The sequence below is a fragment of the Buteo buteo genome, chromosome 13 (genome assembly GCF_964188355.1).
Source record: "Buteo buteo chromosome 13, bButBut1.hap1.1, whole genome shotgun sequence".
NCBI classification, from domain to species: domain Eukaryota; kingdom Metazoa; phylum Chordata; class Aves; order Accipitriformes; family Accipitridae; genus Buteo; species Buteo buteo.
Window position 1 is genome coordinate 12,970,768 of NC_134183.1, and position 53,220 is coordinate 13,023,987.

The 53,220-nt window shown below is 42.4% G+C and overlaps 1 protein-coding gene across 1 annotated transcript; it reads right to left on the reverse strand.

Moving 5' to 3' along the window:
* Positions 1-594: 594 nt before the first annotated feature.
* On the reverse strand, positions 595-34,751 carry LOC142038896 (myosin-4-like). The gene is made up of 39 exons (XM_075044824.1): positions 34,548-34,751; positions 34,317-34,460; positions 34,067-34,223; positions 33,451-33,478; positions 33,249-33,360; positions 30,315-30,407; positions 30,155-30,218; positions 29,967-30,065; positions 29,767-29,870; positions 29,364-29,502; positions 28,832-28,950; positions 28,582-28,731; positions 28,333-28,503; positions 26,102-26,411; positions 24,590-24,663; positions 23,950-24,037; positions 21,686-21,803; positions 20,101-20,224; positions 19,109-19,245; positions 17,541-17,796; positions 15,417-15,659; positions 13,635-13,811; positions 12,852-12,997; positions 12,675-12,765; positions 11,497-11,886; positions 11,278-11,404; positions 10,742-10,860; positions 9,838-10,034; positions 9,140-9,323; positions 8,065-8,230; positions 7,153-7,277; positions 5,386-5,694; positions 5,096-5,299; positions 4,886-5,011; positions 3,552-3,722; positions 1,880-1,984; positions 1,705-1,800; positions 1,129-1,263; positions 595-753 (listed from the first exon to the last, which is right to left on the reverse strand). Exons 1-39 carry the CDS (start codon positions 34,749-34,751, stop codon positions 739-741), a joined length of 5,817 nt encoding a protein of 1,938 aa, XP_074900925.1. The 3' UTR covers positions 595-738.
* Positions 34,752-53,220: the final 18,469 nt, after the last annotated feature.

Genomic DNA, 53,220 nt, shown 5'->3' on the forward strand with positions numbered 1-53,220 from the left:
CGGCCTGCGGGGATTAGCAGATGCAGCCCCCTCCCCACATGGAGCAGAGCCCCTCCGCACACACTGCATGGAGCAGATCCGCCCCCCCCCGGCATGGAGCAGATGCCCTCCTTTTCCCTCCCTTCCACAAACACAACACATCCCACAGGGCGCACACACGGACGAAGGCAGTGTAGGGTGCCCATCCCCACCCATTCCTCCCACTCGTGGCAGATCCCCCTCCACACCCGCTGTCTGGAGGAGACACTCTCCCTGTCCCCACAGCGTTATGCCATGGACTGCAAAGGCAGAAGAACAGAGCAGTTCAAGTCACAGGTATTGTTACAGCCTTACATAGAGACCTTCTCTGTATTTTTTCCTACTTAGCTGTTAGCTTCTCTCAAGCATGAAAGTTGAAACCATGGAGGATGACCGAGGAGTGTGTTCCCATTACTCTGGCAACACTTTTTCCTGCATAGGACATATCCTGGACTTTGGGAACCGCTGCTGTACCTGCTACATCCATTCACAAAGGCTTACTGTCAGTCTCATGATGAATTGATAGTCCTTACAGTCACCAGAGCATCGCCCAGGTTTATTTTTATTTCCCACAGCTTCTACTTAGAGTTGGCTAAATATGACCAGGTCAAAGATTAGTTACATGCACACCTTGTTACATGAAGCAAGTAATGAATATCTCTGTTGGATGCAGAGAAGTCTATATTGTAAGGGAGCCTGCCACAGGTCTGGTCAGGGACCTCATTCCTCTGATTTCTAAATATAAAAAAAGGAAGATAATGTAGAGGTTATCAGAGCAACTGAATTATTTGTGGGGTTGCTTCAGGTCTGTGGCTATTACAAATATTCTGCCATATTACTGGCAAAGAACCCGTGCCTCCCAATTCTGCTGAAAGACATGGATTCTTAGACTAGATCATGTCTGGTCTGTCTTTTGGTAGGCATCAAAAGGACTTTCAAAACCCCCTGCTTTTGAATAAGTGCCAATTTCTGGCCTTCTTTTATGAGGACACTCCAGTGCAAGAGTGGGAGGAATACAGCTGTGGCTGCCAGGTCTTTGGGCAGAGATCTCTATGCAGAGATCCATTCCTCTGCATAGGAATGGTCCTTCTCTGCAGCCCTCTAACTCACCTGTCCTCCAGTATCACGACTTTTGGCTCGTAACTTGTTAACCTGACATTCAGCAATATCAGCTCGTTCTTCAGCCTCTTCCAGCTCGTGCTGGGTCTTGCGGCATCGTGAGAGATTAGTGTTTGCCTGTTCTTCCTGAAAGTCATGCAAGTGCCATTAGTGACATGGACACAAACTGACATTGCCTTCTTACCATTAACCGAACAACCTATGGCTGCGCCACAGTAACATCACCTACTACTTAGCCTCACAGCTACATCCCTGCATTGCCAACACTCTATCTAGTACTGTCAACAACATGAGCACTCAGCTGGTGACAGAACAATAAGTCCTGCTCAGTTCCAGCAGGGAAAATTGGCTAGTGTGGCTCCAGAAGTGCAACAACTCCTGGATAATTACAGCTGTGCCTGCTGTGTTGTGAGCTGTAAGTCTTTATGAGGTAAGGAATATTCAAAGGCAGTGGCCATAGCTGCCCTATCAAATGGAGTATTCACTTATTTTAATGAACTTGGGAGCCCAGACCTTTTGGAATTCTCCACCCAGGGCCCACAAAAATTTAAAGAGTTGTGCACTCACAGCTTCCTCAGCCTGTTTCTTGTATGCTTTCACTTTTAACTGCAGCTTGTCCACCAGGTCCTGGAGCCGGAGAATATTTTTCTTATCCTCTTCAGACTGTGGGAAGTGAAAATCAAGTCAGCCTTGGAAGATGGACTGAGGTGATGCACGTAAGAGGGCAGAAGATTTGAAATACCTGGTAAGTGAGCTCCTTCAGCCTTCGTTCATACTTGCGAGCACCTTTCAGTGACTCTATTCCTCGTTTCTGCTCAGCATCAAGCTCATTTTCTAACTCATTAATCTGAAACACAGTATCATGGTGAAGACAGCAAGCTGCCAAAAATGGCTGCTGATCCTGCTCTAGGATACTGGGAACCAGGGTTCTGCAGACTAAGGCTGCAGAGAAAGTGGCAGTGCAGGGCATCTTCCTGCAGCTGCTTCTTGGGGCTAGACTAGCTAAAAACTACTCACTGTGCTATATTAGTAGTGACATAGCATGTGAATCCGTAGTTATTTATGGACAGAACTTAGCTGTGCATACCTGGGGCATTTATAATCAAAATCAGGCTTAAAGCTGTCAGAGAAGAGGAAATTGAAACAGGGAAGGGAGGGTTCTGTCAATGATCACCAGGTAAATGGGGAAAATCTTGTTCATTTGTATCTTCAAATCCAGCTCATCCTCATGAATAGTCCCAGTGTATATAAGTCAAACCTGGATACCAATGTGTTTATTTCTGTGTCGATATTTCCTTTCAAAGCCAAGAACACCTAATTCCCAGTCAGTTGTGCTGTATTTTGGAACAGGAACAGTTGAAGAGCGCAATAAGTGGGTCAGGCAAATGGTCCATCTAGCTCAATGCTTTGCTTCTGGGAGTGGCAGTGACATATACCATTTAGGGACAGCATGGAAACCTGGCTGCTATATTATCCCCTCACACTTGTCCAGCTTCCACAGTCATTAGATTAGAGGTGTAAGGTGGCATATCTATGCCTGTTCCTTTAAGTATGTTTACAAACCTGATGATTTCTGATCCCTCTTTGAACTTTCTACCAGCTGCCTCTACAGCCTCCCACAGCAGCAAGTTCCAGAATTTCACTGCCCACTCCATAAAGTACTTCCTTTTAATTCTTTTAAACTGATCTCCAGGTGAAGATGTCCTGATCTGTATCATGTGTCCTTACTTCTCATATTATGCATTTTGATGAATAACCATTCAGAATACATCTTGGGCACTGCTGTCATGATTCTGTAAACTCTGATTACATCCCCCTCAGCCATCTCCTCTCCAAACAGAAGAGTCCTAGCCTTGTTTGTCTCACCTCATAAGGTTCCACCCACTCAGTTGCCATTCCCTGGATGCTTCTCTAACTGTCAGGTCCTTCCTGAGTTGCAGAGACCAGAACTGCACATGGTACATTTAATATAGTGGCAAGTGATGCTATCTGTCTTGTGCTCAGTGCCTTTCCTAATGAAGCCCAAAATTTTTTCTCTCTTCTGTTTTTGTTTCTACTGCACATTGAACAGTTTCTGAGGCCTGTCATGGATGAGACTGAGATCTCCTGGCTGAGCTGTAATTGCCAGTTCCAAATTCAATCCCAAGTAAGCATGTTTTAAATTATTTTTCCCTAGATAAGTTAGCATGTATGTCTACCCTGAGGTTCATCTGCCACCATTTTTGCCCACTCAGTGTTATGAGGTCATTCTCAAATTCCTCACCCACAGTGCAATATTTGACTACTCAGTGTAACTCTCATCACACCTGCTGGAGATACCTGGGGTTGTCCCTGTTGTAACCTTCCCAAGAGGTTCCAGCAACCAAGGCCCCTCTCAGGAACATGACCTTAGCCTACCCTAGTCTTCACCATACCCTCGCCTCTAATTTCTGGAGTTGCTTCTTTCCACCCTTCAGTGCCAGCTGCTCGGCTTCATCCAGACGGTGCTGCAGGTCCTTCACCGTCTGTTCCAGATTCCTCTTCATCCTCTCCAGGTGGGCGCTGGTGTCCTGCTCCTTCTTCAGCTCTTCTGCCATCATGGCTGCCTGGTTGTAGTGCATAGTTATGTTATGAACATGCCTCCCCATCCCTGGCCGTTCTGTGTTCTCCCTAGGAGCAATGCCCAGCTTCACATCGGTGTATGGCTCTCCACATGCTCAGTCAGTGCCCATGGCTGTGCTAAGGGTCTGTCATATAAAGAGGATCACTGTTTCTCAGTATCTGTATTTCTAAAACTACTCTGCCTTGGGGAACGGGCAGGGTTGATGACAAGAAAAAAATAATTAAATCATGCAAATGACTCAGTACCAAAGTTTCATTTTTTAGGAGTCAGTGGAAATTAGGGGCATCTTGAAGTATTACCAGCTAGCACTCTGCATCTCTGGGTTCCCAAATGATTTTGAATATCTGTCCATTTGTTGCCTAAATTTGCCGAGGAGTCAGACACCTAAGCGGTTTTTGCTGATGAGATGACCCTGAGTATCTGAAACTAGAATGAAAAGCTTGTGCCTGCAGAGATCTTCAGGACCCAGGATGGATAGCTGTCACCAACGTGACAGGGCAGAGAGGGCGGAGGGGAACCTGCATCACTGCTGCTGTTGGGCAACCAGAACCAGACACAGCACTTCAGGCCCAGGTGCACCATGACTTGATGCAATAGTGTAACCACTTTCTGTTTCATTTTCATATACCTTTCCTAGATAGTCCTAAGATTTGTTTCTTCTGGTGCTGTGGAACTGTAGCCTTGTTTAAATGAAACATTTCTATTCTCTCTTTTTATTTCTTACATGTCTAGCATTTGTAAAGAAGCACATAAAATTTTAGTCTTAATTTCTGTTTTTCTGTGCTGTGTCTAAACAGGACTTGGTTCAGACTACTCTTTTCCTATTACAATGTTGCCAACAGTTGTTTTATCTTGTCTATTATGTTTATCCTGGAAGCCAAAGTGAATGTGGGTATCAGGAAGGGGAGACAGAATGCCTCTTCAATACAGACTGCTACCAGAACATGAGTAGAGGACCTAGACTGAAGGGGTCTCCCATGGCAAGCAATAGGGCAGAGGCTGTGTGAGGCCCATGTGGAAGGGATTGTGTGTCACTGATATTTTCTGTTGAAGAACTGGTTCTCCTCCACCTGATTGCTGCCTTTCTAAAGTGTAAAAGTAACTGCAGTAGTATAAAATGGAAAAGAGGCAAGTAAGAAGACTCACATCTGTGATAGCTTTCTTTGCTTTCTCCTCTGCATTTCTGGCTTCCTGAATGCTGTCTTCGACCTCATTCTGTAAGTGAGTAATGTCCACTTCCAGTCTCTTCTTCATGTTGAGGAGGCTTGTGTTCTGTTGGGACAGTCCGAAGACAGGTCATTCCCACCCCATATCATGCCACTCCCACATGCCTATTGTAAAAGAGATATCAAATACCTGAGAATGAAGAAGCTGCACTCGCTCACTGGCATCCATCAGCTCCTGCTCAGAAACTTTCCGGGCTCGCTCTGTCTGCTCCATAGCAGCTCGCATCTCCTCCATTTCTGTTGTCATCAGATTGTTCCTACGCTCTACCATAGCAAGCTGCTCCTTCAGGTCATCACTCTCTCTCAAAGCATCATCCAAATGGAGCTGGGAATCCTTTGAAGGTGAAAGCACCATAAGACTCAGAGGCAAGCAGAGTGAGTGGCAAAGACCTGTAGGACAGTAGCACTTGTGGTTCCTACCTTGAGTTGCCCTTGCACGGCTTTGAGGTGCTTCTGTGTCTCTGCTACCTGACAGTTGGCATGGCTCAACTGTATTTCCATGTCATTCAGATCTCCCTCCATCTTCTTTTTCAGCCTCAGAGCATCATTTCTGCTTCTGATCTCAGCATCCAGTGTGGTCTGCATAGACTCTAATATCCTCTGGTGATTCCTCTTAAGCTGGTGAATTTCCTCATCTTTCTCTGCACTCCTTCTATCAACATCTGACTTCACCTGGTTCAGCTCCAGCTGAACACGTAAGATTTTTCCCTCTTCATGCTCTAAAGAGCCCTGGCAGGGTTGAAATAATATCATTTGTCTCTGTAGTGGCCATTACTGGGAAATGCCCCTGCAGAATTTTGACATTTTGCAGCCAGTAATGCAGATATATTTGCCTTACTGTGGACCTTTAGAAAAGGCCTAGCACTGAAAAAGCTGACTGCTATTCCCATACATAAGGCATTATACCTCAGCTGGCTATTAATCAGTAATTTAGGAATAAGACTCCTTAGGAAAATGCCTCCAATACCACAAGGTCTGGGCACTGAGGGCTATGTTGACACTGCAGAGATAACAAATGATAAACCAATGATAAACAAATGACACTGCAGAGATAACAAAAAACATGTGAAAACATAAGATAAAACAGCCAATCCTCATGCTCAGAAGCAGCTTGCCTTCTCTTGCATCTCCATGCTGAATTCTGCTTAGGGGCTCTGCACTTAGTCCCACCCCAGTGACTGTGTGGGCATGTTCCCCTCCCATACAGCCTTTTTCCTCTGATACTCATATCATCTAGCTTCAGATGTCTAGGAGTTAAAAGCCTGAGTCTTTACAACCAGTGGACAGAAATAAACACATCCAGAGAATGGAACAGTTGATGTAGCCCTAGCATCCCTTTTAAGAACAGACCCTCCAGAGATGCCTATTTTTCCTTTTTGATTCTAGAGTGAACCTATGGTGACTAATTCAGGATTAGACTGGTGATATTTAGATGCATAAATTAGAGCAGATGGATTTGCATGGCCACTATAAGTCTTGCTTCTACTGACTGCCCATCTAGTGAGATCTAAAGATTAGAGATGTGTCAGTTGTTTTTCACTTCTTTTTCTGCCTAAGGGGAGTTACAGAGAAAACAAGGTGAGGCTCTTCTTGGTGGTGGACAGCAGAAAGACAAAAGGCAACATTCAAAAGTTGATACAAGGGAAATCCTGACTGCATATAAGGATAAAAATGTTTTCCCATGAGAATGATGCCACACGGGAAAAGGTTGTCTAGCAATACTATGAAATCTCCATCCTTGGAAATTATAAAGACCAATTAGACAAGGCTTTGAGCAACATAATGTAACTTTAAAGTCAGCCCTGCTTTGAGCAGGAGGTTGGACTAAAGACCTCCAGAGATCCTTTCCAACCTAAGTTAATTCTGTGTCTCCGTGTTTGAGCTATTCCCTAGGTAGACCATGAAATGCTCTCAAAGACATTTTGTGGAGAATCAGATATGGTCATACAGAAGTAATAAAAACTTTTCCAAGAGACAGTCAGGGCAGACAGGGAACAAAAGGCAGAACCCAGACAAGAGGGAACTGAAGGAGCTGCAATCTGGCATGGATTAGGAAAAATGTAAGATTTAAAGTTATGAAGAGCTGAGGGATAGCCAAAGATAGTAAGAAAGACTGAGAATATAATCTCCAAATTTTCTCCATTCATGATCTCTGTAAAAACAAACCCCCTTATTGAGGATACTTGCCTCTGCTTCTTCTAATGCTGCTTGAAGGTCACACTTTTCTTGCTCAATTTGCTTCTTTGCTTTCTCCAGTCCATGTTTAGCTTTTCCGGATTCAGCAATCTGTTCAGTCAGATCAGAAATTTCCTCTGCAACACAGAAAACACATACTCAACTCAGATAATGTTGTCAATGGCACCTGCAATTGCTGTTTGGCAATAGGAATGACGGAAGAGATAATGGTCTAATGTGATGCAGCAGTGAGGAGAAATAATAGGTCTTGTCTCATGTGCAGTCTTTATTTCTGATTACCTGATATTTCCAGTTCAGTGTGCAATCTGAAAATGAGAGGGACCAACTGGTGTGAGTTCAGAGAATAGTGTCAAATTCCTCTGGATAGTGAAATTACAGCTCCAGAGACAGTCCTGTTTGATTGCTCTCTTTATCCTCAGATAATCCCCAGGGATCATTCAGCTCACAAAAAGGAACTGAGTTGTGTTTCCTTTATACAGTTAGTTTGCTTATTAAATGCCAATCCCTTATGCCACAGCTGCATGGTTCTCTACAAGGACATAGACAACAGCCGTTCAGATTTTCTCTAATGGCAGTGACTGAAGTAATCTGAAAAAATGAGTATCTGGTTTCATCATAATTTCTGTCCATTCAATTAATTTGGTCCCTGTCCATGAATGGAATTGTAATGGTGTGAAGGAGGCAGAATACCATGAGGAAATAAGATAATGTAATGAGCTGTAGACATGTGCTTACAGGTGACTTTGAGATCAGCTGAACAGGAAAGAAAGTCACCTAACCTGAGCTTTGTAGGAAAATCATAAAGAACAAAACTCTGGGAAGAGGCAGAGCTCTGGTAGCCCAGAAACATGGAAGCATTTTAGGACTTATGGTGGATCCCAGCTGATAGAGATCTGAACTTACGCTGGAGGTTCTTGTTCTCCCGTCTGATAGTCTCAGCCTGGTCAAGCATTTCTTCATAGGCATTCTTCATGCGGAAGATCTCAGTGCTAAGAGAGCGAGACTCCTTCTGGGCAGCTTCCAGCTCAGCCTGACTCTCCTGGTACTTCTGCTTCCATTCAGACAGGACCTGGAGTGACAGGAGCATAAGAATGACCCATTCTGCAACACTCCTGTCTTTGCATGTTTACGGACAAGAACCCAAGAGGCATGGCCTGTCTTATAATCTTTTGCTTTGGACTGTTCTCTGCCTGTGACAATCGATTCACTGTGATACATACTCTGGCTGTTTTTGTGGAAGCTACTTAAATTATCCTCTTCAGTCAGCACTAGTGCATTCCCCAAGCTCTCAGGCAGGAGTTTGGCTTGACACCAGCCTGGACACAATGTGGTTAGTCTGAATGAGGCTGTGTGACCCTTTTTATTATTGTGGGAGCCAGTGGTCTTGCCCTCAGCCCACCAAGAAAGATCATGTTCTACTGATTGTCTCCTGAGTTTGACACCACAGCCCTGCAGGCCATCTTTTTTAGCACATTCACCAAATCCAGTCACAAAAGGCTGGGACAAGGCACAGGGCTGTGCAACATCACTTGGTCAAACAGTGTTGATTCTTTTAAATGTTATTAAAGGCAGTGAAGGCTGGAACTGTGTAAAGGAGTCTGAGGCTCTGCCTAACCTGAATCAAGGCTGGCAGACTAGCATCAGGTGAAAGTCAGGGCTTGTTAGCTTGAATGTGAATACTTGCTCAGTCTGCTTGATCAAAGACTAGATATGGGTTCTCCCAATCTCCCTTGCAAAGACTTCATGCTTTTTAAAACTATCGGAAAGCTACTTTACTGTTTGCTGTGGTCATTTTGGGTTACTCACACTGATACATTATCATTACTATATGTCCCATTATATGCTCCTTACCATAGCTTTGCTTTGGATAAAATGTAATTTATCTTACTGTGAGTGCAGAACTTTCATAATTTCAGAATTTGGCCTGGCCTATAAAATGTCTAATGATGTTCAGATCTGGCAGGCTCTGTGAATGAACCTTGTCAAAATTCTTCTGCTTTTTATCAAATGCTGCACAGGCTGCGTTCGACCTCTCCATGTCACTCATGAGGTCATCCACTTCCCCCTGCAGCCTCTGCTTTGTCTTCTCCAGTGAAGCACACTTTGAGTTGACAGCCTCAATCTGCTCCTCTGACTCCTGCAGGCGCTGAGCAAGCTTCTTTCTGCAGGATGAGACAATCAGCACTGAGAGAAAGAAAATTCTGACATTCTCAGAAGATGGACAAGAAGGGAGTTTAGCATGGGAGAGATGGGCAGAGAGGGCAACATGGAAAGCTATGATGGTGTGAACAGAGGGCATCGATAGGAGCTTGGGATGACACAGCACGCTGGAGTCATGCATAGGCTGGGAGAATACTTACCCAAAGGGTAGACTACACCAATGTGGAGAGGAACCAGGAACACATTTTCAATATTGGCAGTGTAAAGAATGTGATTTTTCAACTGTTATGATTAACTCTATAGATGATGCACTGGAATTCTCCTTTCTGTAGACACTCCCAAGCCTCTACTTGTCCACCTTTAAGCCTCTACTCACTCCCCTTTTTACTCCTAACACATTACAAAGCACACTGCTCTGCATATTCCCACTACAAGCATATTCTGGTTTCCTCCAGTTCCTTTTCACATTTATACTTAAATATCCTTCTACTTGCTCCATACCATCCCTCCACGTACTTGGCCTCCTCCAGCTCCTCCGTGCGCTGAATAGCGTCCGTCTCGTATTTGGTTCTCCATTGGGCCACTTCAGTGTTGGCCTTGGACAGGGCACGCTGCAGCTCACTCTTGGCTTCCTGCTCCTCCTCATATTGTTCCCGGAGCAAGTCACAGTCGTGGCGAGCAGACTGCAAGGCGTGGGCCAGGGCGTTCTTGGCCTTGGTAGTTAAAATTATACAAATTGTCAAAACATTAACAATTTGTGACTGGATTTTTTTCTGTATTTTTACAAAAACTTCACATCTCACTGCCTATGTGTAACAGTTTCTAGAGTAACAGAAGGGGCAAAGCAAATAACATTAGGGGCTCTGTGTTTCAGACTTGATGTTGTTAAACAAGACCAGGCGCTCGTCCATCTTGTCTGGGATGCTGCCTCTCAAACATATCTGCACCAAGTGGTTCAGACAAAGACACAAGAAATCCAGCAACAGACAAGGTGGGAATTATCTCTCAAGAAGTTTCCCCGTAAGCTTTTCAGGTAGAGTTTATGTTTATCTGAAGGTGGAAAAAACTTTAAACTGTTTTGTCATATCTAACCCTAGGTACGCCTGCACTCTTCTCTTTCCTTTTTTTGGCTGCTACTGTTTCTTTGCCTCAGGGGTTTCCTGTAACAGAAAGGTATGCACACAGAGCTATTTTCATTCACATCTCTCATGTTTTTGAACTTCAGAAAGCATGGTGAGAAGCACTTAAACTGTCTTCCTTATTTCATTTCTAATGTCTCTTCTCTGTGTTATACTCCAAGGCAAAGCTCCAAAGTTTCACTGCTCTGATGTCTCCACCTTTCTCTGAGGAGAAATCTCATTTATTGTTTTACCTCATGGATTTATTTTACAATTTGTTGGTCTGAATTAAAACAAGTCACCTTATTTTCTTCCTCTAGTTGCCTCTTCAGCTCTTCAGTCTGCTGAGTGAAAGCATGTTTGCCTCGAGTCAACTGAGAAATCAGGGACTCCTTCTCCTCTAGTTGCCGAGTAAGTTCACCTATTGAGAAAACATTTATTTTTTTAGACAGACATACGAAATGTAAAACATATGAATGAGAAGAGCTAGCCATATGGAAAGTGATTACAAGATATAATGTGGTAAAATGAAGAGAAAGTATCAATTTCATTCCCACCAGTAGGAAAAAGCTATCAAAGAGAAATGTTGTGCTGACATCAAAGGAAAGGGGATGAACTGACCACAAATTCACACATTCAATTTGATTGACAGTGCCTCTTTTGGTTTGATTTTATGGTTCCTTGGGTGAAATTTCTATGACTGCCACCAGGAGGAAATTCTACCATCGGAGTTTTGTTCAGATCACCCAGTGATGAATATATTACAAAATACACAGGCATTCAGACAGCATATTTAAATACTTGGCACAGGACTATTACATTTCATCTGGGGACACACCATTCTCAGTCTGTAGACGTGTTTTCTGCATGTTCAGATCATTGATTAGTCGCAAATGTTCATCATCTTTGGTTCTGACTTCACTGAACTGGTCTTCGAGAGCTCGGCACATCTTTTCCAGATTGCTCTGTTAAGAGATAGAAAGCATATCCTTCAGCTCATCTAATTGTTCAGAAGAACAATGGTAGTGATGAGAAATGTTTCTTCCTGTGCAGCAACCTTGGCTTTGGAGACAGACTCCATGTTACTGGCCAAGTCATCAATCTCCATCTTCAGCTCACTCTTCTCCTTCTCCAGCTTCTGCTTCACTCGCTGCAGGTTGTCAATCTGCTCCCCAAGCTCAGCTGTGCTGTCCGCGTGCTTCTTCCGCAGGGCGGCAGCTGTGGCTTCGTGCTGCAACGTGGCCTCTTCGAGGTCACGGCGCATCTTCTGAAATTCTGCTTCACGCTTCTTGTTCATCTCAATCTGAGCTGTGGTAGCCCCTCCTGCTTCTTCCAGGCGCTCGCTGATCTCCTCTAGCTCCCTGGAAAGGTCAACTCGCTGCTTTTCAGTCTTTGCACGGATTGCACGTTCAGCCTCCATTTCTTCCTCCAATTCCTCTATTCGAGCCTGTGAAAGTTAATTGGTTAAATGAGGACTTGTGAATAGACAGATCTGAAATTATCACTAAGGAATAAAGAGCGAACATTCACATCCCTTTATATCAGCATAAAGCGTGATGCACCACTAGAAATTTCACTGAATTTTGTCCTATGACATGCAATATTCAGTTTTGGAACAACAGTGAATGTAAAATCTGGTATTTCATTTTATGTTATAGCTCAGAATGGATTTATTATGTTATGAAGGATCAGGTATTGCACTTTTGTGAAGAAATAGGGGATGTGTCACTGGAAAATGTAAAGGTATGCAAGTTTCTTAGTAATTTTCCAAAGGTCAGGCCAAAACAAAGCAGTGTTCCTTCTCCATCAGCAAACAAGATGGAAGGAACCTTGAGATGAACGACCATGGGATAATAGCACTGAAGAGACCTGTCTTTCTGGCCTTGCATTTAGAAGGTGATCTCTGTCCTGATCATGACAGATTATGCCACATTTTATTGTTTTCTTAGAAAAGTAATTCTCAGTGGCTTCACTACTGTTGTAACTCAGTATCTGATCCATTTTCAAAGCCTGCCACAAGCTTGACTTAAGAAATTTCTTACATTGTTATATATGATTAGAGGCCAGAGTTTTTGTAAAAGTGCCCTGAGTTGGGAACAGCACCCAGAGTCCATGTTCATTGTTTTATTCATGTGTAGAAAAATATTTTTGTAGAACAGTCTAAGAATAAATATCAATTAATTCTAAGGAACTTGTGCTTGTCTACTAAAAATATCAGTAACTCTTAGACTTTACCTGAAGCTCCTTAATTTTCTTTTGCAGCTGAGAACTTTGAGCCTGCTCATCTTCAGTTTTACTTTGCAACTGGCTAATTTCAAAATCCTTTCTGTTAAAGAATGAGAATGCAAATTCAATACAGTTAAGATAAAATCTGAATTTTAGAATTCAGAGCAAAAAAAGTCAGTACAATACTTCTTTAGCCTGTCATCCATCTGTTGCTTATCATTTTCCAGATCCATGATAGAATCCTGAGACATTTTCAGATCTCCCTCCAGTTTCCTCTTAGCTCTCTCAAGGTCCATTCGCAGTTTCTTCTCTTGTTCCAGAGATCCTTCAAGCTAAAACACATAAAACATACTTTGAAAGTAACTATTCCTGATTTAAAAATCTAACTAGGATTGGAAATTGATGAACAGAGAAAACAATCAGATCCTGTATGTACTTCTCATCTCCACCTGTGCTACACTCTTGCTGCAAGATCAGAGCTGCCATTATGGTTTGGTTTGAGATACTAAGCTGTCCACAGCTTGGCTGTGCACAGTTGGAATGCAAGTTCTTGAAAAATACAGAAATGAAAATTTTCCAGTGGCTGCAGTTCCTAGCATATAGACTGCCAAGCATTGACAAATTCCCAGTGTTCATAACTTCCTGGAGTATAGCCACACTGCATAGTAAGAGACCACAGATAACTCAGCAGCAGACTTCAAACTGCCACAGATATACTGCTCCAGCTAATTGGTTAAAATGGGGCACAAAAGTCTACAGTGCTGAAATACCCAGTGATGAACATAGTTTAAATAGGCAGGAAAAGATGAAAGATGTACTGGATTCCACAATACCCTGACAACTGGCAGTGATTTATTAGCTGAAATTATTAGAGCTGGCTTGGCTGTGCTTATACTCCCAGCTACAGATTTCTAGTCTCTTCTAATCCATCAGAGCATCCACCTACACAATCCAAAAACTTTTTCTTACATCGTCTACTTGCTGCTCCAGTTTGGTCTTGGTTTTGGTGAGTGTGCTGACTTTGTCTTCCTCAACTTGCAAGTCATCCAGTGTCTGCTGGTGGGCTTCCTGGAGGGCCTTTTTCTCCTTAGTGAGTTTAGAAATATTTTCATCCAAAGCTGCCATCTCTTCAGTAAGATTCTTAACCTGTTAGACAGCCAGCATCCATACTATTAGTGGGTGCCTTGAGAAATGACAGACTGAGAACACAGTGAGTGCACCCTTGCAAAATCTTGCATGGATGTAGTCAAAATGCTCTCCACAGAAGGTCTGTGTCATTCATGATGAGGGTAGCAACAAGTGTCATGCCTGACAGTCACACCTCTCTGGTCCTGCAATGGTAGGAATTCTTGCTTTAGTTGTTTTTGACTGCCAGCCCTATCCTGCTGAATTCTGTAGTGGAACATGAGCTAGATCTTCACTTGCCTCTTGCAAGCTTTTCCCACTAGGATTTACAAAAGGTTTCTGAGTTGCTTTTGCTTAAAAAATGTATTATTTCCTGCATGTGATATGTTTGCTAGGTGAACAGCTGTAAATTCTCAGCAAATGAGGTTCTTTGTGCCAAGCATAGCCAAAGATATGTTAAGTTTTCCATAAAAGTGAAAGGAATATGATAATATGACAAAGAACCTTATGCCCTTGGATCAGGTGTTCATGAATTTAGGGCAGGACCTTCTAACTGGGCTGCTAGCTTTACCTTGGAAACTTATTCCTTGTACTTCAATGTAGCATTGCACATCAACAACCTTATCTCAGACGCATCAGGCACTGTGCATTAGCCTGCTTCCTGTTTGTCTCATTTGGATGGGAAAGCCTGACAGCAGGAATAAGGAAAGTCCACTCTGCTAAGTGCTTTAGCTATATGGTCCTGATATCTGATAAGACACTCCCTCATCCTAATACCTGGCATGAGCTAGATTTCCTCTAAGCATTAGTGCAGGAATGTCCAATGTATCAGTAATTGCAAAATTAGGATCCAGTATTTTCTCAGTGATGGCATTGAAGGGAACCTCAAGGTTGTAATTACATCTCTGCTAATATTGTTTCCATAGCAGGACTGAACACTGTCACCACAGATGTGGGCTTTTGAATTCTAACATATATATCTCAATTCTGTCTCTTCACATAGATTGTTGAGATGTACGTGAAGAGACCTGTGCTTTTACTGGGAGATAAATGAGTTAATGACCACCTGATACAGACCCTCCTTGCTACACTGACAGTCTGAACCTTAGAAGTCAGGAAGAACTCCTATCATATCATCAAGTCAATGGAAGGAAATGATGTCCATCCTAGCTGAGACCTGGGCTTCTTAAGTATAAAAGAATCATAAGAAAACATTTGACATCTGCAAAATCAGTTCTCCTCAATGCATGTGAGAAAGGACCAGCATAGCCGTTCTGTGCTGAGCTACTCACAAGCATACTAGTCCTCCATTAGCCACAGGAGGCACAAATACACTGGTTCCTTATGACTGCAAATAGCCAAATATGGAAATTCTCATCAAGCACCATAACAACTTCTTAACTCTTTTTGAACTGTCACAGAAAATATATTTTTCCTAAGAGCAAGTTGTAATTTTAACAGAAAATTTTCTGTCACAGGTGATTAAGTGGCAATACATCTCTCCTATGCCTTGGGCACGTATCACTTCCATTCAGAGCACTTAGGAATGACCGCAACTTTCTACAAAACTGAAAACTGTCTGGGAAAACTATCTGGGGAAGAATAATTCCCTGATTCCTCTGTCACCTTATTCTCTGTTGCATGCTTCTCCTTTTCCACTTTGGCCAGAGTCAGTTCAAGATCATCAATATCTTTCTTCAGCTCAGAGCACTCATCCTCAAGTTTCCTCTTCTTTGCTGTCAGTTCAGCATTTGTCTCCTCTTCATCCTCCATTCTTTCACTTAGTTCTTTAATTTTAGCTTCCAGCTGGATTTTACTTTTGATGAGTCCTTCACATCTCTCTTCAGCATCAGCTAGATTTTCACTTTCCTGTCAGAACACATTGAAGACACGTTATATTTATCATAAAAAAGACAAAAGGCAACATCTGTTGTTCAAGCGCCATGTCCAGGAAATTGATTACACAAGTCAGGGCAGAATTTCCTATGCAAATCACAGTAACACACACGATTCAATCATGAGGAAATTGTCCTGCTCAGTTATGGCTAGGAAAGTGGGCCATAATCCTATGGTAGAGACACTTCCTTTCAGCTGGTTAGATGGTTTGACTACAATACCATGCAACAGAGTCACACGGTTCAGTCATAACAAGGAGCCTGCAAGGAATCAGTGAGGTAAATAGGTGGGTAGCAAACTGGGTTTCAAGGAAGCATGATCTTAGATGTGTATTTGTAAAATATATAGCATTTCAAAGTCATCTTTCATAGAGTGTTGGATGGTTCTATCTTTAATAAGCTCCTCCAACTCTAATGACACAGGTCAGACTGTCTCCCCACAAACTTCTCCCACTTTATTCACATGAGGCTAACCTTGCTCCCATCATTCTCTAACCTCTCTGTCAGCCAAGACAGGGTCAAGCTTGACCTAAACTGTAGCCTGCAACTTTTACTATAACTAACATTTTGAGACACATGATTAACAGATAACATTTTGTCTAAATTAATGCTTCTGTGAGGTATTCTACACAGAATACCAGAAAAGGTATCTGTTGCCTCCCAGAAGAGTTATGGCTGAAAGCCATAACTGCAGTAACAGAAGATGGTATGTTTAATTCTCTCTCAGATTCTGACTGAAACCGATAGTGCACTGAAAATCATGGCTAGTGAGTGTGTATCTTCTGAGGACAAACTTGGAGAAGATGGTGCTTGAAGAATATTTCAAGCAGGGTTGATAGAAATTCCTCCAGGAAAATGGGACTTAGCAAGAAGACAGGAAGGACTCCTCCAATACTGAAACGCTGAGAAAATGGGAGTTGAGAAAGAGTCAGACAACACACTTGAGGGCAATGATCATACCTTAGAAGTTCTTTTATGTTCTAAAATCTGAACTCTGAGTGTTTTGAAAGGCATCCTAACTTGGAAGTTAGTTAACGTAGTTAAACCTGGGCTTCTTGGTTTTTTTTGGCTTACCATCCATGAAGAGGTTAAAGTGAAGTCCCATATGGTTGTAAACTAGGTGGGTTCTGGAGAACAGAGCATTAAATACCAAGAAGGGTGCAAAGAAATTCAGAAAACTGAGGTTAAGTTGAAGTTGGGAAAAAGGATTCAGGTAATGAATCTGATCTTCAGCATGCAGTTACAGACTCAGTGCTTGAAACAATACAGGATTCTTGTTGAAACCAAAATGGTTCGAAAGTACGTGGAAACAAGTGACAGGTCCACTTGTACCAGACTGCCCTTGGCCATGTAGTATCTTACTACCTTTTAAAACCTGACAGTATTCATGTATTGTGCAATTTCAGTCTCTGCTCAGCAGTATTCCAGAGAAAAGCATCAGTCTTTGTTCCACAGTTTCAGTCCTGTGTCTAACAGAAAAGCACCCCTGCTCTAGCTCCTTATTATAATGGTCAGCAGATGTGGACACAGCCTGTATTTCATCCAGAATCAGATACCATTGGTAGGAGCACATTGTATATACTGTGGAACATCTGATTCTTCCACTGGTGATTGCTTAATAGTGAAGTGGGTTTACATGTGAGCTTAGTCAGAATTTCTTGTATGCCTGCTGGTGGTAATGTTTTATATGTGCTTTGTACTCACTTTGCTTAGGTGTAAATCACAAGACTGGATACAAAGCAGTGGAAAATCTGGCCCTATTACATGTCTGTTTGTAAAGGTCAATGGAAAAGAGAAGGGAAAGAGCAGCAGAATAAGAGGAAGTGGGGTGAATCTGAAAATGGAGGTTACTCACAGATTGAACCTGAAGCTGCAAGTCATTTTTCTCTTGCAACAGGGTCACCATTTTCTCCTCCAGCTCCTTCCTCTTTGCCTCAGACTTTGCAAGCTCTTCCTTGGTCTTCTCAAACTCCTCCTTCATGTTGGCTATCTCCTTCTCAGATTCTGCACTCTTCAGCAAGGGCTTCATCTTGAAGTACAGCTTCATCCAGGGCCAGTGCTTGACATTCATGAATGCTCTAACATTGTACTGGATGATATAAATGGATTCTCTGAAAACACATGAAAACACAGTTTATGAGGCTGGTGAGACATGGGTTGGAAACAGACTCTGATTATTTGCCATACAGCAGCAGTGTTTTCCTCAAGGAACGTCTACATGAGACTTTTTCCTCACCTCCCTTGCTTTTATTGGTCATTTCTAGGCCCTTGATTGCAGAATGGCTGGTTCAGTAGCATGAACAATAACTGTGTCTGAATATAAGAGGGAGAAATACTCCAAAACAGACAAACTTCTCTGGCATGTTGCCTGGGAATCTCTGACACTTCCCTCAGTCTCAAAGAAAGTGCAAGTGCTCAGGTGAATACCAGAGTGAAAACTGACCTCCTTGAAGTGTTGCTGCTGAGATTACAAATCTGAGAGTTACTGTCAGTTGTGGAAACAGCAGCTTGATGCTTTTTGGGTCACTCAAACTAGCAAATACCATATTAGAAATTATTAAGACAGAAGCTGAAAACAAAAATGAAATCTTTTTATGGTATTGAATGTAAAAGGATGTTGTTGGTGCCCATAGTTGAAGGGGTGTTTAGATAATTCCTTGCAGAGAAATCCAGGGAGAGTTATGGAAGACTTAGAAACTATCCCTGGCTCAGAAAGCCCCTGAGCTAAATATATACTGCAGAGTATTACAAATAAAAGCAGCTGGTTGGCAGAGCATCCTATACATTTATGCAATCCTTGCTCCCCCTAAACCCTTCACTTGTCAACAACATTTGAGAAAGTTTGCTTAGCTCGCCCAGTCCTGCCACTCCTACACTCTAAATTTTGTATGATTCATCCCATCTCAAAGGGAGAGAGCTGAAATGAGAAGGGTATATGGGATTGTTGAAAGTATGGAGTATCTTCTCTGTACAAGCTAGAATTGTTCATTTTAGATGATGTAGTCACAGAAGAAAATTAAAGAGAAGGAGAGCAAAGAGTGATTATATGCCATTCCTTACAAGACTAGTGTGATCCAATGAAGTTATCAGACAACATGTCCAAACCAGACAAACCTTAGCACTTGTTCAGTTGGCTATCTCCATCACAGGCTTCTTTAAAAGTTGAAAATGGTAAGTGCATTCCTGGAGAAAAGGTTCACTGTTAAATACTAAATATCATGGTGCAGCTGCATGGTCCAATTGCTAAATAGCCATTGCCAGAATTTGGGAAGCTGTAACAAGGAAACTATTAGTTTGTACTTGCTCTGTTTCCCCTAGTCTTTCTAAGGGTCTTTCCTGAGGACAGTTTTTTGCCTGAGACAGAGTACTGCATTGCTGGACTTTTGGTCTGACAGTATGATTGTTAGTATTTTCTTATATTACCTTCTTTCATTCATCTTTTTAAATTCAGTTCTCATGAGGTACCCTCTGCACATAGCTTGTGTATGAGTGATGAGACTCACAAGCTTCTCATCTCTCATCTCTTCTAGGAGTCCCAGGAGACCTGCCTTGAAGAACACCTAGAACATAAAAGAGGGTCAGATGGTTTGAGGCTTAGGCAGGTACACAACCATTGGCAGCTGATGCAGGGTAGTACAAGGCGGTTTTGGAAAAATGCCTGCAGAGTAAAGTTTTAACAGCTAGAGAAATTTTGTGTCAGTAATCATATCCTCAGTGTTCCTGATTCATGACAAGTCACTCTATGTATGACCTGATCACATTATTGCAGTGTTATTTGATGCCTGCTCCAGTGTAGGCTAGGGAAGATCTAGCTCATCAGTAGTTATTAAAACAAAGAGTTAGCTTTTAACTTAGTACTATATCCTACTCTGTCTTTTCACTGTACTCTACCCTTCTATGTCAGGCTCAAGATTTGCTCTGTAAACTGACCTAGAGATGACTTGAGAAGCATACATGGTGATGTGTGTTCAGTAGTGTAGGTGACTGGAGTTTTGTCCAGAAATAGTACTGTCTTGGTTGTGCTGATCAGACAATCAGTGTCCCACCTAACACTACTTTGGATATGGAAGATAGACTTGTGTGTGTGCTTAAATCCCCTGAAAAGTCTGACTGTCCAAACTTGTCTGAGGTTGTCTAACATGCACTGATATAAATGAGTTCAACTGGCAGGAGAAAGGGGCAGCACTAGTTCTAGCTGCAGCCACACTGTGTCACTCTGGTAATGTGCTGTTCCCAGGGCTGAGTGCTACCCCTCACACTTATCCCCAGAACCAGACAAGTTTTCTGTACTCCTTCTTGATAGTGGTGTTCTTAATTTCTAATCATCCTGAAGGCTGATTTCATACGTGAGAAATACTTTCAACAAACAAAATTTTTTGTCATTGATTATACCCACTCTTCTACAAGGGCTTTACCTTGGTGTGGCCAAATCTGTATTGGTTGTGGTCAACATCAATGGAGGAAAGAAGCTTTTCTGAAGCCTTTTTGCTGTCAATGAATTGGCCTTCTGGAATGGCTGAGGCATTAAGAATCTTGTACCTGTGGTAAGACAGGTTACAAGGACTGGTTGCAAACAGGGTGAGGAGAATAGGATCCATCATATATCATAAAATATATGGAAGCTGAGCTATCTGAAAGTGGCTGAATATGCCATCTGAAATCTAGACAGTCTTGGCTGAACAGAATGTGATGACAAGGGGACATGTCTACTCTTCAGAGTAATCTGTTGGCTGTGTAACAACACAGTATGTTGTTACATACAGAATTAATGTGCATACTTAAGAGTGTCTGCAGGTCCAGGAATTAGGAAGAACATAGTGACAACACGTCAGCATCTACTCTTGTTTCATTAATCAGAGGAATGCTACTCAAATTAAAGTTGAGGATTAATTAAAACTACTAACAAAAATCAGCTATATTCCAAAGGGAATACAGGTCTTGCACAGCTCACAGTCTCTGCAAGTTGTACCACTGAATCCTTGAGTTTGGACTAAAAATGGCATGGTATTATTCTGTAAATGCTAACAGCAGTCTTAGCATTTTGCAGGGTAACTTAATGATTAAGGTAATCCTGTGTCATGGACAGGATCACCTAATCCTTCTAAAGGAGTTTCTTCAGATACATCAATGAGGATCTGTGACTGTACACTGGAGCACTTCTTATTCTCAAGTCTGCCTTGAAAGAGAATATGTAAAATCAAGACAGTGATAATGGTGCAGTGAATTTATTCTCTATTTTAGGCTTCCATTGTAGTTCCTCCTGAACTTCAGCACATTTCCTTTGAACTATAAAGCACTTTGTGTTCTGGACCATGGCCATTATGGATAGATTCCTTCACCTGTCACATCAAATTATGATTTGACAACTGAGACCAGCTAATGCCTTACTGAACATCAGGTTGCAGGGCATTTTCAGAGATGTCTTGGGTCCTTTTCACACCAGTTCCGCATGGAAGATGCTACTGTTACATTTATTTATAACAGCAGCCAGTTCCGATTCAGCACTTTATAGCAACTGAGCTCACATGAATCAGTTTAATTGTCTCTGTTTTAATGATGAGGAAAACAAGGCACAGGATGCAGGCCAGTGACAGAGCACTGGCAGAGCCTTGGGTTTTTGAATGCTTAGTCAGTGCACTGTAAGGAGGCTGTGATGATGTGTATTGGGTTTGTATCTATGCTCTGGGAGACCTGCAAAGAGCAGTCTATAATGCCACAATTCATTACACTACAAGCATTTTGCTTCTCTTTGAATCATCAGGCATTGACTACAGTTTAGAAATGATACTAGTTCTGGTTAATCAAGAAATCTCTGGTCTGATTAAAGAGGGAAAGACTGGAGTGACCTAAGACAGTACTAATGACTTGGTTCCCTCAAAAGCCACTAATCTAGTCTGATTCAGGGGGTGTCTCTCCACGGTGTCACCAGACTTGTCACTAGAGTTGTGGGTTTACTGAACAAGGCCTTATCTTAACAGACAGTAATAACTGAAGACCTACCGTTGCTTAAAGTCTGCATACAGGATTCTGCTTGGAAACCCCTTCCTGCAAATTCGGATGCCTTCTAGAACTCCATTGCACCGCAGCTGATGCATCACCAAATAATGGTCCATTTCACCTTAAACAAAATACATCCATCATGATTCTCCTTTTCTTCCAAAGAATGTCCATATGTATTAGCATTCAGAATGACCTCCCTTTTTTGGATAAAATTCAACCAGTTCTTGATTAAAGATGCAGGAAGTGAAGACAGAACATTCCTTCAATTCATACAAGTTGAAGAGAGCTGTTTCAGTGAGCTGAGCTTTTACTAAGAATGCTAGGGCTGGCACTGCTTGTGAATCACTGATGGCCAAAAGGGATAAGGCCACATTACTCAAAAATGGCAAAAGGGTGCTTTAGGACACAAGCTGAAAAATCTTCAACAGCATCAGCATCCTCACTGGATGTAGGTAGAGGTGGCACAATGTAGAGTGTAGTACCATCTAGACAATCAGCTCTACACATTATGTAAGATTTTACCTTGAATCTGCCATGCAAGCATTGACTATACTCAAACTTGGTTAGATTTGATAGCTAAATAGATTCCAACACAGGAGTAGATAAGGAGGTTGCTTAAAGCTCTCAGTCTGCTTGTAGAGGACAGTTGATTGAAATTGGAAGAATTATCTTTCTCCTCCTAAAATATCTGTTGGATAATAATCAACTGTATTTCTAAGTCTTATGTCCAAGTATTACAAACAAAATACAACTGGCAGAATAAAACCTCCTTGGAACCACTTCTTCATGCAGAAATTTCCACCAGCTGTTAGAGACATTAATTAGTATAGAATGGCCCATACCCTTAACTGTATCTTTTCAGTGTAATCAATAAAGTTGTACCCAAAGGAATTGTTAGAAAAGTTGAGCATAAGCAGCCTAAAACCAGATAAAAATCAGAAGATGTCCAGTTTCTCTTCCTTCACTTCACCATCCTTAATTTTGCTCACACAGTGCTACTTTTCTTTTTCTTAGAAGGCAAAAGTCAAGATTCCCTCTGAGTCACCTCTGTCAAAACAACCAACTGAACATTAAAATAACAGCCATATCTGGCAAAACCATTCATTCAGATATGCTTTTCTATTTTAGTAGGTTTCCTTAATTCCCCCTTTATAACTTCTCAACTGTCAAGACCCCAGTGGGATTCCTCTTTCTTCACTTTAGGATATGAAGTGTTGGACACTTCCATTTGGGCTTCATTTATAGTCAGTGGAGTGAAACAGTTTATTCTAGAATGTGATTCATCTCATCCTAAGATAGATGTATAAAAGGGGCCAGATGAGTCATACCTTAAAATGCCAGCTTCTCTCCACTGAATATAAAAGGAATTTAGATGAATAGCTGAAATGTGAATTTCATACATATGTGTGTTGCTTAAATCCTGCTTGTGGTCTTCAGGGTTACACAGAGACACATAAACAAGAAAGGTAAGAAACCTTCTGAAATTGGTCTTTTGTTTCCTGAGCAGATTAAACAGATACTAACTCCTGTTTCCTGGTATTCCTATTACATCCACTACATTCTACCAGTATTAACCTTATCATTCTACCAGTATCAGACCTCATAATGATTGGACTCCTAAACACCCCCCAGGCAAGTCTCTCCCCAAGTACTTTAATTTAAGGGCCACATGAAAATACTCCCAAACTTGACTGTTCTTGGAGACTAAATCCTTTGTAAGAGTTTAATATTCAATGAAATAAAGGGAAAAAAGTAACTGCATATCAAAATGCTTTCCAAGAGCTAGCAGCACCCAGCAGCTTGTACATGGAATTCTACAAATGATACATGATTTCTTTGACAGTCCTCCAGCTCAGTGAATCAGATCCTAAGACTGAATATTTAGAAACTGGTAAATGGTCTTGGGCTGAACCCAACAGTTCTGAATGACACAGTGGTCCTTAAATCTAGGCATTTGTTAGGGATTTGCTAACGCTATTACTCACAAGAGACAATTTCATCAGCTGTTATCAATCCCATCTTTATCATCTTCAGCTCTGTACACACATTAAGCAAAGATGGGTAAGTGTTGTGGACCATGTAATGCTCAAAATTTTACAGGCATGGTGAGCAATACAAGAAGGTTTACTTGGGCACTGTCCCACAGGCCAACCCCCACAAGAACTTCACATGCAAAGGGAGCTGTTCTGAAAGAAATTGGTGTGGAAGCTAAGCAGGCCAATTCCCATCAGTCCTCTGTCTTCAGAGTATAATGATGGACTTACCAGGTGTCTTGGTCTCATTAGGAATCAGGCAACGCACGAAGTGAGGATGAGTACTTCTCAGGTTAGTCATCAACTTGTTTAGATTTTCCTGTGATAGAAAAAACCATGGGTTTCAGCTTTGAGCTACAAAGCTTTTGCATTCTTATTCAAATGTCAAGGAGTTATAGAATCACAGAATGGCTTGGATTGGAAGCGGCCTTTGAAGATCATTAAGTCCAACACCCCTGCCATGGGCAGGGATGTCTTTCACTAGATCAGGTTGCTCCAAGCTCCGTCCAACCTGACCTTGAACACTTCCAATGATGGGGCAGGCCACAACATCTCTGGGCAACTTGTTCCAGCATCTCACCACCCTCACTGTAAAAAAATTTCTTCCTTATGTCCAGTATAAACCTACCCTCTTTCACTTTAAAACCGTTGCCTCTTTTCCTGTCCCTATAGGCCCTGGTAAAAAGTCTTTCTCCATCTTTCTGATAAGCCCCCTTTGTATAATGAAAGGCTGCAGTAAGGTGTCCCCAGAGCCTTTTCTTTTCCAGGCTGAACAACCCCACCTCTCTCAGCCTTTCTTCATAGGAGAGGTGTTCCAGCCCTTGGATCATTTTTGTGGAAGCATGGCTCATTTAAAAGGAAATTCACATACCCTGAACACAGCAGACACCGTCTGGAAAGAGCCCCCCTTCTTCTTAGCACCTTTCTTGCCACCACCACTATCACCTTGGAAGAAGTAGATAGGAGGTAAACGGTTAGAGTAAGCAGTGTGTTTTGTAGGCCTCATCTTCCTTTCTTTGGTCATGGGCCAAAAAAAGAATTAATTTTTAATTGTAAATACTGCCCCACTGTTGCATGACAGTTTTAGTGAACTGCTGCTAGCTGGTTGTTGATCAGTGTATGGTATGTTTGGTCTCAGATGCATGATTTAGGTTGCATCATAATGTATATGGCTTTGGTGATATGGAACACTATGTCTTGACATAAGTTTCATAACAGTGTACTCTCTGCTAGTAGTCACATTGCTTTTACTTATAGATATAGCCCCATTTTTAATTTATTTTTTTTAATTAGGTGGAAGGCCACAAGAATGTGGTTCAGCAGTGGACATTTGTTTATCAGTGCAGTGAAGTCTTCTTTAGAAAAATCTCCTAATCCAATCTTCTGAGTTATGGCAGCCCCAAGGCAGGAAGCAAGTTATAGTCTCAGGAATACAAGTGCAAGCAGCTCAGTGCCTTTTCATATTTGCTGCACTGTTGAAGCCAATTAAATTGAGACTTAAATGGAGTCTTTGTGCTCTGAACTTCACACTGTATCCAAAATTTTGTCCCCTCAACCTTTTCTTCTTGCCTTCCTTATATTGATGATACTTGCAAGGACCACAGCTGACTCATCCCCAGTGTTTCCTAGGAGCTTGCTCAGACATGTTGTTATGTCAGTCAGACTGAACTGCAAGAAAGTCCCGACGCAGTACTCTCTTGTGCCTCGAACCCCACAGTGTATATGCCTGATGGCTGAGTTGACTACTACTGTATGCTGCCTCTTCTTTTTGCCTGGCATCCAGGCTGCCAGAATATTGGGTTTTTTTGTAGAAATCTGTGTGGCCATTTTTGGTAAGGCAGACCTATTGACTGTCCAATTTGATGGTTTTCAGCCACAAAAAAGGGCAAAAGATTGGCCTGCTCTCTGATGCCCTTACAGGACTTCTAAATTATATTCTCTGTCTCTCTTCTTTTCCCTTGCAACTCCAGGACTGCTCAGATGGATATGAAATAGTTCCATGGTCTCTTAGTTCTTACAGTTCACCTCAAGAAACAAAACTGTCTCCAAAGACTATAAGGTGCTTGCACTTTGCATGTATATTTGGCACCTGTCTAGAGGATGAGTAAACGTGCACATGATTCACAACACAGTAAGTCAGGAAACATACACCTCCTGCCACTTTGTTTTGGACTTGCTGAGTTTTACTTATCTGGACCACATGAATGTGGTATTTTCAGCAGTTCTGCGTGTTGGTACCTTAGTTGTGGCATATCTGGGTGCACACAAGAACAAGGTCACATTAGGGGACGATAGAGAGTCTAGAGTATACCACAGAGAGGAGAAGCAGAAGTAGACTTTAGTTGTTTCTTGCCTTATTGATCATTACTGAAAAAGCACTTACTTGTTTCTGCACCAGCATAGTTAGAGAAAAGGAAGGACAGCAGCTTCAAGGATGATTTCTGGTACAGCCCCACAACAGTTTCATTCAAGGGATCCTTGTTCTTGTCAAGCCAGCCAGAGATGTTGTAGTCCACCGTGCCAGCATAGTGCACCAGGGAGAAGTGGGCCTCAGCCTTGCCTTTGACAGGCTTGGGCTTCTGGAAGTTGTTGGACTTGCCCAGATGTTGGTCATAGAGCTTGTTCTTGAAAGAGGTGTCGGTTGCCTTGGGGAACATGCACTCCTCTTCCAGGATGGAGAAGATGCCCATGGGCTGGGAGAAATATGAATACATGAAGAAAGTAGGTGGTGGGGAGAGGAAAAGTAAATAAAATGTCACATTGCATATGATTTGTGGCTTGTTTCAGTGACTGTAATTTGTACTGCACAAGTTCTTAATACAACACTAGTTACTATAATAATCAGGCAAACTATAATAAGTCTGTGTTGCTCAAGCTACTACCCGTAAACATGGGAACTCAACAATACTGTTTACATGCATCTTTGAAAGGCTATATATACTTATATATACATATTATAATGAACTGTTTCAATCGTCTTTACCCTACATCATTAGGAAGTAGGTGTCAGTGTCCTGTTTGCGGGACTGATGCTGTTGTCTACGTCTGTTACAAGCCACCAGGTTGCAACTGTCAACATAAACTTAATTTGATGGCTCCTCATGAATGTGCATAGATAACTAATATCTAACAACTCCTGTTCTGTCTCCAGTGAATGTGCATGATCAATCACATTTTCCTCACCTTATATGGAGTGTAAGTGGCAATAATCTGGCACTTTAGACTACCGACAGACTTTTAATTTGTCTCAGAATTGTATTTAAAATTGGAAGTATTATAGTACAGAGATGTAGGCACATTCTCAGCAACATCAGAGCTTTCATCTGATCTACATTAGGTATCTTCTGATAGTGCAGATAAGCACATGTCCTCTGATTTTGTATGAACTTTTTTTTTTTTTTTAATTAATAAGATGCTATTAGATGCTTACATCTGAATTCAACTACATAGCTGCCAGAGCTAGAATCAGGGATCCTCTAGAGCAGCAGCAACCACAGGAGGTGGATGTTGGGCAGGAATGCCATGTTTTGAATGAAGATTTTGCTTTCTAAGTGTGGCTGCTGCATGAGATCTCTGGGGTTAGCATTCATCTTGCCTAACTATAGGTGTCTGTAAACAGAATCTAGATCTGAGTTAGCTATCCAGATTGCTCTTCTGTGATGGAAGCATTATAAAGACATTTATAGAATCACTAACAGAACATACTTTATAAGGAGATGATTTGCATCCTAGAAGTGTCGTTTGCTTTCCTGTCATTACAAGAGACTACAGCTTTAGGTCAGCATAGGTGTTCTGATTCCTCTGGCTCTAATACTCTATTGCATAGATATGGAACACAAAACGTGTTACATACAGTGTAATTTACTGTTACTGAACAGTAAGTGTGGATTTTGGGTGTTAAATATAGCAATAGGCAACAGGCGCTAGCTGTGAATGGTAGTGCTGCCTGTAGATGCTGCTATGTGGTGGGATGTGTGGGTGGTTAGCAAGAAACACGAGGCTCGTGTGCAAAGGCCTAACCCATGGGTATGAATATCAAGCAGTGAACATGCATGTGGGATGGCTGAATCCATCACTGGGCACTGGGCATGAATGATAGAGTTGGGAGCAGATACCTGTATGCTCCTGAGAAGGAAGATGTTTGGGTATGTGCATATTGGATTTGCACGTCATGTGTAAGTGCTGTGCACAACCACTGGACACTGGCTTGTTATGTAGCAGTGAAGGATTAATTCCCATTAAGATCCCCAGTGCAGTAGCAGCAGGCAGCAACAGAGGGGCCAGAAAGTGGTGTGTTGCTAGAACTAGGAACTTAATTCTGTCTGTTACTGCAAGGAGTAAGACTTGAGGTTCACCTTACTGTTAAAGACAGTCTTGTTAAAGGCACCAAATTAACATCGTGTACCCCCTCTCCCTTCCACCCCAGCCATGTTGCTCAGGAAATCATTGTTTGTGCAGAGGGAGCCTGTCATTCCAAAAGCATTGGTTTTATACACTGCCTCTTACGTGAGAGCGTCATTCAACAGTAATGTGTCAATTTATTAAGAATGACTGGACTAAAATAAATAACCATGAAAGAAATGTGCTCTCCTAAAATGAAAAGATTTCCTCTACCTTCTCAATGAGCTCAATGCAGGCAGCCAAGTCCATCCCAAAGTCAATGAACTCCCATTCAATTCCTTCTTTCTTGTACTCTTCCTGCTCCAGCACGAACATGTGGTGGTTGAAGAACTGTTGCAGTTTCTCATTGGTGAAGTTGATGCACAGCTGCTCCAAGCTGTTGAACTGCAAATTCAAAATATAAAAAAATGCCAGTTAGTTTGGAAAAGTCATCAATGGGCAAGCATACCTACTGTAACTCACATCAAAAATTTCAAAGCCAGCAATGTCCAGGACACCAATGAAATGCTGTCTGGGCTGCTTTGTATCCAGCTGTTGATTGATTCGAATAACCATCCATAGGAACATCTTCTCATAGACTGATTTAGCCAATGCACCCACTGAATTGTATACCTGTAAGAAACATGGCCATGGCAGTAATGAAAATTGAGTTAGCTTTAAACTTGAAAGAACTGTCTGAACAAAATGAAAAGCTGATCAGCTGTATAGGTACCTGTTGGACATTTTGTCCTTTAGTTACATATTCATTCCCAACTTTCACTCTGGGATAGCATAAAGCCTTGAGCAAATCAGCAGAATTCAGACCCATCAGGTAGCCAGCTTTGTCAGCCACTAGGATCAGAGACAACAGATGAGTTCAAAAGAGAGAAGGAATGGTGTCCTGGTCCTCTAGGATGTTTCTGTTACAAGGAGCCTATTTTCAGTGCTACTCAAATGCACATATTGTCAAGGGAAGCTCCTCTCCAGTCCCATGGAAAATGTTTTTCCCCCAACAAAGGCAGAGCTCAGCTACAGCACACTCGTGTTCCACACCTGGAGGGCTGGAGGAATGCTTCATCTTTATGTCTTTCTGTTTCCTTGCAGAGCACAAATTAAATCGCTGATTTTGTGGAAGTTGCAACAGACTTAAACAATTTAGTTTCTGGAAGGGAAAATCATTCTCAAAGTGTTGGGCACTTTATGGGACAGGGTTTCTAGCTTGTCTCCTGGTGCAATTCACCAGCAAACTCTGCTGTCAACATTACCTTCTGTGCTGTCCGGCTCCGCCTGCTCCTCCCGCTGCTTCTGCTTGAACTTCATGTTCCCGTAATGCATGACGGCCCCCGTCAGCTTGTACATCCCCACCTTCTCATCTGGGCTGAAGCCCAGGATGTCCACAGCGTTCTACAGAGGCAACAGGCAAGTCGAGGAAGGTGAGAGAAACACAAGGTGCTGTTAAGAGGCATGTGCACTGCGATGGGAAGGTGGGGTGTCTCCCCCTGTCTCCCCGCCTCCTTGCCCGCACTGAGCGCATGCAGCACCGGGCCGGCCCTGTGGCCGCTGCGGGCAGCAGAGCCCAGCGGTTGATGGCCCTGGGGCCAGCTGTGCGTCCCTGGCTGCAGCCAGTCTGACTGTGAGGCCACCCCGTGGGTGCTCCACTGAACTCACATCCGTCGCCAGCAGCTCCTCGCTGTCGTCAATACTGGCAACAGTGACTTCTCCTTGGCTCACGTAGGGGAAATCGTAGGGGTTGGTGGAGATAAGAAGGAGATCTGCAGGTATACAGGGCACCTTTCATGGCACCAGGGCAGGTCACAGTGGAAAGAGAAAGCACTGACTGAGCCAAACCCAGCACTGCTGGCACTCACCAATGAGCTCTGGCTTCTTGTTGGACATTATCTGGTAAAAAATATGATAGCTCCTTTCACTGGCCAGCTGGAAAGTCACTCTGGATTTCTCCAGAAGATCTAACCAAAAGAGACATGCTGTTAGTCTCCTGGTAAACTTGAGATCATAAATGCACAGATTCTGCGTGCACTGACTTGCTTCAACTCACAGGTTTCAATATCTGCAGAGGCCAGCTTGCCAGTTGTTCCAAAGTGAATCCGGATGAATTTTCCCTATCAAGCAGTTAAGGTCAACCCACAGGTTATAGTGATCAATGAATGAGACATGTATTAGATGTCTGCATTCCAACAAATTGGAAATGAACTCACAAAGCGTGAGGAGTTGTCGTTCCTCACAGTCTTGGCATTGCCAAAGGCCTCCAGCAATGGGTTGGCCTGGATGATCTGATCCTCCAGAGTTCCCTAGTTACAGGAGAAAAAGCTTCATATCAAACTTCATTGCTGGTTAATAACAAATATTGCAAAGGAAATATTACAAACAGATCGTTTTTACACTTCATACGTGATTTTAACCTAGAATTTAGCACAGTTTTTAAGCACTCATCACCCATCACTCTTTAATATTGCCATTGGTTTCAAAGGGAAGAGTGCTGAAAGACAGAACTGTATTTTGTTTCGTTCTTGTACCTGCTATCATATATTGGGTATCACATACAAAGTCACTACAGTGGAGCTCAGGGAGTTTGAAATCTGTATGGGAGAGGTGCTTCCACATTCCCATTCACAAAGGCCATGACAGCTAAAGAAAATGTGAAAATTCTGAGACTTTTTCTGGAGGTTACTCAAGCCCAGGACACGCACACAGAGGTACAGCCTTTAATGGGAAACACCTAGCAAGGGTGAATATAAAGTTTTGCAATTGCATTCAAACAACCAGCAGCCTTTCAGAGTGCAGAAATACATCTCCAGACATGATTTGAAAAGAAGAATGGGACATGGACAAAGCCTGAGACTCAAATACCAAACTTAAAAAAAACAGAACAGAAACTCTTTGAGGTTTTTTGCTGCATGACTGCAGAAGGAATGATCAACATGTAAAGTTTTGATATAGTATTGTATCACTCTTGTTAACTGCAAAAATAGGGGAGGAAAGAAGCTTGTGTGACATTAATGTCTCTCCTTTTGTGTGCAATATGGTCCAGGAAGCAGAGTCACCATGTGCTTTTTTGGAGTGATAGAGCAAAGCTTTTCTCAAAGCTTTTAGCAAAATCATGATTGATCCCTATGTAGTCAGGGCATGAAAGTGTTGCCAGGGATAATTTCCAAAACAGAAATGGAAAACAAAGAATAAGGAAAAAAAAAAAGAGTTTTTATCCAGGAGAAAGATGAGCAGCACAGCTCAAGTTGCTGCATCTTTGTACGTGGTGTTTGCTCAGTGCAGCCTTTAACATCTTGCAATGGACAGGGAGTGCCATTCCCAACACTGTCTGCAGATGGCACAAGGGGTTTAAATTAGTTTTTATTAGTCCACCATGAAGACGGACCCTATAAAATTAAGGCAACACAGTAGCATATGAAGCTCTATATAATTTTTTTTAAAAACAAAAAATCCCAAACCCATAGAGTAATGCCCTATCGCATGTATGTTTCAGCTTTCTAAATGGAATTCCTCATTTAAGAGAAGAGAAGAGAAGAGAAGAGAAGAGAAGAGAAGAGAAGAGAAGAGATGTATGTGTCAGTGCAACTGACTACACCAACACCAAATCTCTTTTTAGTGCACAGCTGTGATGAGGGAACTCACAAGAGAGCATCGTTTATGGAGAACAGCATGGAAGAAGACATGGCAAGTCTTTACACAAATTCATTTAGGAGTCTCATCTACAGGCTGGGTGACAAAGTGCTGAAGGCTGACAATACTCTGGAGAAATGCAGTTACATGTTTCCCTTATTCATATACTCTTGCCTGGCATCTGATTTCAGCCCGCATCTGAAATAGGATGCTGGCCTAGACAGGACAATAACCTGAGTGGTTTAGTTAATGTTTTTATGAAGAGGCACATATTACTGTTACAGAGATTGTGAATACTAAAAAATAGAGTATTCCGTGAATAAACTGAGAAGATGGCAGAACAGGTTGTTGCCCATCTGAAAGCCAGGTGATTTTCCTTATATCAGTCATGGTCAGTACATCTCTCAGCTGTCTCAAAGTGTTTTCTGAGATCAGTCCTGGCATAATGAGCAGCTGGTGAAAGCTGAGCCCAGGAGATTCTGAAATGGTGCTGATGGAAAGACTGCTTGTGTTGAACTTGCCTTGGCCATAACAACCCATCAATCAGAGACACCTGCCTCTGAGTGCGAAAAGAATATTCAGCCTTGGAATCTCCTTAGGTTCCGCTGTGCCCTTGGGTACTCAAATAACGTGCTGACACGTGTCACCCACTTTGATGCACATACCATCTTACAGACTGTGGTGACACATACTTGTGCCACAAAGATGTTTGTTGTTCTGTGCTAGGGAATGAAGCCCACGCCTTGCAAATGCACCAGTGGGCTCAGATTGCAGCAGCTGGGCTGCTCAGCAGAAAGGGGCATCAGGGCATGTGCTTTCTTCCCTGGAAGGATCCTTTCTGAGGTTACTTTCTGACTATCAGGCAAGTGGTCTCAGCTGTCCTAAATCTGCCCCTTTTCTTATGCTTCCTTTCAGGGCTGTTACGTTGACCACAGGCAGGAGAACAAGCCAGTGGAAACTACTACCTGATGCAACTGAAATTACTCTTAACTTCAGCACAACCACTCTGGAGTCCAGAGTTCCTGCACTTCCCCTGTCAATAGGAATGAACCAAGGAATAGGAATGGCACAATCATGTGCCGGTGGGAACCGAGTGCTCTCTTTACACTTGCAGCCACTCAGGTGCTGTGGGTATGGCTGATCTCATAGGATAGTAATGGATAGATACATAGACAGTCAGCACAGACAAAACTGCTGTCTTATATTATCTTCCTCTCCCTGGTGAAGACTACCCCTGTGTAAATGGCAACTGGAGAGAAACTGAAGCTTGGGCCTTTCCTATGATCAGAAAATGTTTCTTTAAGTAGAGTTCCACTAGTGTTCAGAGGGGTGAAGGCCAGGTAGCAGGGGGAAATGAGCGTAGGTGTACTTAGACTGTGCATCCTAACTGTCTCCCCAGTTGTGCTACACTTTCTGCCTTTTGATAGTCCTGCAACTCAAAAGTATTCATTAATAGTTTCTGGTCTGCAGGCACATTCTTGGGCAAACACTAGAAGGGGGAGCCAATGACATACCTGCATTTTGCCAGGCTGTTGGTCTTTCTTCTTCTCACCAGTAACTGCAATTGTTGCAAAATACTGGATGACACGCTTTGTATTCACAGTCTTCCCGGCACCGGATTCTCCACTGTTGAAATGAAAATATTAATTGTTACAGGAAACAGGAAACATTTTTACTTCTCTGTCAGCTTTGTTACACATACCAAAATATACTCACGTGATAAGGATTGACTGGTTGTTACGATCTGAAAACAAAGTCACAGAAAGAGCTGTTCAAATGAGATGTGGAGGGCTTCTGTTCCTCAGACATAACTAACTGACTTGAAGGGAAAGAACTATGTTGTAACTGTATTTATCACTTTGTAACCAGATAAGGTAAATTCTGCATTAGTCTGCATGTGGATTTTTTTTGTGCGTAGAGGGATGGAGCAGCCCAAAGTCTAAGTCCAAGCAGTGGTTCTTTATAAGGCTTCACACTTACTATTTGTTTTCTTTTATGTATAGACCTTGGCTTAAATATTGTTTAATCGGAATCACATTGTCTGCTGTGTTTCTTTTTTACTGTTTCTTTAAATTCATTACTAGGAGAGTGGGCACAAAGCCATATAGATAGCTATTGCCTTTCCTTCATTATCTGACACAGGTAATGAGCACAGAGGTCATTAAGGTGCCACAGGCAATCTAATCTTGAGTTGTGCCATAGGACTATGGGAGATGTTGCCATCAGGCACCGAGTAGAACAGCACCTAAGATGCCTGAACTGTCAAGTGTTCCTTGACCAAGCAGCCAGCCCTGCTTATATCAGGGTTTTCCATTCTTGCCAAATGACTCACCAGTCAGCATGAACTGATAGGCATTGTCAGAGATGGAGAAGATGTGGGGAGGGGCCTCCTGGCGCTTCTTGCCTCGGTAGCCAGCCACCACCTCCGGGTTGTACACCGGCAGCCACTTGTAGGGGTTGACAGTGACGCAGAAGAGACCCGAGTAGGTCTGCGAGGAAGGGAGACAGCACGTTGGCTTCCACTTAGCCTGGCAGAGCAGTTCCTCCTAGCTACTCAGAGGAAGACTGCTGCTGCTACTTACGTAGATCATCCAGGCTGCATAACGCTCTTTGAGGTTGTACAGCACAGCAGGTTCATGGAGGTGGGTCATCATGGCCATGTCCTCAATTTTGTCAAATTTGGGAGGGTTCATGGGAAAGACTTCATCGTCCTTTACGGTCACAGTCTGACAAAACCAGAAGGAGAAGAAATCTAAGCCAGGGAACTGCCTAAACTGGATGATCATGTACGAGTAACAGTTGGTATTACTTACAGTATCATCATATTTTTTAACTGTGACTTTGCCACCTTCTCTACTCTGTATGGTACCTTTCACATACATTTGCTTCTCATCCACTACAAAACAGGCTGCCTTAGCATCAAATGGGCGATTCTGCGCTTCAATTCTCTCTTTCTCAGACTTCCGTAAATAGGGAGCAGCTTCTCCAAAGATTGCCATCTCTGCGTCTGAACTCATGGCTGGAGTTGCTCTGGAGGAATTCAGAAAAGATTCAGAGAGCCTGTGCATTTGTAATTTATATTTGTCTAGAAAATGGTCATACTCATTGACTAAAAGGAAGAAGAGGACTAATCAACATCAGGCACTTAACTTCTGCCTCAATTTTAAGTATCCACTGAAGTAGTCCTAATACAGAAAGTTCCTTTTGTAGACAGACGTGCATTGTCTTTGAAGACATCCCCCTTAAACGGGATGCCTGTGTGCCCAAGTGAGGCAAGAAAGAATATCAAGCTAGCAGTCTTCAAAAGCTTCTCCTGCTTTATCTTTATTTGCTATTCACACAGCTGCACAGCCACATACTTCTCAAAGCCACATACACATAGCCACTTAGATAGTTTCATTAGACATCTAAAAATTTAGATGCAAGTAAGATCCAGAAGTTACGCCGATTGCCTCTCACACATAATTTCTAAGTAGAGGTATTCTTGGCACCCTTCTGTTTTCTATGTTTTAATACCCAGCAGGGAAAGTTCAACTAGTTTCTGTCTATACTAAGCACTGGAACAAATTGTGAGGGTCAATCTTCACGTATCTAAAGCCAAACCTGTTTATCATATGAACAAAATATAAAACATTTTCAGATCTGTGACAAAATTAGCTAATAAGGGAATACAATGTATATTGATGTTAAAAATAGTCTAGTATTATCTAGGTAAATAAGTACTTGATATAACACCTCAAAGAATTTCAATTAGAAAGTATCTTTTAGCTTTAGCATATTATATAGAGTAATATTGGTTATGGATCATTAAAAGACAACTAATGTGCACCAATATGAACCAGACATTCAGTTAGGGATCTGTCTAGTAGAAATATTTCAGAAAACTGCTTTATGCTCAGTTTTATTTTACATTTTTAGCAATATCTAGTAGAAATTCTTCAACACAAACAGATGCTATTGGTTGCTACAGTCAAAAGGACTGGCATGGATCATTCAAGAGCATCTGGAAATAACACAGGCAGAAATAATGTAGGCAGGAACTAGCATAAACAGAATGTTCTTCCCCAGGCAAGCTAATGTACAAGCTAGCAAAAAAAAAAATAATTCTAAACTCCTGTTACTTCATGGGCTATCTGATGCACTGTGGTGCTAAAAAAGATAAAGGGGCAGAATTGAACAAGTTGTATACTTCCAAGGCATCACAGTACTGAAACAATCAACACGGAGTGGTTTTATGTGCAAGAAAATGATGAAAGGAGTCTGAAGGCATTTATAATGCTGCTTTTGGACACATTGCTGTAGAAGGGCTCATCTCTCTCAGCAATACCTATCTGCTATGGGATATGCACCTTGCAGGACTTAGAGGTACTGCATCTCTCAAGAGCTTTTAATACCCAGGAATTTCAAAGCACATAATCCAGAACATTTAACTTACTTTGAAAGTATTCTATGTATATAAAGCCCAGCATTTTTGCCTATGTGATCCTGTCTCTGTGTGGTTCAAGGGAAGCAACATGAAAGAAAGAGAGAAATTATTTCACAGTGTCCATGAAAAGTTTAAGCAGAGCATCAGGAAATGCCAATAGGTTATCAGAAAATTTCTCAAGGGGCACAGTCTGTTAAACTACTGAATGTCTTTAATAGCAAATATCATAAAATTTAGATGTTTACGCATTCATGAACAGAGAAGAAGGCATTCTCTGGAAGAATAACCTGTACTTCCATCCCTTTCACCTTCAATTTCAGTGAGCATTTTTTTGATATTAGGATGGAAAGCACATGTGAGGAGAGTTCCTTCTGTTGCTTTGGTGAACTCTCCCAGTCACTCAATCACTAACCTTCCCCAGAAAACCTAGAAGAGAATGGTGCATATTAAGTTCTCTGTGAAGGTGACTCTTTGTATGTAAACAGGCCTGTCTATCAGACAGGAGACAAGATTGTCCTCAACTTTGTTTTGGTTTCAGGACCTATGTGATAAGCTGAAGTCAGCATATAATGTTCTAGACCTTACCCCAGAGGAAACTAACTTAAGGCAGGATAAACTTAGACCCTTCTTGAACTGTACTTTGAGCCTCCTCTCTGAACACAACCTCAGTTTCAGGCTTCCAGTGGTTGTGCAGATGGCAGGGGGTGAATTTTAATCATCTATAAATCACAGAATGCCAGGTTACACCACAAAAAGACACTGCTGTCGCTGTCTCTCATGTCCTCTTGGCTAAGCTTGTGTATCTGTCACTTTTCTTTCCCAATAAATGGAGTATTTCCTACCAAGAACTGATAATATGCTCATATTGATTAAAATAGCATAGATCCTTTTCAGTGAACCTAGTTCTACGACACAGTCTTTTGCCACCTACCCTTGCCATTGTCTGGGTGAGCTTCACTCATTGCTCAGGATCAATCAGCAAAACGACATGTTATTTGTTAAGCGCTTACCTTCAGAAAGCCCAGGAGGAAATCTGCTTTCAGTATCTATGTGGAATGGTTAAAGAAAGGACAGAGAGAGTTAAATAAAAAACAGTCCATTGTCTTGAGCATATGCTGTATCAAACATTTATACACCTTGTGTAGTCTCTCCCAACAGCTGAACTGTACACAGAGCCTTACAACTCTTGAGCTACAGCCAAGTCCCACAGAAAATCTTGTGTTCCTCCCCACATCACTGTGATCTGCTGAAAACAACTCTAATGTCTAGGAAAAGATCAACTACATTACATATGTTTTCCCAATCAATTTCAACTGCCTTCAGAGTTAGTTTTCCTGTGTCTTTCATAGGACTTGGAGGTAGAAAAGTTTGTAGAAGGTCCCTCCAAGGAACGGCATGGCACAGTTTTTCTGCTTCTGCTTGTGCCACCACACTGGAGTGGTTTGGGTCATATAAATTTGACATTGCATGTAAAGCATGACCTGGAATGTTAGAAGTGGGGACTGAGAAGAAAATGCCCCTACGTATTCCACCTCTTTGCAGAGCTGTGGAGGTGTCGTGGTCAGAGTATGAAGCAAGCAGATGGGACTTACCGTGAGATGCTGAGGTAACAAAAGAATAAGGTTGCCTTCAGCTGTGGCTCTTTATATGTAACCTCCTGCCCACACAGCATTCAAGCACTCTATTTTTGGTCAATAATAATTTACTCTTTAGTTGTAAACGTGTTGAAGCTCTGATCTCTCTGCTAATTACTCAGAGACAGGATTGGTTTAAGGTTGTATGGAGTCAGCTGCACTGACCTGTTCTTTTCACATTGCTCTGTGCCAGGATGGAGGATGGAGGAACCCAAAGACAGCTCTGATAATGCCAAATAAGGCAACACTTGGCTCCTGACTTCGAGAGCTTGCTTTAACCAACAAGATGGTTGGTTTTTTTCTAAGTGTGCACAATTATTTCTTTATGGACTATGATTTTAACAGATCCCATCCTATCCTCTCTGTCCATGTTCATAAAGAAGGAGGAGGACTTAGGCAGAATTTTTCTCTCATTAAATTTCTTTATACCACTGTATGGGGTGCTGGCAAGCCTGAAACCAGCCCCAAGCTTGGGACAGAGTAAGACAACTGCCAGCTGATGGACTAAAAGACAGTCTTGCAGTTCTGGCCTGTAGGTTTGCAATACCTGATGCCTGCAGGCATACTCAAGGTCTCAGCCTGTGGGAAGGAGCCTGGTTTCTGTGCGACTCCATTAGCCTGCAGAGGATGCCATGGAGCAGGCTGAATGTCAAACCAGAATAACTTTGACTTGCTCTGTAAGGTTATGTGGAAGATAGTGTCTGCTCCTTTAAGAGTATCTGGTAAGGACCTATTTTGACACCACAAGGGACAGTAAGAGAGAGAGGAAGTTGTAACCAAGAACATACCGGGACACAAACCTGACTGACAAATGGTAAGGGAGGAGGTGATGGGAACCAAACCTGGTCAGTCACACTACTTGATGAAGGCATGTGAGAGTGTGAAAATGTTTATTCCAGCAAGGTTACCAGATCAGGGACCTTGTCAGTTGGGAAACTAAGGTAAAAGGGGGAACCAGAAACAATATATACAGGCACAGACCTGACGAACCAAATATAGAGACAATGAGATGAAACAAACCTGTGACAGTAATTGATGAGCTATCAAGAAACTACAGGTGCCACTTCCAGGGATATCAACCCAGACTTCATGACTGATAAAATTGTGAACCAAGGGAGATCCCAGACATGGTTGGGGTGGGTGCAGGAACTGACAGAGCTGTACAAACCCATGAGGGGACGTGCACGGGTAGGGGGAGCAGGGAGGAACAAAGAGGGGGGTAAACAGAAAAAGGTATTAAAGGTGTCAGTTGCACATAAAACAGGGCCAGTCAGTGCACTTGTCTGGCTGAGCCCTGCACCTGATCATCACAGTCTGTGTTGTCTTTTTATATCTTCTTATTAAATCTTTTCTTAACTCACTCTTTGTGTAATGTCACTCCCTATCACGTGCATGCATGTGCATGCATGGACTAAGTGCCAGCTACTGGTGAGGCCTCTGTGTGTGTGTGAGTAAAAATTGGTGCCAGTTACTGGAGTCAGGCTGGGGGCACCCCTGGCCTGTGGTGTCAGCTGCTGGAGCCAGTGGGTTCTCAGCATCAGCTACCAGCGCGAGTGGGGGTCTTTAGCTTCCAGCCACTTGGGTGGGAACAGTGTGTGTTCCTAAAACCAGCTACTGGGGGACACCAGGGTGAGTGAGGTGAGTGCCAGTGGCTGGAGTGGGACCAGAATTAACAGCCCACGTATCTGGTGCTGGCTGCTGGGGGCAGCTGAGCACCTTTGTCTTCCCCAGTCTTGGTGTGCTGGTGTGTCCTTGTGCATTCACCAGCAAACTTTAAGCTGAACCAGCCAGTCAGCAGGGGAGCCTTGGGTCCAGGCTGGGGCAGTCCATGCTTTTATGACCAGGGAGACTTGTGAATATGGGGTGCCCATGAGTGCTGCGTGTTTGTGAGGATCAAGCTGCACCAGCTGGCAAGTAGGTAACTGTGGGGCTGGTCAGAGGGCCAGGGTCCGGGCAGAGGTGCTGGGGAGACAGAGGGGCTGTGCTGGACTTGAGGGAGCCACAAATGTGCATGTGCTTGTGAACCTGGTGAGTGTGTATGAGTGCTTGCACTAGTGACCTCCTGTCTCTGCCAGTCCCAGAGGAGGAGGGGATATGTCTGTCTGTGCTCATGTGATGTGAGTCCTGTTGATGGCACCCTGTGTGGGTGCTGTTGATGGCAGCACCTTGGCTGTGGCAGTCTGTGACCACCTCTGTCAGTATCCTCTGTGTATGTGTCTCTGTGTCTGTGTGTGTGTCTCTGTGTCTCTGGGACACGTGCTTAGCTTTGCTACTGGTTGAACCCACAAATGGGAAAGCAGCAGCTGTGTCCCTCACCCTGGGCAGAGACCTCAGGTCCCTGGGCACCAGGCTGGGCTCCAGTGGCCAGGCAGGATTACTGGGCTGGAGTGGCTGGAGGAGGTAGGCATGCGTTCTAACATCACTTAGCATGCTCCATCACAGAGGTGCAATAATTTTGGGAGGATGTGTGGGAGGCTTAAGTTTTTCACAAGCATTTACTGGAACCCTGCTGGATACCAGCTGCCTGTGTTAGGAGTGTGTAGGTGGAGACCTCATTCACAAAAAACCTCTAGTTTGACATTGTGATGACTTTTGACTTGAGGATGTGCTGCCTGCCAAGTCATGAGTGTAGAAGAGGAAACTCCACTGTCAGGAATGGAGGAATGTCCCTGAAGAAGCACTACGTGCCCCTCCGAGGTGGCTGTCCACAACTGACACTTTGTCACTGCTGGGGGATCTTTCCACTTCACCACCTATACCAGTAAGGTACCACCAATGGGAGCTCACCATCATCCTTCCACTACATCCTTGACCTCTTGAACCACTATAACCATTTTTCACTGCAGCACACACCATTGGACAAGTGTTATCACCACTGCCAGCTCCCTCAGTGAGGATGTCTCACTGAGGTAGAAGGTGAAAGTATGAATGCTTAGTTTTATATGTTGTCTCTGAAGTTTTGGTTCATACATTGAATAAAAGCCCTTTTCATCTTTTGCACAGACTACCTATCCATACCACATCTTCCAAAGACAGTCCACCTTTGAACTCCCTGTTTGATGGCAGTCATTAGTAAGCTATGTGGTAAACAAGTGGTTACCAGTGTGATGACAGCACAGCCAACTCATATTTGAGGGAAATGGCAACACTGGCAGCATACTGTGAACTGAGCCTGTCACAGGTGAAGAGGTATTACATGGCAGTACCCGGTCATAAATGCAACACTGATTTGTTTGAAGAAGCTGTGCGGCGATAGAACATTATGGTAGGATGGTGTTCTCCACTCCTCTTTTCATCCTCTCTAGTAATGCATGTACACTTCTTCAAACATGTTGGGATTTTGCTACACATAACTACCTCCAGCCTCATTCTAGTTCATATTCCTCTCCATGTTCACCTGCAGTCCTTCCATGCTCCCTAGCCCAAGTCCCTCCCTAACTGTCTTTGGGTCATCGACCCTGACCTATCTCTAACCCAAACTATCCATGTCTATGTGCTGCCCTTGACACTCCTCAGGTTCTTAGTGCTGGGCACTATGTAGTTTTCAGTCTGCAGTCCCTACTTAATCTAGCCTAGGAATCTGTCATAAAGTTTTCTTGCTTTTCATATCCTATTCTCGTGCGCACTTGCCATTTCTGCAACGGTCTAATCCCTCTCTCAAGATCTCTTGCTGGAGGTGCTCATTGGCGTTATCTTTGACCAGGCAGGACTAGCAACAGTGGTAGCTACTGGATATGAGTTATTAAGATGGTGTTGAGTAGAAGTAACAGTGTCTTCTAAGTGTAGATGTCTAAGTGGTATGTTGGATGCATAAATGTTGACACATAGGGAATGAAGATCAGCATTTTCTAAGAGATTTGACTGGGGGAGGGGCTGTAGTTGAGACTAATTGTTGTCAAATACAGAGGTGTCTAAAATGGTGTCAGTTGGCTACTTTAGTCACTTGAATTGTATGCCGTATTTCTGTTCTCTATTCCTTTGTCTCAGTATATGAGCTATTAATCAGAGAGAGCACAAAATTGCCTTACACACCAAAGTAGGTGGAATTGAAAACTCCTAAAATCAGCTCCTTTCTTCCTCCCACCTTCCTCTCCTTCAGTGAGAGACCTAGATACAATTCCTTTGTCTGCCGTGGGCCACTTCTACCCATAAAACCTTTATAAAAAACCATAAGAACAGCCATATTTTGTCCCTCAAACCCATTGTTCAGTCCCCAGCCATGGCCAGGACAGATGCACAGGAAAGAATATAAGAACAGGGTACACATTTACTGCTGTTTACCCAAACTGCTCTCCCAGCCTGCAAAAGCTAATGGTTCAAGGAATCCCTGATGCTGATGTTATGTCTTTAGATTAAATAGTTCTTAATGTATTTCTTCTGTGAAATTATTCAGTCATTTTTGTACTCCCATAAGCATTTAGCATTTACATCCTGTGTTAGTACATTAATTGGATGTATGACGAGCAACCACTTTTATTTGTTCTGAACCATCCATCTGAAAAATTAATTGGTGTAATCTACAGTGAAACATTATTTCCTATTGACTGTCTTTTTTCACCCATGCTTTTATACTCCTTAATAATTCTTAATTCAGAAACAATCACATTGCTTTGATCACTATTGTTGTCCTTCTCTAAGCCTTCCCCAGTTCATTCATCTCCTTTTGGAGTACTTGTAGCTAGAACTGCATGCAGTATTCAAGCTGTGAGTACATCGTGTATTTATACACTCAGGTAATAGTTTCTCTTTGTGCTCTATTCCTTTTCTAATCATGTAAAACAATTTATTTCCCTTTTTGAACCATTACCAAGCATAGAAGCTAATGTTTTCTGAGGAATAGCTATTGTATCTGTGTGATCTCTTCTGAGTAGTGATGGTCATCTTAGAACCTATTTCTGTGTGTAAAAATTGAATTAATTTTTTCTCATGGGCATCATTTCACATTTATTATTATTAATTTAGTCTGCAGTTTTATCACTCAATTACAAGATAGTTACAATGAGGAAAGCAAGGAATGAAACTCTCCATCCTTTTTCTTGAAGCTGCTCTGATATGAAGAAAAAATTCGGAGTGTTTGGAGTAGAACAAATATGATAAAGCCAGAGATAACCACAGCTCTGTGAGATCACCACCAAGGAGGTGTCCGTTTATGCTGTTTAATCAGTAGTTGCTTGCTATAAAATATACAAACAGGCCTTTGAATAAGGTTTGCCATGTAGAAATAAACAGATGGATTTCCTAACCAGTAGGTTAGGAAGTGATCCCTACTTTTCCACCTGCCCAAGCACTCCTGTAGACTTTTTTTTCTTTTTTTTTCTTTTTTTTTACTCTTGGAGAGTAGAGCTGCAGGAGGAATGTTAAGCATGTTCATCTGTTCCCATATGGGCCTATGTACATGCTGTGAGCTTGCTGAGAGCTATATAGCTATGGGAACGAAAGCTTGGGATGCAAATTCCTCAAGCAACAGTAAGAGTTGATTTCAGGTCTCTCACAGCTTGGGTAAATGCTCTTACGATCAGATTATTTTTCACAGGAGATGAGATGGCAGAGTAGATTTGTCATTACCTCATCTTTTCTTTATTTTAAAGGCAGAAGAAACATTCATCAGAAAACGATTTAAACTTTAGAAGCCATGAAATCTTATCACCTCTTTATAGAATTGACCCAGGTCCCTATCCGGAAAGAGATGGATTTTCAGATGCATTGTTGTCATCACTTCATCTTGGCTCGATCTAGGGAATGTCCTTGGTGCATTTACACAGTTCTCATTGGCTGTTTGTTTTGGATTATGTTTATGATGACTACTATTTAGGTACCCTGTATAGGAAGTAAAGATATCTAAGAGGGTATATTGGATTCTGTTACAGAAAAAGGACTCCTTCAAGTCTGGCATTGCAACATGCAGTGTTCACATGTGTCCTATTTAGGCCTTTTCTCTTGCTTCTTGAGTCTTTTTTAGTACGTTTTTCAATGCTTTTAGTATGTTGTTTGTTTTTGGTTTTTTTTAAATCAAAGTCGTTGCCAGTCTGCCACAGTCTGGCCTGAAGTGTGAGCACAGACACTGTATGAAATAACAATGATAACTACTTGGATGTGGAGATAATATTGTTACTGTATTTTTCTTTGATGAATAGCTAGGTATCAAACATTCAAATTAGCTGTGCTGGTTGCAGCACTAAACTTGCATGCACTTTTTACATTTCAGCAGTCTCAGGACCTGTTTTTTGTACCCACTCCATCTATATTACAGGCTGCATTTTTAATTATTTGCTATATGCACTTACATTTGCATTTTTATTACATACATCTTTAGCTTAACCATAGGAATAAGGGAACCATGGTTATTCTTTGTCAGAGACTATCTTGTCTTTTATATCTGACTCATCTAATTATTTTGTAGTAAAAGTGATTTTGCATTTTCTCCTGGGTTATTTTTTTTATTAAAATAATAGATGGTGAAGAACCAATCCTTTCCAAAGGCACACCCACCCACTGGTGACCCTACACTTACAGAATCATTTTGACATCTGTCAATTAAGCAATTTTTAATCTATATAGTATGTACTGCTCTAGTTTTGTGGTGTTCTAGCTTACCAAAATACATACAAATGAAAACCAGTAACAGATCTATGTGCTATTAGTATTATTACTTTTAACAAGAAAGTATATAAAGACATAAATATCAACACAGTTTAAGCTACCTTAAAAAGAAAGTAAAAATTACTGTATTTAGTTTGACATATCAAGTATTCCAGTGTTTGCCTCAAATCAATATCAATATTAGTCTATTATTTACAACACTAAGTGTTACAAACTTTTACAATATTTATGGAATTTAAAATTACTACCTACCCTCTGGGGGTTCCCCAATATTTCAAGAATTATTGAAAATCAGTATTAATGATGCTTTTGAAATATAGTGTCTGCTTGCCAGATTATCAGAAAAAGTTACTTCAGAAGAGGTGTGCAGAAGGAAATGACTGGTATGGAATAACCTCCACCTGAGGAATGACTATGTAGACTTTGATTCTCCAGCCTGAAAAAGATTCAGTGGAGAAGGTAATATATCTATGTTATCTGAAAAATCCTGAGTGTCATAGATGTATTCAATGTCTCTTTTATGTAAGAACTATGCAACAGCAAATGAAAATAGCAGGATGATGGTTCAAAACAGATGAAAGGAGATGTAATTCATTGCCAGAAGGCATAATGGATAGCACCTATGCAGGACATCTGACTGCAAGGGTCAATGCAAATGACTACCCCAAAGGAGGACCTCTAGAATGAAAGGGAAGCAATGAAGAAAATCTTGCAGTATGGCTGGGATTCACAAATTATTAGGGGAGGACCTGGGCTCATGAGAAACAAGGGACTGCAGGTAGTGCATGTGATGAGATTCAGGAATATTAGCAAACCATCTTCAGACTGTGTATATCTCCCCCAGCCACAAAGAGCTACCCTTACAGGTGATGACAGTCCCAGATTCATGATTGCTGCCAGCAGATAGAAAGAACTTTTAACTAGAACCTCTCTTTTATTTTAACAAAAATTCATTCCCTTTTCTTCACAGGTAATGATGTCTGACACTGCCTCCCTCAGGAAATCCTAAATATCTGTAAAGCAGCCCTATACCTCTGTACACCATTTATGATGCCTCTGGAATACTAAACATAAAACATCATTGCTTCCACCAAACTAGAACGGTGGAGTCAGGTCCATACCATTTTCAGGGCACATTGTATCTTTTCTATCTTTGTCTTGAGTACAGTCTTCTCTGAAAACCTGCATGAGGAACAGGGAAACCAGAAGAGTCCCTCAAGGAGAGAGAGAAGAAGCCAGACTGCCGAGGCATTTGTCCAAAATGGCCACAAGAGGATAAGCTCTGAGCTGGAGAGTAGCACGGCAAAGTTCAGGAATGGAATAGCATGGGGTGTTAACTCTGTTGTGGCTGCAGAAAATGGCTGGCAGCACCATTGTTCTTGTGACTTCTAGTGAGGGACTGTGTGATGGGACTGGTTTGCAGCTCATAAGCAGGGTTTCCCAGCATTTCTCAGTATCTCTTGTGACCCAAGGTTAGAGTTGTTCAGGTCCTGCAGGAACTCTAATCTGATGATGATGAGAGGATGTGGGAAGAGAATGTACGTTTTGGGGCTACCCACCTTACACAGGATATTATGAAGCAATAAAAACATTCAGGAGCAGTCTGAGGAGGAGCATTGTCTTCTAGCTAAGACAGACAGATCCACAATTTCTGCTTCTTTTTGTTTTCCAGAGCATATAGTTGTCCTTTAAGAGGGCTCCCACGTTCCTGGGTATATGTGGACTTCAGTGTTACTCCCAAAGGGAAGTGTCCCTGTTGATAACTGTCCAATAGGCCTGCTTTCCTGTGACTGCAGGGCCATTACATTGAAAGAACAAGAGTATACAAAGACAATGAAAGGTTGTACGTGTGTCCTTGAGCATGCTGACTTTTTGGGGCATCCCAGTAAGGCACTGAGGAGCTAAATGACTCTGGGGTCTTGATGTCTACCTTGCTTCCCATTGTATTAGTGGGGGAATAATGTCTCCTTTGGGCAAATGAAATATAAAAGACTTCTTCTCTTGTGGCCAGGTAAAAATTTCCACTTCTAGTTACATGAACTGAACCTTCAAAGTTTATTTAAGTTGGAAAAACAATCAACCAAATGGATTGCATGTAAAGATTCAGAAAACATCATGTACCAGGAAGAGCTGTTGAAAGCACATTTTAAGTCAATCCAAGTAAACATACCAGGCAAGTTCTAGAAGTATTGTATATATCTATGCAGATATAGATTTGATATTGATGTGATGAGTTTATTGTCTAGCTTGACTAATGTGTTGTTGTTCATAATAATTATTTTTACATGATATACAAAGATGTGAATTTATGAAAAGCATAAGTATGGCTGGAGTCTTTTACAGTAATTTATCTGTCAAGAAAAGTCCCTTACATTTATTGTCAGTTTCTACACACGTGTTGTACCAGCTGATTCATCTGCACAATTTCAGTACATTCTGCTATTCATGGAATTCTGTAAATTCTGCTATTTACATAGGTTGATCAATCAAGGCATCATCACACAAAAAACATCTTCATGAGTTCTCATAATTCTGGCTTTGTCAAACAATATATAAAATGTAAATGTAAGCCTGTATCGGTAGCTAAAAGATTAGATACCATGCAAAGCACAACCTGCAAAATTTGTGCATTTGATTGTCTTATAAGTTCTTTGCTCTTTGTGGATAAAAGAGCGTTTGTTTTCTCTGTTCCTATGCTTCTTGCAGGACTCCTCAGTTCCTTGCATTTAGTGCGGGATGCAACACCACACCTGTTCATAGCACTAAATAGCTTTGATCCTATTAGAGTTACCCAGTATTTTTTCCACTGGATGCTCATGAAGAGAAAATTTTCCTAGCACAAGTGGCCAGTGAAGTAAGCCTGCTTATACTAAGTCCCCAAACCACTGATTGATAAGTTGCTTTATCTGCAACTGTCTGACACTGTTGGGACAGATGGACGTTTTGGTCTGAACTAGTGTAGCTATGCTCATGTTTCATACCCAACCCCCTTTTCCTAGGCCTTTAAGCAGATGCACATTTGTTCCTCATACCATCCACCTTTCAGAATTTTTACCACTTCATTTTAACAGGTTATTGTGTTGCTGTTATTGCAGTACACCAGGAAGACTGAAAGGGGAAGAAAGGCAACTATCTTCTTGTTGTCCATCAATTTAAACAGCTTCTGAAAATACAATTTTTTGTGGCTTTAGTCTTCATGAAGGATTCTTCCATTACATCTTCAGAGATGCAAAGTTGCCTGGCCTTTAAGATCATCAATCTGCACTAGTAATTCTGTAAGTTTGGACTGTATCCTTAACTGTTCATGCAGTCCTCTGAAAGGCACAAAGATACTCTATCATATACATTATTAGTGTTCATTATGGGATAAAGCCTGTTCCCTGTGCTTTAAATTATGTGTTTGCAAAGTTGTGTGGGACTGGTTCTGGAGAAAAGGAGGAAAAGGAATACCATCCACAAGATGCAGAACTGTGACATTGCAATTTAATGCCGTGGTAACCCCACAGTTTCATTTGGTAATGTCCTGTTTGTTGAAAGCTTTTTGGAATACAGTCTCTTATTCCATAGGCAAAAGAGTGAGAATTCCTCCATAGCTCTTCTCAAATGAGACAGAAAGATTTTTAGGCTCAAATGATCAGTGATGGCAGAATAAATGCAAATTCATGGAAAGATATATCTTTAAATACATTTTTGAACTCAGCAAGGGTTCCTGCATTTAATAGAAACGAATGTATTGAGCTTTGAAAATATGCACTTAAAGTTCACGTTCTCAGCCTGACTTTAAATGACACTCTTTTCTAATGAAAGTTGAAAGATAATTTACGTAAAGGGAAAAGAAAGTTAATCTAAACTTGTCAAAAGTGTATGATACTGCATGATGATTTTCTGCATCACTGAGCATGAGTTTGACACTGCACCAAGGCCAAATAGAATTAATGATAATCTTTGAGGGATTCCTTTCTAAAAATATATTTGCAAGCTTTTTTCACAGCTGTCAACTACCCCCAGTCTAGAAGCGCTTCTGTTGTAATACTGGAACATGGGCAGTGAAGATGTCTTTCAGCTAACTGCTGAATACTGCAAAATGGTCAATGATATATATGTGTATTTTTGGGGAAAGGTGATCTCTACCCCAAATTTATTGTTCTATCTTTTTTTCCAGCATAAAGCAGTGATATCATCATACCTTCAGGTTGTTTCAGCCATTGTAAAGTTGCCAGCAATCCATATTCTGTGCGAGTTACTGACAAGAACTATTTATTACTGTGTGGACTGTGGGGCTATTTCACCTTAAATGACAGGTCTTCTACTTCCTTCTGCCCTTCCTGAGGCAACCAAACTAGAAAGCAACTCATTACCAGGCCATCATTTATACCTTGGCATTGTGAAGGCAACAAACCACTTTTTTCCCAAGGCATTCTGGCAGCAAAAACAGAAGTAGAGGCAGGAGCAATTGAAATAATACAGATTGTTTGCTCCCGCTTAGAGCTGGTATCACACCTGTACCATTTCCTTGTGCAAGAGCAAGTTATGTTGCTTATTTGGGATGTTATCTGGTAATAGCAGAGGAAAAAAATGGTGTTGGGAATAAACCAGCTTGACTTCCACGCCAGAATTTTTCAGTTAATAAGATGATGACAATTGTACATTCTGCCTCTTGCCAAATAGACAAAATGAATAGTAACAAGTGGCCAAGACCAGATGGGATTTACATAAGATTTCCAAAAAGGCATGGGGATCTGACAGCTGAATGATTGGCTGTGGTGTGTGAGCTCTTACAAACACTGCCTTGCTTTTGGACATCTGGAAGCTGTCTAGTAGAATGCTAATTTTCAAGAAGCATTTCAGGGAACTGTGGCCCAGTAAACCTAGTGTCTGTACTGGGAAAAGAGCAGAAACTAATAATGAGTAGAATTTGAGGACACACTGGTAAATATAACATACTGAGAAAAACAGTGTTTTTAAAGGGAAGTCATATTCCACAAACCTAGTGGAGAATCAAAAACAGGTGGATAGGTGGGAGAACCAGCTGCTATTGCCTTAAGGAATATCTAAAACCATGTGAGAAGGTATATCACCTTTCTTAAAGAAGCTAAGTGTGTGTCTGTGTTGTTACATGAGATAGTTCCAAGAAGTGATCCTGGACAAGGACAGGCCAATAATCATTGCTGCAGACATATGAGTGTCCCTGGGGATGGTCTCCGAGTGTCCAAAGTGGCTTGATCTGAAGCAAATCCCGGGAGCAGCTTGGGGGAAAGCTCACTCCAGCAGCTCTATTTATATATATATTGCATTAGAGCTCAGCACAGCCCTCCAGTACTGCCTCAATGGGCCTTGTGTCCTCACACTCCTTATGTAACCTCACACCCCTCCTAAGTAATGTCCCATATACCCTTGCTATCCTTCCCCGTAGAGCCTGCTAGCAGGTTATGAAACAGCTGTCATTATTTTAAGTCCTTAATGTACTGAGTAATGATTACTAGAATGTCAGAAGGATCTTCCCTAGTGCTAAAGACTCCACTGCTTTTTGTAAAATACCTTCTATATCTGGGACATCAACATTGTGCTTTGCTTGAGCTGTTTCCTATGCAAAGTAGGCAGTAAAGACAGAGTGGAGAAGTGCCCTTCTGACACAGTCAAGAATGGTTTTCTCTATTGCACTCCTATTGCCCATACTAGCCTCACCTTTCTCCTGTAGTCTTGATGGCAGTCAGCTGCAGAGCTGCACAGGTCACTGGGCTGACCCCGGGACTCTGCTCTTCTGGTGGCCTCTCAGCACTACCTGGCTAGTCATCCAGTCCAAGGCTGCTCTCCAAGGCATCATTGTGGATCCAAGCTGAATCCAGCTTCCTCAAGCACTGCTACTCCCTCCTTGCTATGAAAATATCTAGGAGGATGGATATAGGAAACAGTGGCATTTGTGAAATGTGCTGTAATTCTCTAGTTTTTAAAACAGACAAACAAAACTCTGTATCGTACTTTTCTTCCTTATTTAACTGGGAAGACCCTGCACCAAGTCTTTTTAGCTCCCTTCCCCTTCTTCCCAACTGGAGACATTTGAAGGAACTCCTCGATACTCTTGTGACAGCAATTCAGCAAGCCCAGGATTTCAGAGGAAAATGTAACATGCTGGATCTTATAGCCCTCAGGTCCAACCAGTACTGAGGTTGCAGATGTATTCCCAGCAGGCACACACACATAGAGCACATGTATACCCCCCGTGGGGGAATTGCACAGCTACACTCTGCACAGTATTGACAGCGTTCACACATGCACTATCCCCATATTTACAGTACTTAAAGCTACAAGTTTCATTTGAAAGAAAGAATTAAAAAGGCAGGGTGTAGAGACAAAGGAAGTAGGGAAAGGGCAAAAAGCACAAAATCCTTAATAGGAAGGTGAGGCTGAAATCTGCACCTTTCATTACTCCCAAAGGCCCATAGTGTTCCTGTATGAACTGGAGCCCTATTACCAGACTTTGTAAAATTAGAAACTCCTCTGTAATTTGAGGGCCCTCATTTGCAATTGTCAATACTTCTTTGTAACTCAACTTCCAACAAGTGGTTTGCAGAGAACCTGGCCTTAGCTCTCCAGTCTCTGCCTGCTTTGTAGTCAATATAGTTAGGACTCAGTTCATGGTGGCTAACAGTTTTTCAAAAGAAACCAACTCTACTTGCAAAGCCAATTTACACACCAGTATTCACATTCACAATATTGTGTATGTATTTCTCAGTCCATCACCCTGGTTAGTCCAGGACTTTCCCTCACAATATTCCAAAGGTTTGGTAAATAATTCTAACAGAACACATTTGCAAAAGGATCAGTTCCCTCCCCATATTGGGACTATTGAATCTGCTATTTTGGGAATACTCACAGCCCAGCTGGCTCCTGCCAACTGTGCCAGATGTTAAAGGAAAATACACCATGCTGGATTCCACAGCCTGAGAGAGGCAAGGCTGCTGCAGCTCTGTGCCTCCAGATTCATGCCCCCTGGTCCATTTGCCCTGTAGCACGTTTGAAGATGTATTCCCATGAGTCACAAACACACAGAGGAAAAGTATATGCCCTGTGCAGGAGTTTACATACATAAATACATTGATACATATATAAATCTCTATATACATACTTATATACATACATACTTATATACTTATCTACATAAGTGATCCTACAGATCACAAACAGACACTCAGAGTGCTTACAGAAACATAGACAGCACCAACAGCCTCATCCTACCTCCCTCTCTGGCTGAGCAGGATGGGTGTCTACTAGCAAGAGCATAAATACATACATACAAGGTAAATCCCTCCAGCAATTGGGCTTAGACACTTGATCTGGCTAGTAGCTGCCCCTGGGTCACAGTCTCCCCAGTTGCTGGCATCCGGACATACAGGCCCCCAAGGCTTCAGCCCCACTCCAGCTGCTGGTACAGACTGTCCTCCACCCACACGCAGCTGACCGGGACTCCCTTGGTCCCACAGCTGACCCCCCCCGGCTCTTGCCCCTCAAGAGACAAGCCCTCTCACGTGCAGGGCTGGCCCTTGGAGATCCACTCACCCCTTGCTCCCAGGCCATCTCACCTGCTCACCAGCTGGTCTGGCTTGATCTTCATTAGCAATTACACACTCGCTTGCGCACCTGCACTTGGTCTCGTTGTTGCATCACGGACACACAGGCCCTCCAGCCCTTTGTCTGACTCCAGGTGCTGCACTCACACTCCATACACACTGAGTAGGCATCCCTCACCCAGGACAGAGCTAGAAAGGAGTTTAATAACAAGGGACGACAGACTGCAATGATCAGGCACAAGGCATGGCCAGACAAGCATACTGACCAGCCACCATTTATATGCTATCATCCCTTTTTATCTCCTCACCCCTCGATTTTCCTACGTTTTTTCCTGTCCAGATCATCTAACCCCCTCCTCTTCCACACCTTTGGTTCCTCCCTTAAACGTCCCATCACTAGCCCTGTGTGATCCCGACTGCTCTTCCCCTGCATCCCACAACATGCCCCAACCCCCCCCCAGCAGCAATCCTCCTCAATTCAAAAGGAGATCTGCTCCCTGTGGCTTATGGTGGTGGGTCTCACATCTGGATCCTGGGCCTTGTGCTGCATCAGGACAGCTGTGAAAGGGGCCTGGCAAAGATGCCTGTTCCTCGGGGGTCCCTACTGCACCCTGGGCTGGAGGAGGACTGCCTTTGGCAGGCTGATGGCTTTTGTGATGGGCCTGGGAGCAGCTGGGCAGGGTGTTATTTGGGGTCCCCCTCCTGCCATTGTCTCTCAGTGCTGCTTTGTGGGTGTGCAGACAAGTTTTTGTCATATAACCTAACAAAGGCCACTCAGATGTTGCCTCCATGCTAGCTGGGCTTCCTCTGTGGGAACAAGCTGGTATCTGCAATAGGAGGTGGAAGAGAGACCTTAAGAGGCACACACAGATCTTTCATGATGTTTTGGGATTCGTTCCTGTGACTGTCCTGCTCCAAGGTGTTGCTGGTGTCAGCTATTCCAGAGGTGGGATTAGCTCCTCAGTCAATCCCAGTCTCTGCAGCCTATCATGTCAGTGGGGAAGCACCCTAGGTGCAGCCTCATGTCTGAGTAGGTTCACCAGAAGTCAGCCAGGCAGAGACAATGTCATGGCTGCACCAGACTGAAGCTTTATTTTCTTTTTTTCTATAAAAGCTTGCATAGGAGTGAGCTTTTTCCACTTACTGCTTTCACTTTCCTTCAAACTTAGCTGAGGGATGATGGATGTGAGTGAATGGTTTTAGATATTTAATGTTTGTTGTTGAAAATGTTTGCCCAGACCAGAGATGTTTTTCTTTA

Coding starts and splice junctions, on each gene's coding strand:
- LOC142038896 (XM_075044824.1), bottom strand. CDS start 34,751: ATGAGTTCAGACGCAGAGATGGCAATCTTTGGAGAAGCTGCTCCCTAT. Junction 30,408..33,248: donor AACAGCCTGGCAAAATGCAG/GTATGTCATTGG, acceptor TCCTGTAACTAG/GGAACTCTGGAGGATCAGAT. Junction 10,035..10,741: donor AACTAGAGGAAGAAAATAAG/GTGACTTGTTTT, acceptor TTAACTACCAAG/GCCAAGAACGCCCTGGCCCA.